General features: G+C 46.5%; 4 protein-coding genes across 11 annotated transcripts; 2 read left to right on the top strand and 2 right to left on the bottom strand.

The window, feature by feature from the left end:
• The first annotated feature begins 25,092 nt into the window (after window positions 1–25,092).
• Window positions 25,093–58,711, top strand: CDKN3 (cyclin dependent kinase inhibitor 3). Of its 8 annotated transcripts, XM_052696665.1 has the most exons (9): window positions 25,093–25,298; window positions 25,471–25,526; window positions 26,473–26,517; window positions 27,210–27,432; window positions 28,281–28,312; window positions 28,579–28,682; window positions 30,329–30,372; window positions 36,820–36,979; window positions 58,350–58,711. In XM_052696665.1, exons 1-9 carry the CDS (start codon window positions 25,213–25,215, stop codon window positions 58,401–58,403), a joined length of 804 nt encoding a protein of 267 aa, XP_052552625.1. In that variant the 5' UTR covers window positions 25,093–25,212; the 3' UTR covers window positions 58,404–58,711. The 8 variants fall into 8 exon arrangements, 7 of the variants coding, with proteins under 7 accessions (XP_052552625.1, XP_052552627.1, XP_052552626.1 ...); XR_008209713.1 differs by lacking the exon at window positions 28,281–28,312; XM_052696667.1 differs by lacking the exons at window positions 28,281–28,312; window positions 58,350–58,711 and having other exon boundaries at window positions 36,820–37,025.
• CNIH1 (cornichon family AMPA receptor auxiliary protein 1) lies at window positions 31,954–38,795 on the bottom strand. Its single transcript, XM_052696696.1, has 5 exons — window positions 38,653–38,795; window positions 38,312–38,380; window positions 34,679–34,791; window positions 33,458–33,601; window positions 31,954–32,765 (listed from the first exon to the last, which is right to left on the bottom strand). The coding sequence occupies exons 1-5, from the start codon at window positions 38,731–38,733 to the stop codon at window positions 32,738–32,740; spliced, it is 435 nt and encodes a 144-aa protein (XP_052552656.1). The 5' UTR covers window positions 38,734–38,795; the 3' UTR covers window positions 31,954–32,737.
• On the bottom strand, window positions 44,719–56,531 carry GMFB (glia maturation factor beta). Its single transcript, XM_052696697.1, has 7 exons — window positions 56,339–56,531; window positions 54,962–55,058; window positions 54,371–54,420; window positions 53,367–53,416; window positions 52,245–52,327; window positions 50,697–50,770; window positions 44,719–48,500 (listed from the first exon to the last, which is right to left on the bottom strand). The coding sequence occupies exons 1-7, from the start codon at window positions 56,339–56,341 to the stop codon at window positions 48,429–48,431; spliced, it is 429 nt and encodes a 142-aa protein (XP_052552657.1). The 5' UTR covers window positions 56,342–56,531; the 3' UTR covers window positions 44,719–48,428.
• CGRRF1 (cell growth regulator with ring finger domain 1) lies at window positions 56,763–68,927 on the top strand. The gene is made up of 6 exons (XM_052696653.1): window positions 56,763–56,940; window positions 62,413–62,552; window positions 63,920–64,097; window positions 64,282–64,429; window positions 65,745–65,852; window positions 67,156–68,927. Exons 1-6 carry the CDS (start codon window positions 56,837–56,839, stop codon window positions 67,504–67,506), a joined length of 1,029 nt encoding a protein of 342 aa, XP_052552613.1. The 5' UTR covers window positions 56,763–56,836; the 3' UTR covers window positions 67,507–68,927.
• Window positions 68,928–69,891: the final 964 nt, after the last annotated feature.

The raw sequence follows: 69,891 nt of genomic DNA, 5'->3' as shown, positions 1-69,891 counted from the left end.
TACTGCTCAACAAAGAAAAGTAGTGCAATGCCATCTCCTGTACTCTCCTTTGGGACCAAGCGAGCTCCCAAGGAGCAGAACTCAGTGCACAAAGCCACCCTGGCACCGTGCTTCCCCCTTCTGCAACCACCATGCTAATTTCAAGTAAAGGATCTCAGTTTTATTACTATTGCATCTTACTGCTTTTTAATGATCCATTAACTGCAATAAGAACGACACAGAAATGTTACTGAAGAGTTTGTGAACTATTTAATTATCTCCTGGGGTGTGTAGCTCTTCATCTGATTGTTCCTCTTTTAGGCTTTGTCTAGATTTGTGACAACACCATACCACGTCATCCCACATAATTTTAAGATTTCCAACATTTAAAACCAACTCTTGTGACCCGTTGGTTCTACAATATCCGAATCCATCCAAAAGGATGTGGTTCTCAGCCTCAGGTCTGTCAGCCTGAAGCCAAACAGCAGTGGTAGCCTCTTAGTGAGACCCCAGCCCTTGGCAATCATGCCTTTCAGTCAGGAGTGATGTACATCTTTGGGAATTTTACAGGTAATGATACTGCCTTGGGATTTGGGGTCCAGTGCTGCACTGAGTGCTGCAGGTAGCCTGAAGAAGAAGCACCTTCCTTCAAGAACTGTGCAGATGTGGCACTGAGGGATGCCATCAGTGGGCATGGTGGGGTGGGGTGGGCTTGGGCATCTTGGAGGTCTTTTCCAACCTGAGTGATTCTACAGTTCTGCTGGTCAGAAAAGGTAGAGACACGGAGCAGAGAGGGACCTGTTATGGAGTTGCCAATGGCACTGGCAGGGCAGGACAGGCACCTACTGCAGTGCATGGGAAAGTCCAGAGCCCATTCCTTGTGGGGTAGCATGCTCAGGGCCGGCACAACACCACGGGAAGCCCAGCAGCAAAGCTGCCCTCATGCTGTAGAGAACTGGGCATCACAAGCCTCAGGTCCACATCCCATAACACACTCTTGGGGCAAGGAGTCCTGAGGCCATCCCTCATTGCTTATCACTCAGATGGGGCAAACTGCAGGAATATGGCATTTCCAGAACATTCTCTCTAAGCACCCAGCACCGGGAACCTAGTTAACTATGTCTGGTGAAGGGTACCAAGGGGGTTCCCAGCAGCACGGCTCTGCCTGAGGCCCAGCTGAGCTCAGGGATGTATTTGTCATGCTCGTCCGTCCTGTCCGAGCTAAGCTGGTGGGATGAATGCAATCTATGCAAGAAGTTTCACTGAAGTGACAGGGATTTCTAATCCACATTGATTTGTTGTGAAGCAGGAAGCTTCTGTGGAGAAGTGGATTATTTCCCCAAATCTCTGCCGCCCTTCAATCAAATCTTTCCCTGGAGCAAAAAAAATAAAAATAAAATAAAATAAAATAAAAATAAAAAGAATCATTCAGGCTTCATCTTAAGAAAAAAATGAAAGATTTCAATGCATAGAACTTTGAAGTTTTTCTTCTCCAATCTTCTTCTAATGCTGAACGTTTGACCCACCACTTGCTATCTGCCTGGGCAGGAGAATGAAGGAGGAACCAACAGCAGCACGAGCTCATGGCAGTGTGGGCAGTGAGCACAAGTCTGGGAACTCCTGATCAAAGCCTGGGAGGGCCCAAGAGATCAACCAGGTCGTGGAGAAAGCATCAAACACAACTTGAACACCAGGCTTCTAATTGTATAAGCTTGACTCAAAGCCCACTAAGTTGATGTCCTTTTCCACTGATTGATGAGGATGTGTATTTCTTAACGTTAAGGTTTGTGAGAGGTATGATTGTACATCCCAGGTACCTGGAACCAAGCCTCAGTATAATAAGGAAACCTGACATTTACTGTATGAGCAGCAAAACTGGTTATGTAGCAGAAAACAAGACCACCAGGTGCTACCTGGGGTTACTCCTACCAAACGTATTTGCACAGACAACAATAATATCAGCTGGGGAACCTACTATCTGGTAACATCCCAGCTTCCTCCTCTTTGTGAAGGTCATGAAGAATTATGTTATCCTATAAAATACAGAAGATAAATAAACATTCCTTCCAGAACTGGACAAATAGCAGAAAATGAGGTTCATTAGGCTCGATCTGAAATCAAATTTCAGCTGGACCAGAATTCCTGAAGTCCAAATTCTTGCTTTCGCACCAGCATCAGCTCCAAACCCACGTCCCTAAAACCAAGCAGCCTCAAATGCTTTATCCCTTTCAGGGGGATGTGCAAGGAGGAATGTGCTGACAGCGAACAAAGGAAGGTGTTTGATAGAAGGTAACGTGTAAAAAAAGCTTTGAGACTACATTGGAAGTATTTCTTTCCCTCAGTGCTGAATCTGCTGAATGTTTTAGTTGAATTCCAGAGAAGAAATAACTGACAGAAGGAACTGGCACAGAAAAAAAATTTCAATCCATACAGTTAAAACTTTGCAAAGAAAACAATCTCTTAGCAAAAATGTTGACAGCATTAATACAAAGCTGCCACTTGCCTTAGCAGCAGCTTGTTCTACTTCTACAAAAATACAGGTAGTGGGTTATTTTCTAAGCCCTTACTGTTCAGAATCACATGCATTTCATTTCTCTGTCTTCTTTCTCTCCAGAAGAACTTGCTGTGTATACGGTGATAGACAACATAAACGTGTCATATGGGCCAAGAGGAGAAATTATACGGTGCCCAACCATCCAGACTGTTACCATAGAATCACAGAATAACAGAATGGCCCGGGTTGGAAGGGACCTCAAGGATCATGGAGATCCAACCCCCTGCCACATGCAGGGCCACCAACCTCCACATTTAATACTAGACCAGATCTAATACTAGACCAAGATGAAACCTCTTGAGTTTACCAATAGTCTCCCAGTGACAAACAGACTCGGTGCAGGTCTCCAGATGAGCTCAGTGACTGTAACTCCATCAGTCGTTACCTGGGTCAAGAGCTCTTTACAGAGCTGCAGGCTCAGGTTAATTACTACCTCAGTGAGCCAGAGGAGGCAAAGGTCTTAAAGGCTGTGTGATTAATCATTAAAACTCATCCCACCTTGAGACGTGCTTGCAGCATTTCCCAGGCTTCCTGTGAGTGTCACAGCAGGAGCCGAGGCGTGCATCCACCTGCAGCACAGAGGCACTGCTGGCAGCTTAATGCAGCTGGGTGCAGCTTGAGCAGCTCGCTGAGAGGTGTCCCTGCCCTGCAGCCGAGCAGGGATGTGTTGGGCATCAGGCAGCGCACAGAGCAGCGTGAAGATGTCCTGAGAACACACATTCATCTCTGTTCCTCAGAAACACTGCCATCCCTATTTATTAAATCTGTCCCTCCACTAAATAGAATCACAGCACGGTTGGGTTGGAAGGGACCACAAAGCCCCCCACTCCTGCCATGGCCTGGGTGTCCCCCAGCTCAGGCTGCCCAGGGCCCATCTATGGCCTTGGGCACCTCCAGGGATGGACACCTGCAGCTCCAGGCTCATCAGCTCAGGGTAAAGGATTTCCCCCTTCCCTGCCCTCTTACCAGGCAGTTCCCACAGGCCAAAGCTGTGAGCCTGGCTCAACAGCAACAACAGCAGCAGCACAGTCAGGAACGTGCTGCAGTTTGCTCAGGTGTGCTCTGATCAGGTATTTCACAGCCACCCATGAGACTTGGGTTTAATTTTCCTTCCTACTAAATTTCCACAAGCAAGGGAATGTATACCTTTGTTTTAAGCCGTTTTTTTTTTTTTTATTTAATTTCTCTTCCATTTCTGCAGCTGCCTCGGCATGGCAGCATAACCAATAAGTGAAATATGGATTAAGTCAGAGGAGCAAAGGGAACAGTGGGTAAGGAAAGTATTGCGATGAACATTTGTACGCTTGGCATTCATAGCAACACAAAAAGAGTATGAAATATGACCATGCATGTTCTGTATTTCTAAGGCAAGCCCTCACCCCCAGCTTTCCAAACAAAGACTAGAGCCTAAGATGGAACCCAGTCAGTCCACAGTCCTTTAAGAACAAGTGTGACAGTAACTGCTTGGAAGTGATTCAGATCTTGGGTGGCTCTTGGCAGACCTCTGCTCCTCATGGCTTGCAGAGCAATCCAGCAGGTCCAGGCTCTTTTGGTAGCTCATAAGTGCCCTGAGATAAATGAGACAAGTCTGTTCATTGACACTTGTGGGTAGAAACCCATTCACAAACATGTCAACACAGTACAGTTCAGGCTTGGGCTTGGAGGGAAGATTAAGGTTGGATGTCAGGGGGAAGTTCTTTGCTATGAGAGTGGTGAGGTGCTGGAACAGCTGCCCAGAGAGGCTGTGATGCCCCGTCCATCCCTGGAGGTGTTGAAGGCCAGGTTGGATGGGGCCCTGGGCAGCCTGGGCTGCTGTGAAATGGGGAGGTTGGTGGCCCTGCATTGGTGGGGGGTTGGAGCTTCATGATCCTTGAGGTCCCTTCCAACCCAAGTCAATTCTATGATTCTATGATGATTGGGCAGGGCTCAGGGTTATGAAAACCAGCCTTTATAAATCTACATCCAGTCTATCTTTTTTCATGTCAGCGCACAATCATGATAGAAAATAATGCTGGGGATGGACTGCAAAGGGTCCCCTTGCCCACTTTCCCTGCTAAGGTGGGAGCAGCCTGACTTGAATCATCCCTCACATGGCTTTTTCTGACACCTTCCCAGCAGCCAGCAGCCATGACTCCACACTGCTCCCAGGCATTGCTTCCTGGGCTCCTGCTCTGCTCTGCAGCCCTCGCTCCAGCAGAACACATTAGTCCTGACAATGCACATAACGTTGCAAAATACAGGTTTTCAAAAAAGCAGCACAAAAGGGGCAATAATTCATGACACCAATTTGTTAAATGCCTTGGTTTACACTTCAGTGCATCCGGTGGATTATTTTTGGAGAAAGCTTCCAGCAGTCAAGACCTGCAGCCACTTAAAACTTTTTATTGGCTAAACCAATCGAGCTGCCAACATTAAGCACAAGGTATTTAACAGCATTAACCACCCCATTATCCATTTCTTCACTTATCGTGTTCTCTTGCATATAGAGTTTTATTGTGCTCTTGCTTCCAGCTCCGTTAAGTGCTGGTGGGATCCGTCCTGCTAAGGACAGAGGCAAAAGGAGCCCGGATTATACTGAGCTCACAAATCTGTCACTTGAAATGCCAAGGCCATTAATTTCAAGCCATGATATGTCCATCATTTTAATTTTGGGTTCATTTAAGCTACATGTACATAAAAGAAGTAATTCGGAGGCTTTCCTGCGTGCTATCACAAATGCATTGCAGAACCAGCACTGAAGGGATATTAGAGCAGGCACCCCTTCACTTAGCTGTAATGTACCAGAGCAATAATTAAACTCAATCTCGTAGCATTAACTTGCTCTATGGGATGCAAAATAAATTCTGAAAATAGCATCTCTTTAACAAAAGAATTGTAAAGCTTGAAAAGGGCTTTGGGCTTCATCAGTCCGCCCAGCATTGCCCTGCCTTTACCCCCTGACAGAGGATGCTGCCCGGTCCATAATGGTGTAACATCCATAATACTTCAGTAAAACCACAGCTGCAATTCTACAGAGATGCTGCACAATTCTAGGGAAAAAAAAGAAAGGAAATTGATGACTGTTGTTACAGACTGAAGCATTTCTTAATGTCATGTGCTGTCAATACCAGATGCACACTCAGCCCTGATAGATGCTGGAGGCTGCGAGCATCAATCGCTACCGAAGTGCCAGGAGCTGCTATTGAAATGAATCCTTTGATCACATTAAAACTTTTCTCCTTATGTGGATCATTTTAAAATTAAATTTAAAATAAGATAATTGCCCACTTTGGTTGTTAAGATTCTCTGGGGGACACTTGCGATAATAACCGTGATTACCCAACGTGGGGATTGCCATATGCAGTGTTCCAGATTGATCCACAATGGGGAACATTAAAAATCAAAATCCAAGAAGAGATTAGCACTCCTTTGCCAATTTCACATCTTAAAATGACTACTTAGAAACTTTGAAAGGGGGTAATGAGACGTGTGTTATGGCTGGCGAATTAAAAACCAACAGAAGTTGTTGGATGGGAGGAGGAGAAAGGAACCTGGCAGCAGTGCAGGGACCAGAGGCACATCAATAGATACAGGATCTCCATAATTCCTGTGTTCTGACTGGTATTCATGTGACCATTCTCCAATGTTAAACATCCACACCAACAACTCTGCCTCCATTCTGAAGGGCTTCCCTCTGGCTTGCTAATCGCCCTCACCCATGGCCCAGCACATATGAGCACATGCTCACTTTTCCTTGGCTTCCACTTGTGAAAAATCTGCGTTCACACCCAAAAGCGTACCTGAAAAACAAGTGCCAGGCTCCTAAATGGGAGAGTTAGGCATCAGGTACCCAACCTCACTGTTGGGTTAGAACCAAGCACAGAAAGCTGTGTGCAGTACGAAGCATTAGAAAGCACTGGGAGTGAAGGAATTTTACAACTCATTAATGATGTTTATCCTGCAAATATGAGCACTTTGCCATCGACATATGCGGAGCCGGCTCCAGTCAACGTGTGAACGCCACCATCCACAGAGCAGGGCAGAAACACTGCACACTGAAAGCAGCTAACACTGTGCTGGAGGGAATTGCTTAATCAAGAAGACTTATTCTACAAACACGCACGCGTTTAGCCATGGTCCCACTGAAATCAATGGCAGTTCTTGGGGATATAAAACTAAATGTTTGCCTTTGCGCCTTTGGAGACCAAACACACAAATTTCACGCCATCTTAATGTTGTATTAATACGAAGATCATTGCAGAAAGCGCTGGGGGATATTATACTTCTATTATATCTAACATATGGAAAACATTTTATTATATGAGACGCAACACAATCGTTATAATTGAATACTATCAAATGAAAATTCCCATATGCGCCTGAAAACTGAGCACCGCTGTAATTACAAATAGAAGCTAAGAACATTAAAAACAAGAGGCTGGCAGAAATTATTGTTCTGCTCCATTTTGTTAGCTTTGCAATCTGGGCAGCACTTCCTCGGCAGGATAAGTTCTTGCTGAAAAAGCAGTTAAATACTCCAGCAGGGGAGCGGGAAAAGCTCGATGTAAGGGGGAATTGAGGTTTTTTATGCTCCAGGTTATACCAGATAACAAGCAGCCCATCAAAACTTTACTCTAGAAATGAACGTTTACTCTGATAGAGGCCTTAATTATTTTGTAATGAACTTACAGTCTCTTCCGTGTTCCCTCTATTCTTTCCACCAAAATGATGCAAACGGTGAGCAGGAAGCTCAGGGACAGTGAAGCTCACAGTATGCTCTTGAGGGAATGGCATAGAGCTGAGTCAGGAGAAGGTTGGGGGAGGTTAGGGGAAGGGTCTGCTCCAGAGAGCAGTGGGCATGGAGCAGCTCCCCAGGACAGCAGGTATGGATGGGGATCAAGAAGCATCTGGACAACGCTCTGAATCGTATGGCCTGCTTTTTGGGTGGTCCTGTTCCAACAGATGGACTTAATGATCCTTGTGAGTCCCTTCCAACTTGGGATATTCAATGATTCTACAACCTAGTCCCAGTTCCTTGCTTTGGGCTGGTTGTCCTACCAATCTCCAGTGAGGGTCACAAGCAGGGCAGCAATGGTCCTGACAAGCTGGTCGTCGCAATGGAGAGGAGTTCAGAAGGGCAATGAGCTCTCCCAAAAGCATCCTCCACAGCAGGGCTTGGCTGAGTGCTCCTACAAAGCTGGGTCCCAGGCAGCCAACAGGCACAGCAGGACAAACCAAGGGGAGGCTTACTGCACAGTTCCCCAACTCCAGGGCATACAATGCCCTCTCCAGCTCCACACAGAGGACACAGGCACCTCCTGCCCAGGCCAACAAAGGAGCACCTGCAACCCAGCTCTGCCACGCAGAGGAGGTGCCCCACACTCAGGGCACAGCTGACATACATATAGGCATGATGCCCCTTTTCAGCCCACCCCTAAAAAAAGACAACCAGAAAAAAAAAATTAATTGAGATATGAGCTACATTTCACTTCTGAGATCCCCAATTGCTGCTTGCAGGAAAACATGAATAATTAAATGAGAGAATTGTCATTCAGCCCAACTTTTACTTGATCTAAAATTTAAAAAAAGAAAAAAATGATCATTTTGAAGACAAAAAAATTGGCAGGCACTTAATCTTTATTCTGCACTGCTGTCTTTTCCCCTGCTCCGAGAAAATCTGCTTCCACGTGTAACCAAGCAATTATGTTTGAGGAGCATTAGCCATCCTAATGAATGGTGATTTATCAGTGGTGAGGGAACGTTATCCCAGTCTGACCCTGCAAGAGCGAAAGGATGCCACTGAGTCTCTTCAATTAACAGCGACAGTGTCAGATCCTGAAAGGTCTGCACAACTCTCCCGGGGCTGAGCCACGTCCAGAACAACTTCAAGACCATTTTTTAAGGACACTGAAGTTTTTCTTGCTGTTGTCTTGATTGCTTTTTAGAACTTGACGGCCAAAGGATGAAGACCTGGAGGGGATACAGAGGGTTTGAGTAAAGGAAGATCCCTTCTCCATCTCCAGTAGGTCTTTGTGAATGTGCACTTATGGGATGAAGCAGAGCTCCTTCCAACCCTTCTCAGCAGTAAAGGTGAGTTCATTAACAAAGAAGAAAGCTCTCCTGCAGCTTGTGAGTGTGCATGCCTGCATTCACTGCCTGCGTGTGCAATCCTACATCAGCATTACCAAGAGTAAGCCAGAGGACCATGTTGGGATTGCATTGCTCAGTATTGTTAGTGGGCTCTGACACAGCAGCAAGAAATCCACCCTCAGACTTGTGAGAGCCACACAGCATGGCCTCTCCGTGAAGGCTGATGGAAAATGAAAGGATGACAGAAACTCTGCTGCATTCTGTGCTCTTCTGCAGGGCACCTCATTGCTGAAAGCAGAAGCTGTATTAATACAAGAGGTATTTTCAGGACTAGAGAATTAATTTGCAGACTCGTATTTATCATATCTTCCTTGCAGCCAGACATACAAATAGCAAACATCACATCATTGTGGGGCTGGTGGCACTGCAAGCATCCATGGGTCGGCATCACCCTAGAGAAACAGGGGCACATGTCCTAGCAGAAAGGAAGAAATTCCTCCTTCAGGGGTGGTGAGGCCCTGGCACTGCCCAGAGCTGTGGGTGCTCCATCCCTGCAAGTGCCTGAGGCCATGGATGATGGGCCTTGGGCATCCTGAGCTGGGGGGCACCCAGCCTACATTAGGGGTGGGTCTGTGAAGTCCCTTCCAACCCAACCATGCTGTGGTCCTATGATTGAGACATGAATTTGAGATTACAAGTTAAAAGGTAATAAGTATATTGTCGGGAAGAAAGTGAAACGGTGCTTTAATAGAGACCAAAATACCTTAAAACAGTGTCACATGAGGGCTGTGCACCAAAGATATTTAATTCAGTGTGGCACTACATTTCCTATTTGACCTGATAAATGGGCTTTCTTCACCCTCTAATCTGCAGGGGAATTAAAGTCCCAGGCTATCTGTACTACTACAAATACATTATATGTTTATTTTAATCCCTTTGAAGTTTCCCCTCTGACAAATTGTAATGGTATAAATAATTTCAGAAGTCTTTTGGGAAGATAAAACAAGACTTTAATAATCATAATTCACAAACCAAACCTGACACTTGTGTTTAAATGGAAACACAGCACCGTTCTGCCAAAAGAAGGAAAGGCAGAACCTGAAAAGCAGCACATTGGCCTTTTGCTAAGCAAGATGGGATCCGACTGGTGCCAAGGTGTGCAGCACATCCCCCGAGATGTTTGCATACAATTTCCAGAGGTCCCCACACAAGATCTCCAAGCACTGCCCTCCAGCCTTTGCATTTCAGCCCAAGAAGAACACCATGGATGGATTGCACAACCTCATGTCAGAGCCAGCTTGTCAAAAACCATCAGCTCACCAACACGATGGGAAGCGTTGACTCACAAGGCACCTCTCCTGGGAAATACTGCCACACCACCGACACTGAGCACTCTGTCTTTGCCTCACTGATGATGCCAAAGCCTCTGCTTTCAGAGAGGAACAGAAAAGCAGGGACAGCATTTCCCTAATTGACCTCCAGATCTGTAAGATATGAGCTACTACACCTTGTTGAGACAAAGCACTGGGAGCTGTTGGAGAGGATCCAGAAGAGGGCCACAAAGATGATCATAGGGGGCTGCAGCACCTCCCCTATGGGAACAGGCTAAAGGAGCTGGGCTTGTTCAGCATGGAGAAAAGAAGGCTGCGGGGTGAGCTCAGTGCAGCCTGCAGTGCCTAAAGGGAGCCTGCAGACAGGAGGGGAGTCAGCTCTTGGAAAGGGGAGATGGCAGCAGGACAAGGGGAAATGGTTTGAAGTTGAGGGAGGGCAGATGGAGGTTGGATGTCAGGGGGAAGTTGTGTGCTGTGAGAGTGGTGAGGTGCTGGAACAGCTGCCCAGAGAGGCTGTGATGCCCCGTCCATCCCTGGAGGTGTTCAAGGCCAGGTTGGATGGGGCCCTGGGCAGCCTGGGCTGCTATGAAATGGGGAGGTTGGTGGCCCTGCATGGCACAGGGGGGTTGGAGCTTTGTGATCCTTGAGCTCCCTTCCAACCCGGACCATTCTATGATTGTCTGAAAGACTGACTTTTCCCAACAGTTACTCAGTCCAAGACACACAATATCACATAACTCAGTTGCCTTTTTCTCCCTTTCTGCTTTCTGAACCATCAAGTGGCAGAAGGGGAAATGAAAAAGCAGAAAAGAAAAACTCTACAAAGGGCATAACGGTCCATTATGCAAAATTTTAAACCAACTTGTCTTTGGCTCTCTATTGCTCAAATGCAATTCTATTCCTTCCCTTCGGGCCATTATTAACACTTTTATAATGAGTAACTGAAATAAAACTCAAGTGAATAAATATGCTCAAGGCATTTTGTTATTTCTGCAATTAGAGAAAAACTGTCACAGTAAAGCTAAAGGCATTTGGGAAATTATATTCAAGGAAACACCGTAACCACAGTAATCCTGGGGCTGCTCTTAGCAGTTGCAATGATCACTGTGAAGAAGCTGGTGCTCCATCATTAGCTAGTGATACAGGATGGTTCGTCATGTGCCACGACACTGTGCCATCTGGAGAAGTTCAGTAGTGGAGAGAATCAAAGGTTTGCAATGTCATGCATTGGCAGTGCTGAGAAAATGCCATACAGTTAAAAATAATAGTAATAATAATCCTTTAGGACAAGGGAATGGTTTTAAAGTGAGACAGGGGAGGTTTAGGTTGGATGTTAGGAGGAAGCTTTTCAGCCAGAGGGTGGTGAGGCACTGGCACAGGTTGCCCAAGGAGGCTGTGGATGCCCCATCCCTGCAGGCATTCAAGGCCAGGCTGGATGTGGCTCTGGGCAGCCTGGGCTGCTGGTTGGTGACCTGCACACAGCAGGGGTTGGAACTGGATGAGCACTGTGCTCCTGTGCAACCCAGGCCATTCTATGGCTCTATGATTCTAATATACATGGCAGACTGCTGCCTGGCAACAGGTGCACCAAGTCTCCTATCAGTCATCTCACCTCTCTGCTTGCTGATCTGCCTGCTGAGTGGCACCCTGAGCCCATCTGCAGAACGGTCAGATCTCTGTGTAAATGAAGGTGGGTAAGAAGTATCAATGTTTTAAATAACCCTACTTCAAATTGTGACCATAGAATACGATATGGGTGCAGATAAAAACTTGGAATTATGTTTTCAATTTCAAATGTGTTCTGAGTAAGGATAGAAACTCCTGTATATTTCAATAGCGCAACTCTTGAAGAACTCTTGTTTCCAAATATATTGCTATTAGGATGTTCAACAGCATTGGAAAGACCTGCAAGTAGACTATTTCACAAACAGCATTGCCTATGAGAGCGGAAAGATTTGGCAATGTTTAATAATCTATGTCCTGTTTTGGGGGTGTGTGAAATAAATCAAATAAGGCATTTTACCTGGAGAGCAGGAGAGAGAAGGTGCAGTCTGTTCTGCACCTTCATTATTTGTCGACAGCTTCAAAGCTGAAAGCTCCAAAAGCAACATATAATGATGCCCCTTAATCAACAGAGTAATCATGGCATGGCTGTGTTACATTACTCTCTCCAGAATGGTGAGAGGACACTGCAGACTGATGTGCAACAAAGGTTTAAAATCCTTCCAACAAGATTCCTAATCCATTACATCTCGTGCTGTGCTGCTCCGTTATCAAGGCTGAGAGCAGCAGAAGGAAGGCAGTCACATACAATTTGTAGGCAGTTGAGAAGCAGCATAGTCAGTATCTCCCCTCTGCTGCATCTCCTTTCTTCAAAGAGAAATAATGCAGAATTAAAATATTGTGTTAAAAAGCAATGTGTTCTTGACCTCCTGAGCTCCAGCACAACCCCTGGCAGAGCAGGACTGTCCTACAAGCACACAGAGCCTTCCCCTCTAGCATCCTGCAGTGCTCTGGGCTGCAGCCAGCAGAATGCATGGCCACAGGTAAGCATTAAGGATGATGATCAGCTCTGGATTTGCAGATGGGCTCAGACCACACGTACGTGGCATAGTCTTAGCAACCCCAGCTCTCACTCCACAGCCCCAGGGCTTGGGGTTGTAGGGTGCTGTCAGAAATCAGGGCTCTACAGGAAGCACTAATGTAGTGAGGGTGACTCCGAACACATTTCATGTCTCTGCCCTCAGTCAGGAAGCATAAACAGTGCCCAAAAGACAGCAGAGCAGATAATTGATGCACAGAGCAGATATCCACAGGTTCCTGATGAGAGACCGGTCTGGAACATATAGAGGTGCCACGAGACAAAAGCAGCTCTGCAGAGAGAAATAGCTGCTCTGTGGCAAAGCCTGCAGGTCCAGACCCAAAGCACAACCCAGTTTGTGGTGTTCAGCTGCAGCTGGGAATGCAAAAGGGAAAGCTGCTTACATTGGTTCTGTCCCTGGATCACAACGAGTGGACTTACAAATACTCAGAACACCAAATGCATTCTCCACATTAAAAACTCAGCTTTCACTAAGGATAACATTAATTTAAAGTCACTTTACTAGAGATATTTGTGTTTAACAACAGAAATCCACGCTTGCTGCTCAGCACAAGAGTCAGAGAAGCATCTGCAATTCACTTCCCTCTGCCCAGGGCTGCTGGTGCCACACAGTCTGTGGGTACCAGTGGCAACAAGGACTGGCCTTGGTGATGCAAACATGGAAACCAAGTCAGATTCAAAGTCTCTGTCCTGACCACTCTTTCTTTCAATAAAGGACTATTGAAACAAAATATTTTCAATCACAAATGCCATTCTTGTACCCTGGCACAGCTGTTCAAACACACACTAACATCACCCCCCAGTACAGCCAGCCTCGAGCCAGTCTGTGTACACTATGCTGCCCCATCCTTGGGGAAAGATGCCATGAAATCCCAATGAGAGGCTGCATAAAGCATCATAGGATATTAGTGCAACCCAAATCCTGCACGACAGCACCTCTAGCCTTGGCCAAATGTTTCCATTTGTCATTTTTGCTAGGAACTCCAAGTCATCCATAGGCACATCCTCCAAGTTGTGTTGTGTTGACCTTACAACCCAGTCTTTCATGGGATGAACACAGCAGTGTTTCTTCACCAGGTGGTAATGGCTGAGGGGGTCATCTCTGCAAGACGCTGTCATCATATACAGCCTGGCGAAGCCCCGGCACGTCTTTTGAGATGATAATGCAGAAGCAACTATTTCCTCTCCTCTTGAAGGCTGCATTAGTGCTGTTATCGGCGTTATTCCTGCCTGCTGATGCTCAGCACTGAGCAGCACACGAAATGAAGGCTGCTCTCGCCACCTGGTGCTACTATCGGTAATTACAGGAGATCGCTTACGGGATCCCTTAATGCTTAATACGCCTTCTCAAGGAGGTTGCACATGAAACTGGGCTATTTCAATTGTCATCAACAGAACTAGATGGCAAAACGTCTTGAAGTCCTGTTTGGTGCCAAACAGGAACAGTGCCAATAGCAACACCGCAGAAATGCAGTCTTTAGAGGGGACAGAAAACAGTTGCTCTTTCCTCCATTTGCATCCTCTGCAAAGCCAGTGGGACAAGGTGTGGGGCTTGGTGCAGATGCATCCCCTAGGCTGAGCATCCTATTTGCTTACCTCAGCACAACCAATCGTGTGGTGGGAGCTTTGGATCTGCAGGGATGCCAGGAAGGGTCCTGCAGCTAATCGATGCCAATTCAGCTTTTATGTTCAGATATACTATTTATCCTCCAGAATAAATCACTTCAAAGCCCCTCAAAGCTGGCTGGAAACTTCCCACCGATATGAATGGACATCAAGGCTCCAGCACTGTGATTCTGAATCCCTCTGAGATCGCAGGCTAACCTTCAAAACACCCATCTCCTGTATAACACAAAAATAACTTCCCAGCATAACTCAGATTCAGAGCAGGAATTAGCTCTACTGCACATGCTGTTAAGCCCTGGACTGCTTTTCACTTCACCATCAAATTAGGAGCAACTCTGATATATAGACACGATTACTTGTATTTAAGTACCCACGCTCCTCCTGCCTGGGCACAGGTGAGCTCTGGCAGGAGGCCTGCAAGGTGTGAGTGCTGCAGTTTTGTGCTGTTGTCCTCATGGCAGGGACACTGTGACACCCGATGGGCAGGGCAGAGGGCACTGCTGCCATGATGAATCACCAGGGGCAGCCCGACCCCCAGCACCAGGGGTTGAGGCATCTGCTGTTGTGTGGGGGACCTTGGCACCATGGAGCAATGCAAACTGCATTCAGGATACTCAGCTGTGGGAACATGGGCACAGCAAAAAGCAGCAGCCCTGAGAAGGGGCTCTGACCTCTGATTGTTACCACTGCCGCATTTGACAGCAAAGGAATCAGCAGACAACCAACAGGGCAAAAATCAGCATCTGGAGCAATTCCATTTGAGAGTAATTGCATAAATTACGTAGTGAGAAAAGATTAGCTGAATTAGGGTTTCTGTGCGAACTCAGAATGCAGATAGCATGACCACAGCCTGCGCCTTGAGCACGCTCCTGCTCTGTAGTCATGCTCCCTGTTACTGCACATAGCATCTCATCTGATGACAGAAATGCTTCGAGTTCCAAACAACCCCAAACTGAGGTCTGCAGAATCAGTTCTTTCCCCAAGCTGAGCTGCAGAACCCGGCAGCACCTCCATGACACCGCGAGCACCGAGCAGAAATGGAGCCTGACAGAAGTGAAGCAACATCTTGTGCTGATACAGCCACATGGGGCTGACCTTGGGTTGCTTCTGACTAAAATGAATTAGCTGGCAGAGAGAATCAGGTGGAAAGCTGAAACTATCATTTTCCAAAGATATTCAAGGTAAAAAGCCTCAGGAACAATCTTTTGTCAGTTTCTGAGACTTGATTAACTGCCTTAATTTCACATGATTAATGGCTTTCAGATCTCTGGAGGTCCAAGTCTCCATACACGTCTTGTTACTGGAGCATCTTCAAAAAGCCTTTCTCCAAGAATCCTACAAGCTGCTTGAGAGCTGCAGCCTCTGTTCCCCAGCAGTCCTTGCCATGCTGAGCCCTCATGCTCCCCCAGCACTGCTGGAATCACATTCTGAGGGGATGCAGAGATCCAGACAGATGGAGAATGGTTGTTCTATCTGGAAAAGGGAAATTATGTCTGATGGTAAAACAACAGGGACACCTCCTTCTCTTCTGGTCTCCAGTGGAAATGGATCAAGTGTACATGAGAGGTGCTCAGAGCACGTCTGGATCTGGGTCTCTCTGAGTATCATCAGATCCCCTGTGGCCTCTGTGTTGGCACTCCAGTCCTGCTGATTGTGCTCTTTAGCACCACAAATGCAGCCTTTGGTCTCGTGCTCAACAGCATTTGAAGAGCTCTATGGCGCAGGCAGAACAGAAGGTAGAAAGAAACCTTATGAAAACAATGAAGGCTGCCCAGAGAGGCCGTGATGCCCCGTCCATCCCTGGAGGTGTCCAAGGCCAGGTTGGATGGGGCCCTGGGCAGCCTGGGCTGCTGTGAAATGGGGAGGTTGGTGGCCCTGCATGGCACAGGGGGGTTGGAGCTTCGTGATCCTTGAGGTCCCTTCCAACCCAAGCCGTTCTGTGATCCTATGATTCTATTAAAACCCTCCTGAGCAGTCAGCTAAACACTGCTCATTAATGCTGCTGCCCATGCGTGCAATAAGAGAACCAGCCAAAGCCAACTTCATTCCTGTCTGTGATCACCAGCAGATGCTCCCAAGGAGTCAGCGGTGACAGAGGCCCATGAAAGAGCTGTCAGCCTTGCAACCTAAAGTTGTGGCCAAAATGCAAATCGAAAGAGAAGAGCATGAAATGTGAGAAGTGTGAGCCTCAGCACCTCACACCATTTGGCACATCAGTTTCTCAGTTCATGGTAAATACAGGGAAGCTGAACGCTTGGACTTCTCATTACAAACCAAGTCAGTTTAATATATTGAACGACTACGAAGTGGATAAATACACATGCACCACACAAGCCTTATACAAGACATCAGTAGAACACTGGTAGCTGCATCATTAATTACGTGTCAGAGGTTAAAACAGTAGAGCCTCCTGCAAAAATGCACAATATTTTATGCAGCACAAGGTCCATAATGGATAAAAAATTCATCCCATTTCTGCCCTGGTTAATAGAATGCAAGAACTCCAGGATCTATAAATAAAGTACCAAGGCTGACTTGCTCCTGCTGTACTTAATGGTAGGAAATTGCATAAAAGAGCTGCTCAGGCAGTCAGTGACCTTGAAAAGTTCATGTGAAGAGAGTACTCACAGGAGATGATGCTGCCCCGAGGTGGGCTTCTGAGCAAGGCTATGGCATCAAACAAACAGCAGAGCTGCAATGTTCTCATTTGCATTATGGAAACTAAGGATGCAGCTCAGGTGAACTGAGCTGAATTACACATGGACTGGATTATTATTTATTTGCATTAATGCAGAAAATTAAAAGCAGTCTTAGGAGGGTATCGCCCAAATCTCTCAGCACTTTCAGATGCATCCTGATTCATTCCATTCATTCATCCCTCATTCCATGGACTCGTGTGGACCAAATTATCACAGAAGCAGTCCCTGAATAAATTCTTACCCACTGCTGGTCGTTTTTCTCCTTCAACACCCTCCCTAGGCAGAGGTGCTCAAGGGATCCTGCTGACAGAAGCAAAGAAAGCATCAAGTTCTTCAGTCTCATTGCCTGCTGTCGCTGCACCACCCACCCCACTCAGCAAATGGCTCACATGTTCCTTGTTTGGACTACTGCTAATCCAGTAGTAAAAGCTTTACTTGTTGCCCCTGACGTTCTTTGCAAGTCTCAAATCCAAGTGCCATTGGGCTTTCCTGATACATCTCTACATACCCAGGCAATATTTCTAAATGACTTCTCTGCAGCCTGTGCCTGCCTTCACCTTCAGTGCACAGAAGCTCCATCCTGACCTTCCTGCCCTGCCAAACTTGATGTATCTACTTTTCTCACTGCTGTAGGGACGGACAGGGCTTCTGCTTGAAGGGTGATGTACTGCAAGGCTGTGGAGAGTGGGTCTGCATTCATCAGTGGCTTTAATGTTCATAAAGGAAATATTTTTAATGACGTTATCACGGTGGTTTTTTGCACAGGGCTGAGAATCCAGTGGTAAAACATTTAGGAATCTGTATTGTTACACTGTGCCCATCTTAAGATGTAGAGATTTGATTTTGCTAAAATGCAAAAGAGAACATCACAGGATCACAAGCCAGAGTCGAAAGCGTGGACTCTGTAAGACACCACCACTGCCTTACCAATTTCCACGCATAAGAAGTACCTTCCTCTCTGCTGGCCCTCCAAACTGCCTGGGGTTTGTAGGTCAAGCTAGGCTCTTCTTGACTCACATATCTGCAGGAAATGAGGACTGAAAGTGTTCTGATTCACAAGCAGGTTCACAATAGCATCACAGGTGGAAGCTTACACAACCTCTTCTCCATCGTCTCTCCAGAAACATTATTTCCACGGGTCTTCTGTCCCATTATATCTTAGCAAACTGTAACCATGAATTCTTTCTGTTGTTCCTACAGTGGGAATGTCACACATCAGCGGGGACATCCAGAAAAACAAAGCTGCTTCTCCCCTAGAGGTTCCTTCAACTCTTGGAAAGGGGAGATAACAGCAGGATGAGGGGAAAAGGTTTGAAGTTGAGGGAGGGCAGATTGAGGTTGGATGTCAGGGGGAAGTTGTGTGCTGTGAGAGTGGTGAGGTGCTGGAACAGCTGCCCAGAGAGGCTGTGATGCCCCGTCCATCCCTGGAGGTGTTCAGGGCCAGGTTGGATGGGGCCCTGGGCAGCCTGGGCTGCTGTGAAATGGGGAGGTTGGTGGCCCTGCATTGGTGGGGGGTTGGAGCTTCGTGATCCTTGAGGTCCCTTCCAACCTGAGCCATTCTGTGACTCTGTGATTCTGTGAGGCTGTTGCTGGCTGCAGCAGTGCCTGCAGGCTCCCTGAGTCACCCACAGCAACAACCCTGCTCTGCTAGGAGATCTGGTTATCTCCCTCTGGTGATGGGCTGTGCCAGATTTTGGAATGTCAGCTCCAATCCAGCATCTCCCTTTGAAAACAAGACAAATGTTAACCTTTGGGCTTGCTCACTATTTTTCTCTGTAACTGAGAGTGAAATTGGAACTCCAGCAGACCTTGCAACAGCCAGAAGAAGCATTTTTATGTTTTCAGGTGTAAAATGAAGTTTCCCAAACAAGTGGAAAACAACTTTGTGACCTGATAGTGGCCTGTCAGTGTCTACAGAGAAACTACAGGAAAGAAGGGGACAGACTCTTCAGCAAGGTCTGTGGTGACAGAACAAGGGGAAATGGCTTCAAGCTCACAGAGGGTAGATTTAGGTTGGATATAAGGAAAAAGTCTTTTACAGTGAGGGTGGTGAGGAACTGGAACAGGATCCCCAGTGATGTGGTGGATGTTCCATCCCTGGAGACTTTCAATTTGAGGCTGGATGAGGGCCTGGGCAACCTGATGGAACTGTGGTGTCCCTGGTCATTGCAGGGCAGTTGGACTCGATGGTCTTTAAAGATCCTTTCCACCTCTAAGAATTCTATGATTCTATGGGAAAAGGTCCTCAGTAATGTTACTCATCACTAACATACAGCACTGGCCTCTTCCTTCAGTCTTTCCAAACTGTAAAATGCTCCAGAATAAATAGCCAGGAAAGACCTTCTGTCCAGAAAAGCACAATTGTTGCTGCCAGCATGAAGAGTTTCTGCATTGCTCGCTCTTGCCCTTCACTCTTCACACTCTTAAGTACACACACATCTCCTCTGCTCTTTTTAAAGATGTTTCTCATTGTCAAGGAATAAACATACTTGTGATGTTCTGGTGATTTCCTACAGAAATCCCAAACGATCTGGGGAGAGAGCATTCACTAAGATGAGAACTTAGGGAGGAAACTATCTTTATCATACCACATGTCTCTCAGACAGAAATCCTTGGGAGAAAAGGTATCATTTACGCAGCTTAGGTGTGACAGCATCAGGGAAAAACACTTCAGTGAAGGTTGGTTCGCTTTGAGAAAACAGTAGGAAGAGCTGACGAGATCTTGTGGAAATTCAATTCAATCCCTTCACGTTTTGTGAAGAAACACGGCTCCGTGTCCTCAGGAATGGTGCACAGCCCAGAATGGTTCAGATGAGTACAAATGAGGCTTAGCTCTGGCAGCCAGAGTGGATAAACAAGAAGGAAGGAGCTTGTCCCATCATCATTATTTCATTCCAAAACGTGTTCACTGTCATCGCAGCGAAGAGTCAGCTCCGAGTTCTGTGGCACTGAAGGCTGTAAATAGACAAAGACAGTCAACCAACAAGAGTAAGGGAAGTGTTCATGCACTCATTTCAGAGAGGATTCATGCAGGTTAAGGAATCACCCAAAAGACACTTGCTTTTATGCATTAGCTTACTGCTCCTGCTGGTGATGGGTTGACATTTGGAGTAAGAACTCCTAGTGGTTTCCGACCTTAAATGATTCCACAATTCTGCCTCAGAGCATTGCAGAAGCGTGGGACAATGCAAAACACCTCCCATGCTCACATAAAGTCCTGTCAGAATGAGAAACGGAGTCCATGATTTGGATATCTCATAGCTGCACCAAGGTTTGTCACCTCTCCTTCCAGCCACCAGCTCTCATGGGAGTGTTATGGTAAGAGGACATCGCTGGCAGCTTCCTCTCTATGAAAGCTCCAACACAGCAGCAACACTTAGCAAGGCAAACTGTAGCTTGTAACGTAACAAACACCTGGCAGCCATGAAGATATCCTCTGGATGATCAGTAACATTCACAATGGTGTTAAATCCTGCTGTGAAATAGGATAAATACAGACCAAACCTGGTGGCAGCCAGAATCGCCTGTGCAAAGCTTTCCTGCCTGCATCCTGTGTTTCGGGGCTGGTAAGGGAACAAAACAGCATGTTTCTATGTCCTCATCTCTGTTTCTACTGTTTTTCTCCTCTGTTTTGAAGGAATGTTGTGCAAGAAAGCTCAGTGAGGACACAAGAAGGTGAAACTGAGATTTCAGAGCTTTCAAAGCAATAATCTCAGAGAAAAGCACGTATCATACAGCTGCAACGTTCTGACATCCTTCATAGCTGTGAAAGAAGGAAGCTGTTTGCCCAGTTTAGCTCATAAACCCTGAGGAAAGAGATCTTACAAGGGAAGCTCTCTCCTCAGCAGGAAAACAGACAGATTTTGATCTGCCAGCACCTGTATCAATCACATGAGAGCTCATGCCTTGATTCTGCCAGAAGGGATGATTCTGCGTACCGGAATGGACACCAGCAGGCAAGTTGTTTGTATCTGTGATAAAGGAGGCCTCCTCCTCGTTGTGAAAGACACTTCTAAAGAATAAAGTAACTTCAAGACACGATCACTCATCTCTTGCTAAAATAGAAACTTTCAGTCCTGCAGCATCCAAAGGACTACATTTTCACAACTACTTGCTATATTTTTTTCCTAGTTTTTAAAAAGAAGCCAGAGAATGATTCAATAAATTTTCAAACTTATTCTAATATTCAAATTCTGCTCCTTTTTTTTTCCATTTTTGATTGATTTACCTACAGACTGAGTTGCAGTGAGCTTGGATTTTGTTTAAAAAGAGACAGAAAAAACATTCCCCCAGAGCTTACAGGACAGCAAGCTAGTGTAACCAGTACAGTGTCCAGAGGAAGGCTATGAAGGTGGGGAAGGATCTGAGAGCAGGAGATGTGAGAGGTGGCTGAGAGCCCTGGTTTTGTTAAGAGCAGAGCAGAGGAGGCTGAGGGGAGTCATCATGGTGGCTGCAGCTCCTTGCCACAGAATCATGGAATTGCAGAGGTTGGAAGGGACTTCAGGAGATCATCGAGTCCAATCCCTTTGCTAAAGCAGGGACCCCATGCTAGGTCACATAGGAAGGCATCCAGACCTCAAATGTCTCCATAGAGACTCCACAGCCTCTCTGGGCTGCCTGCTTCAGTGCTCCATCACCCTCACTATGAAGAAGTTCTTCTGTACGGTGGTATGGAACTTCGTATGTTCAAATTTTAGGCTATTACTCCTTGTCCTCTCACTGTGCACCACTATGAAAAGCCTGGCATCATCCATTTGCCTCCCACCTCCCTTTTGATATTTATAAACATTAATCAGATTCTCCCTCAGTCTTCTTTTCCCCAGGCTGAACAGTTCCAGGTTTCTCAGCCTTTCCTCATAGGAGAGATGCTCCAGAACCTTTATCATCTTTGCGGCCCTCTGCTGGTCTCTTCCTAGGAGATCCCTGTCTTTTTTTCAACTGAGGAGCCCCAGACAGTGATCTAAATGTGGCCTCAGCAGGGCAAAGTAGAGGGGGAGGATCACCACCCTCGACCTGCTGGCCCTGCTCTTTTTAATGCACCCCCAGGATCCACTGGACTTCTTGGCCACTAAAGCACACTGCTGGCTCATGGCCAACCTGTCATCCCCCAGGACCCCCAGGTCCTTCTGCACAGAGCTCAGCTTCAGCAGGTCAGCCCCTAACCTGTACTGATGCGTGCGGTTATTCCTCCCCAAGTGCAAGACTCTACATTTGCTCTAATTGAAGCCCATCGGGTTCCTCTCTACCCAACTCTCTTACGGCAGCCTACAGCTTCTCATGGCAGCCTGCAGCTCCTCACAGGGAGCAAAGGCACAGTGCTGAGCTCTGCTCTCTAGGGAACAGCCTGGAGCTGCACCAGATGAGGGTCAGGGAAAGGTTTTCTCTCTGGACGTCCTGCCTCTCTCCTCCCACTGCACTTCTGCAACACGAAGGACTTGCCAGACAAAAATCAGCCTTGATCCATGGTCCAAACAGATTAATTTAGGGCAAAATTAGGACAAGCAGAAAACTATAGCTGACACAGTCACCAGTGGGTTGATGAACCTCATCTTCACAGAGAGGAGCTGGTTTCCATTAGACCTGAATGCCTCCTGCAATAGCTTAATGACTTCTTTAATTGCTGTTATTGTTGGTATGTGAAGAGGAGGAAGGCAGAGGGAAGAGCAAGATAAATTTATTTCAGGTTTATAAAAATGCCCACACTCTGTCATGCCACATTTCAGTTCTGCCAGGAAAGCAAGAAATTGTGATGTTGTTCAATCAGAGTTAATTACACTCAAGGAGAGCAATGTGTCATTTTCTACCAGAAACGTAAAGCTTTGTGACATTTGTACCTAAAAAGCAGAAACGTTCACCATGCTCTGCTATCTGCCCATACTGATCACCAGCACTGCATCCCTGGGCCCCATCCCCCTGCACAGAAAATGACTTCAGGTGACCATTATGAACATGAAAGTCATCCAGTTTTTTTGAGATAGGAAATTTTCACCTTCCTGCTACAGAACAGAATTGGGCTCCTCAGGTTTTGGCAAATTGTTATTTTTTTTCTACTACAGGAGGAAAAAAATCTGCTGGAAAGAAAAGAATAGTGGCACCAGCTGGCTGAACAAATAAAACGTGTAAAGGTGGGGATCCCTTGACAGCAGTGAGAGCATCTGAACCCATATCCTCAGGTGTGGCCACAGCTGGGAGGAAAACTGCATCAGGCAAGGAGCCTTAAGGCAATCACAGCACAAAGCAACACAGCTGAGGAGAAGGGCACTTGCACACACTGCCTAGAACAGTGCTGAGAGTGTGGCCAATGTCATATACGCAGGGGTGAATCTGGTGTGAGAGCTTGTAATTAACTTCTAACTCTTTATGACTTTTGTGGGGAGGAGAAGCCTGAAAACTTCTTTAAATTGTTACATGAGGGAAAAGGTTAATATCCACTGCTGCAGAATCATAAGGTTGATGTCACTGGAAGGATTTATGACTGCTACCTGCAGAATGCTAATTCCCTCTGACAGCTCACTAGTGACAGTCCCTCTGTGCATTTCCAGTGCTGAGCCATCAACAGGACTCTGGGACCAAACCAAGCAATCAAAGCAACTCAGGAATGGACTATCCATGCCCAACCAGTCTGGGGCAGAGATATGTGGCTAGGGATGTGGTTAAACACACGACCCTACATGTCTATCATGTTTCTGGCCACCGAGCTCTACAATCACTGGCAAATAGTCAGGGGGAAGTTCTTTGCTATGAGAGCGGTGAGGTGCTGGAACAGCTGCCCAGAGAGGCTGTGATGCCCCGTCCATCCCTGGAGGTGTTCAAGGCCAGGTTGGATGGGGCCCTGGGCAGCCTGGGCTGCTATGAAATGTGGAGGTTGGTGGCCCTGCATTGGTGGAGGGTTGGAGCTTCGTGATCCTTGAGGTCCCTTCCAACCCGGGCCATTCTGTGATTTGTGAAATGATGAAGCTGACACACTGGCTCGAGTCTGATGGATTGAGGATTCACCGTATGAGAGCATCGCCTGCTGGCCATATCAGAAGCTGGACAAAAGACAACATGGGCAGCTGCTAAAGCATGGGGGCTGCCCATACAACTGTCTGATACTCAGAATCACAGAATCACCCGGGTTGGAAGGGACCTCAAGGATCACGTAGTTCCAACCCCCCTGCCTAGCAGGGCCACCAAACGTACACATTCAGATCAGGTTGCCCAGGACCCCGTCCAACCTGGCCTTGAACACATCCAAGGACGGGGCATCCACAACCTCCCTGGGCAGCCCGTTCCAGGGCCTAACTACTCTCCTTGTGAAGAACTTCCCCCTAACATCCAACCTAAATCTTTCCTCCTTCAACTTGGATCCATCCTTGGATACTGTCCAGGCGTGCTGAGACTGCAATCTTGCTCCAAGATGAGACCGAGACTGTGGCCTGAAACAGCAGCACATCTTGCTAGAGGACGCAGTCCTCTCCAGCGATGGCAGTTTGATTACATTTGGCCTCTGCCTTGGTCTGAGAGGGTGAGACGTGCATCGAAACAGCAAGAGGGCTAAGGCAGGCCTAGCAAGTGCCAACAGTGGACCAGGCAATTAGCATCAAGGTGCTCACCTAGTGGCTGCCTACAGCACATCTCCTGTCACTGAGAGCAACCAAGGGACTCATTGCACTGGTGCCATGATACAACCCTGGGCAGAAGAAAACAGGACTGAGCTGTTTTAGATTCCACTTGCCATACACCCCAATGGGGGCAGGCCTTATTGAACTCTAGAACAGCATTCTAAGGCCTGTTCCAGCGCTCTGTCATCCTGACTGTAGAGAAGTCCTTCCACACGTTAGTAAAGAACTTCCTATGAGCAAGTTTTAGGCCATCCATGACTACTTTTCTTTGCTGATGCCCCATCCCTGCAGGCATTCAAGGCCAGGCTGGATGTGGCTCTGGGCAGCCTGGGCTGCGGGTTGGTGACCTGCACACAGCAGGGGTTGGAGCTGGGTGAGCACTGTGCTCCTTTTCAGCCCAGGTCATTCTGTGATTCTATGACAGAAAATTCCAGAAAGTGAAGCCTGGATGCGAGTTTTTTAGATGCCAAATTCAAGCGACATCGCCGCCAGCCAATCAACGAGCTTCTCCTCCTCTGGCCGCCAAATAGAGAAGGCCCCTCGATGGCTCTCCATTGGACGACGCGAGGGAAGGGCTGACCAATGAGATGCGGCGGGTGGGCGGGCTGAATTCAAAAGGACGGCGGGAGGGGAGCGGCGCCATCTTGGGGCCGGGGCCGGGATTTTCGGCCCCTCAACCTCGGCCCTAAGCGAGGGGTAGCGCAGCGCTCCGGTGGGTTCGTCGCTCTTCTCCATCCAGCCGCGAGCCATGCACGTAGCGGGCTTTGACTCGTCAGACGAAGAGGCCGCAGAGGAGGAGGAGGGGGAGGAGCCGGCGCCGCTGCCGCTGTCCTGGTGAGGAGCGGGGCGGGCGCTGTGGGGTTCTATCGGCCCTGTGCGGGTGCGTGCTGTGGGATGTGCTGTTCCCTCGGTGTTGTACAAAATCTCTCTTTAAGTGATCAGCTTAGTGCTGCTTTTCTTTTTTATATTTTTCCCATTACTTAACTTGCGGTCTATCTCCTGACAGGCTTCCGCTGCCTCCTGCCTACTCCTCTGCGTTCCTGGCTGTGTGTTCCCTGCCAGGTAAGCAGCACTGCTGAAGTCTGTGGGTGTGTTTGAGCTGACGAGAAGAACTATCTCGTAGCCCTAAATTCTATTTTCTGTTATTTGGCCGAGTGTCTTCCAAGTAGTATCCTTCTAATACTTGTAGGGAGCATGTAGACAGGAGGGGGAACAGCTTTTTTGTGAGGGTGGATGGTAATAGGACAAGGGAATGGTTTTAAAGTGAGACAGGGGAGGTTTGGGTTGGATATGAGGAGGAAGTTTTTCAGCCAGAGGGTGGTGAGGCACACTGACACAGGTTGCCCAAGGAGGCTGTGGATGCCCCATCCCTGCAGGCATTCAAGGCCAGGCTGGATGTGGCTCTGGGCAGCCTGGGCTGCTGGTTGGTGACCTGCACACAGCAGGGGTTGGAGCTGGATGAGCACTGTGCTCCTTTGCAACCCAGGCCATTTTGTGATTTAAGATACCTTCAGTAGGTGGTGCCAGTAGTGATGAGAATCCCACAAAAACACCTGCTATCATGTACAGCAGAAATAGTTGCATTTTCATGTTAAGCTACATGAGCTGCTCCTGTAATAGATGTTCAACCTTTGACTGCTAAACTGCAGTGCAGACCTGCCAGCAGAGCTCTCGTACAGGATTCTGCACCCATGTTTTCAGGGTATGCTTCCAGAGGTGCACAGTCCTGGCACCAAATGCATTCTGATTTATAATATCCCAAACTTTTCATCTGTAAGGTGTACAATAGCTTAAAACCTTGAGTGACATTTAAAATCCTGTTCCATGACAGTTTAAACACCATTATTTGCTTAATACTGCATTCTGCACTAGCAATCCATTTGCAGAACCAAGAACTGTTGTGGGGATGTGGCTTTGGTGCTGAGGGGAGGGTGCCTGCTTTGCTCTTCTGTTGTAGCAGGCATTTATGAAATCTCAGGTCATAATCAGCATTCATCATTTGTTTTAGGTTGCAGGTTTAAGGACATTAGAAGGAACCTTCAGAAAGATATCGGTGAGTCTTCTGTTCAGAGCCTGATTGCCTCTCATTGCCCTGGAATGGGTAAGAACAATGTGAGTGTAAAATGAAGCAGAAGATACTCTTACAGGCTTCCTTTGACTTGGAGTATGATGGAGCTGCTGTTCATCTAACCTGGGCAGGATATTTCCAGGCTGGAGCAATGCAGCTATCTTTGTATTGCTCCCAGTAACTTGAGTTCTGTGAAGTCACATACCATGTGCAGGCCAAGAGCATCTTCAGAACAGTTAGGACTGAGATGAATTACAGAGCTGTTATCTCCCCTTCCCAGTGGAAACTGTGAAGAGGATAGAAAAGATGAAATAGTGTAAAAAATCTGTGCTTGGGATTCAGCTGTAAAGGCTAGAAAAGGTAGACAGTTGGACAGTTATAGCTGGAGATGGGGTAGAATCATGCTTAAGCCAGCAGTGGTTAGTAGGACTGTTTTCAGTGCTGACCTTACTTTGGGTGAGCCTTGTCAGGCTGATTCTGAACTGAGAATTCCTCCTGCAGGTTATCTGAAGACAAGTGTAGGCAAGACTCAACAGAAATAAATGCTGCTCAAAGGCAAAATTGCTAACTTCTGTTGTCTTAACTTCAAAGGCTAAACGAGGGGATTGGTACCAAGTAGCAAATCTGTTCATGCTTAAGCCTGATAGGCTTTGTTTGTTTGCTTAATCTGTTGGCAGACGAACTAAAGAGCTGTGGGACACAGGACGTTTTTGTGCTTTGTACCAAAGGAGAGCTCTTAAAATACCGAGTACCAAACCTTATAGATGCCTACCAAGAGCGTGGGATCTGTGTGCACCACTATCCTATTCCAGATGGAGATGCTCCTGACGTCACCACCTGCTGCACAATTCTGGAAGAGCTCAGAAGCTGCCTGGAAAGCAACAGGAAGACAATCATCCAGTAAGTTGTGGTTCCTTCACCGAGTCTTCCTGCATGACCACCTGAAATGGAACCCTGTCAAATGACAGTCGCTTTGGGTTTAGCTGTGAAAATCTTCTTTCACCTCTTGTACCCCTTTGGAGCTGACTTGGTCTTTCTGAGATCTGTTTCTCCCTCTTTCCCCTTCTCTGTCCTGCAAATGCTTCAAAATGTGTGCTGACTGGTACCGTGCTGCTCCTTGTGGCTGGGCTGGTTGGATATCAGGTCTGTAGGAGGAGTTGTAAGTTAAAGCAGACACTGTCACAGGATAACGTACCCCAGGCTGTTTACCAGAGGCTCATTGGGTCCTAGCAGTGCCAAATTCATTTTAAATTGCATAAGACTTGTTGAAAGTTCTATCTTTAAGCATTTGTAGCTGAGCTCAGGGTAGAGAAAACGAGCTTTCCCAGATCCATGTTCCCTGAGATCCTGCTGACAGCTTCCTGCACAGCCAGCCACTGAAATTCTTGGACTTCTCACTGTTGCAGAGGCCTGCTGTTACCATCAACTCACAGCTGTTATCAGAACCTTAACCTGGAGCAGGATTTAAGGAAATGGAGATCTCTTCACACCTTTTGTTGACCTCTTGTGCCCTTGGGGCTGTTACCATGAACGAAGAGGAACTTTAAAACAGCACATTCTCCAAAGTGACAGTAAAAATGGAAGCTTTGGAGAATAAATAGAGGATACTCAGTATTTCTAGAAGTAATTAGACTACTGCTGCTCTTGAATATATTGAGGCAGGAGCTCTATCTTACACTTGCATATGGGGGGCTGAGAGTTGCAGTGTGCCACAGCTTGCTGTAACCAAACCTTCTCTTCTCTTGCAGCTGTTACGGTGGCCTCGGACGCTCCTGTCTCAGTAAGCAGCTCTTCGTGCCTGATTAACCAACCTGATTTAGACCTTTGTTCCCACGAGGCACCACTGCTTAAAGGTGCAGCAGTCAGATGGGACAAAGGCCACCCAACTCTATTTGGTAAAAGGTCCAGCAGATGTGTTATCTCTGATATGGCGGGGTTGGCTTTGCCTAGAGTGGTTTTCAGAGAATAGAGCAGTTGCTGTGCCAAAGCAGTGCTGTGCAGAGCAAGAGGTGCTCAGCAGAATACATGCTTGCCTTTCCCTTACAGTAGCTGCATGCCTCCTGCTTCAGCTTTCGGATGTGGTGACACCTCAGCAAGCAATAGACAGCCTCAGAGAATTAAGGGGATCTCGGGCGATACAGACAGTCAAGGTAATGGGACTGCAGCAGGTAACAGATGGTTGAAACAAGTGGAGAGTCTGGACAGCCCTTCCTTCTGCTTCACAAAGGGATCCCTCCACCTCTTGGAGGTGTTTCACATCTGCTGCCCCCACCTCTTTCCTGAGTTTGAGCTGCCTCTGGCATTTTTCTTTCCTCCTGTTGCCAGCCTGGCCTGCCTATACTGAATTCAGCACACGTCCTGCTTGTCTGCTCTCTGCCATCATTAGTAATCTCTTGCTTTCTCATCCTTATCCCTGCTCATAACTCACTAAGCTGATGTCCATCTTTCTGTTGTCCTCATTCTCTTCTGTTTAATTTTTCTGCCTCTCTCTTAAATCTTTCTAACTCATCCTAACTGTAGCTGCCACATGAAAGCCCAAGCAGTTTTTCAAGAAGTACCCCTAACTTTATTTTCAAACCCTACATGGAGGGTCTTAAGCTGCTTAACAGCTGGGTTTCTATTCTTCTTGCTTTGATGGATTTTGGCTACTCTTGGGCCAGCAGAAGTTCATACATAAGTTATGCTCTTACAGTAGTTCTGTGTACAGACAAGAGAAGCTGACATTGAATGAGTTTGCAAGGCAGTAGCTTCCAAGAAAAAAGGAGTTACCTGAAGGCTGTCTGCCAGCTCTAAGCCTCTATGGAACCCAAATTTAATTTGAGCTAGTTGTTGAAAATCAGTTTTCCACAAGCCAAGAGGACAGGTGAGGGAGCAGCTTGCATCCTTGGTTGAAGGAGGTTGGGGTGGGAGTAGGAAATATGAACAAATGTTATCATTTGAAGCCTTCGCTTGGGTTGCTCTCTCCTTTAGCCTCTGATCATTAAATCTCATATTAAACACTTGGATATTAGTGCTCCAAATGATGTATGGGTTGACATGACAGCTCTTAGCACAAACTGCTGGGTTTCATTATGCTGAATGGAGATTGTTTGGCATCATGGACTCTTTGTGGTGAGCAGAGCTCCTTGGTTGGCCCAAACAAAGCAGCTTTGATTTCTAACATGGAACTGCCACCTTCCTAGACTTACCTTCAGCTCACGTGTCCTTTCTGGCAAGCGTAGAACCTGAGCTAAGATCCATCTCATTTGTCCAGTGGTTAAAAAAATTCCAGAGGATTTGGAGTGAGCACAAGAAGAAAAACTATTTGAACAGAGTTGGAGGGTGCTGCTTGAATGGTGGGGAGTCAGGTGGCCTTTTAAGACGGGCTGCAGCTGTTCAGAAGTACAAATGTCCTTACAGATGTCACTGTGCTTTTTCAGCAGTACAATTATATCCATGACTTCCGAGGGAGTGCAGCTGCACAGCTGGAAGCACGGGGTGCAGCGCAGAGGTCGGTGTCACGGTGAACGTGTGCTGGAGTGGCTTTGTCTGCGTGGCTGTGGCAAACACCTGGACAAGGCAGCTCATCCCAACCTCAGTACCTGCTTGTTGCTGCTGCCTCAGTGCCACCGCTGCTCGCTTTCAGATGTGTGTGTCAAGTGTTGGGGCTGGGGGCAGGAATCTTGATGGACGTAGAGCTTCTGCATCTTTTTAGCAATCCTTTGTACTCACTGCCTTAAAGTGCACTGAACTGTTTTGTGTTCATTACTGGTGTGGTGCTGACCTGAATGCCTAACAGGCTTCTTCTCAACACAAGGACAACTTGAGCAGAGTCACAGAACGGCCCGGGTTGGAAGGGACCTCAAGGATGATGAAGCTCCAACCCCCCACCAATGCAGGGCCACCAACCTCCACATTTCACAGCAGCCCAGGCTGCCCAGGGCCCCATCCAACCTGGCCTTGAACACCTCCAGGGATGGACGGGGCATCACAGCCTCTCTGGGCAGCTGTTCCAGCACCTCACCACTCTGTGAAGAATTTCCCCAGCATCCAAATGTAGGCTATCTGATGTTCAGCATCTCTTGGCACTGTGCTGTCACTACACTGGTGTGCTGGCCTCTCTGTGTTGACGTTCTGTGCTTACTGCATGGAAGCAGGGCTGGGCTATCAAAGCTATGACCGAATTTCATTTGTGTTTTGTCTCTGTTTTTATGTAGCATGAGAACTGGGACAAGTGTTGGACATGCAGGTGGAAACAAAACCATCTGTAACCCTATTGCAGCTAAGTACAGACTTGGAATGCCAATAGGCTGCCTTCTACTTTAGTGTGTTGGGAAAGGAGAAGAGACAAATGTACTTCCTGGCTACAGCCTTGTTTGTAAAATGTAGCTATATATAATAGATACATAGTAGATATATAGCTATGTATAATTCCTCAGTTCTGGCACACTTATCTGCAGCAGCAGGACAGACTCAAGCCAAGCATTTTGTTCCTGGGGGCAGCTGGAAGCTGAAGCTCACAGTAGAATCCCATTAGGAAGTTACTCTCCTGCTTTTTCTTTTGGATTCCCACATGTAAAGCTTTACTGTTTTATTTATTGAGGAATATTTTGCTTCTGTGCAGCTGAGTGCACAGGATTATGGCTCTGCTCTCACAGCCCTGCGTTTCAAATGGCAGTAAAGTGAAGCAGGAAAAAACAAGGATGGTCCAATAGGAACCATTGCATGGATTTCCAAAGAAACTTTCAACGTTGTTTAGCAAAAAGCTCAGAGTTACAGCTTAAGGAAAAGAAGTCTCTTTAACACAGAAGAGGTGGAGTACAGCTTGGAGCAGTTTGGGGTGGGTTGGAATAGGAATTTGGAGGCACCACGTGAAATTCAGCAGAATTTTCCAGCAGGTTTCACCTTCCCCCCATACACACACATCCTGTGAGGCACAGCTCACTGCCTCTGCCACCTTTCATTCTAGGCTATGGAAGTACTCAAAAAGCAGCCAAAGTAATGGGAGCCATTCAATGGCTGTTGAAGATGCCATGTCCCCAGTGCAGGAGATCTGTAACACGTGGGTTTCTACCTATTTTCTTCCACTGTGCAGAGTTCTGCAGCCACCCGTATGTTGTGCTATTAGATCCAGCACCTCAAAGGGAACAAATAAACTATTTATACAAAAATGTGTTGCTACAGCTGGAAAATTACTTCATTTTCCTCAACGGCTAAATGGAAAAGATTCTTATTATCACATGGAAGCTGTTCACAACGACCATTTACAATGCAATGTTCCCAGCCCCAATCACTGTTCATCTGCAGAGCCACAAAAACACAAAAGCAGGGAACTGGAGCTTCCCTTTTCAGACAGGATTCTGTGTTCTGGTTCTAAAAGGTATGCAATGATCCCAACAGATGAATTTAAAGACAAAACGAGGCACCACTAAAAATAAGCAGTTCTGAATTTGAGACTTTATTTATTGCACTAAGGAACAGCAGGGCAGTTTCACAATCTCTCCTTTGAGAAGCTCTGTGGTATTACTCTCAAGCTCAGGAGTATTTTCACCGTTGGAATTGATAAGTGTGCATTTATCCATTTGTGAGTTAAGTTTGCTAATGGTGTCTGTGCACGGACTGCAAACAAATCATCAGATTCACTCCTTTGTGGACAATGCAATGTTTCCTATCACGACGACACGCCTGTGATTACAGCAAGGCTAGCAGCTGGTGAAAATACAGAACCATGCACTGACAGGGAAAGGTTACCCAGGTAGGAAAGGGAAAAAAGAACAGAAGTGCTGTTTCTGCAGTTGTGTCCCTTCATCTCTTCAGACTGACATCACCTACAGGCAGAGCACGGCACAGCCCAGCCCGTGGCAGTACAGCTGATGGCAGTCAGAGGGATGCAGGGCTGAAGCCCAAAGGAACTGCTGTGCTATGGCTGCTCAGTTACCAACACCTATCGAGGACTACGGCTGTTCCTTATGGAGTGCAAAGTCAAAACCCAGTAATCTTTATACTAATGTAATTCCATAATTTCAGTGTCCCGGTAAAATATAAGAAAACAGTCTTTCCACAAGTATAAAATGTGGAAATGTTTTAAAAATAGGGGAGTCATTGTAAAGCAAATGCGATCATCGGGTTCCGTATTTAATCTTGGTACGACGTGGTCGCTGTAAATAATCCATGGTTTGTGGCTTTTGCATGCACTTAAATGGAACAAAGCTTGCCGAATGTCTTCTTAAGAGCTCACCAGAACGTAAATCATGCTGAAAAATAAGAGGAAAAATAACATTCAGGTGTGTAACTTTCATAAACGTTACACGTTGAATTATGAGGTCTCAGAGGAACAAATCCGTGTGAGGCACGTGGACGGGGACTGGAGATGTGACACAAACACCAGAGGGCACTGCGCAGGATGATGAGAACCGATGCAACAAGCAGATGAAGCAGCACCGTACAGGGAGCCCTGCAGCACCCCTGGCCCATGTCAGCACTCAGCAGCTGCGTCCCATCGCCCAGACGCCCATCAGCTTTTGGCCTGCAGGCAGGACAGGGCAGAAGGGAGCTGTGATGGCTCCTGTGGGTCCCCTCCCTGTTCACTCTTGGAATGAGCGCCACCTTAAAGAAAAATCGGTTCTAATGCCTACACAACTGAGAAGTGCTGCTGCTCCCATTTCGTCATGGACACACAGGTCTGGGTGGGGACGGTGGCATTCAGGTTGTGCTTAACAGAAGAGAGGCCTGGAGCTCTCCAGTCGTTCTAATGCCCAGATTCAAATGAGGAATTCCAACCAAATTAAGACTCGTGTTTTATAATGGAATATAAGGCACTGTGTGAATTATTTCCTCAGGCAAGTTGGCGTTATTTACATTGCTGAGTTCAAAACTTCTCTTGGCACTGCGCCCAGCCTAAAAGAGCAGACTAAAGATGAGACAGAGGACAGAGGAGCAAACTTACCCATATAAGTAGTAAAAAAATGATAGAAGGTAGAATGCTAATTTGCACCATCCTTCCTTCTGGCAATAGGCTAAAATGTCTGCATTCATGATGGTTGTAGGATCATACAGACCAGGGCCGCTCATCACAGGTCTACTCATGTACCTGGAAGCGACACACAATCAGTTTTGGGGCACCGGCAACAGCAAACATGGCTTTGTGCCCCCCGCCCACCAAGCAGCACAGCACTGCAACGAGGAGCCGCAGCCCACAGCCCCTCACAGGGGACTGCAAAGTGCAGGAGGCCCCAGCCAACCGTGGGCACCAAAGAGTTTGTGACACGCAGACCCAGGAGCTGCCCCCAGCCTTAAAGCAGGCCGAGCTCTGGCACAGCAGCTGGCAACGGGACGTTTGTTTAGAAATGAAAAGCAGCATTCTGCCAGTTTTACACGTGGGATTCCTTATAAAGGTGGAGAAGGGATCACTGCAGCACCCTACGTAGCCTGCAGCCTTGAATCGTTGCTACAGTGCACGCTGGGTACCAGAGCAGAGCAGCGCTCACACAGGTCAATGCAGAACGATCCCGCAGCTGTGGCTTAATGCAGGCTGCTGGCAAACAGCCACCCTACCTCCAGCCAGGGCCAGCACAGCTACATCCACAGGGAAAACTGTTCTGTTGGGTCGTTTCAACCTCCTGCAGCTCCCTGCACAGATTCTATCATAGAATCACAGAATGGCTTGGGTTGGAAGGGACTCAAGGATCACAAAGCTCCAACCCCCCTGTGCCATGCAGGGCCACCAACCTCCACGTTTCACAGCAGCCCAGGCTGCCCAGGGCCCCATCCAACCTGGCCTTGAACACCTCCAGGGATGGACGGGGCACCACAGCCTCTCTGGGCAGCTGTTCCAGCACCTCACCACTCACAGCACAGAACTAGCAGCAAAAGGAAGCAGGGCTGCCACTCCTACCAGCAGCCCACGCCGTCAGTATGCAGCTTCAGTGCACCTCTGTCACATCAGCTGCCACTGCTGCCCAATATGGGGTTCTTGCACGGCACAAGGGAATACAGACAAGGAGAGGAAGCAAAGCGATGCTTTTTATTTGATAGCCTGGATGTCAGCTTTCTCACTGCCACCTCAGGAAGCATCCTTACTTGCTGCAGACACAGAACACTTAACAGGAAGCACTGCAATGAGTTACAATTAACGTGAGTACACAGACACCAGACTCGTCAATATTACCTCCAAATATGATAAGCCAACAAAGGCATATTGAGACCCAGTGTAAGCCACTCTGCTGCACAGAGAAACATAACACAGAAGAATGCATGGATGAGGTACTCTGGAAGTACAAGCTGGAAAAGAAAAAATACGAGTTAGAAGTTTGGATAACTCGAAACAAAACGTGCATTGTTTCATCTATCTTGGAGGGAAGCCTTTAAGAAGTCTTTTAAGGACCACTAACAAGACTGCAGCAAGTGAAAAGAGCAACTAGCAGGACATGCCTTGCTGTTTTCACATGATATTCATCAACTGAGAAGAAAACCTCACAAAATGAAATGCTCAGAATAAGAGATCTCTATTGCTTCTGTTAGCTTAAGCACACTGTGAACAGACCCACGTTTTATACATGGCTTCTGTAACAGAAGAGACAGAGATATTTCTGCTCGTGTAACAGAGGAACATCACCAAGAAACACGTGCTACGAAACGGTTTGGAGGCAAAAAGATGTTTTATGTTTTCATATCGGAATATCGAAACAAAGCTGGCAGACAGATGTAATTTTCAGCTTCCAACTGGTGCCAGGATGGCATCTCCGAGGCCAAGCTCTGCCCACCAGGTCAACACACAGCCAGCTTCGGCCTCCTCCTCCCGCACCTGGCGTGCATGCTTGGCAGCATCATGCTTTCCAGCAGGAGCCCACAGAGCTAACTATCAATTACTATGACACCACAGAAGCATGAAATGCCAGCAGCTATTAGTGTCATTAATAGGAGTACTATGGAGGGCTACGTGGAGTAAATGCATGCAAAGGGCCAGCAGAACCTTGCACCCACCCCGAGACCAAGGCACCTCAAAGCGGTATCCATTCCTCTTTTATTACACCATCCAGAAAGAAGCAAATCTGCCCACCTAAGGAGCACTAAAGCATCTCCTCCTGAGAAATACTGCATTTCTAGCTCAGATTTCAGCTGTGTGTGCCTGCACTCACACACACAACACATCCTGCTCTTCTTCCTTTGCAGGACTGCATCGGCACCACACTGTTCTGCAATTCTTGTTTGAAAGCCCCAAACCATCTCCCTCGGATTCTGAATCCTCCCGAGAAACATCCTCACCACCTGCTGCTACGTTTTGCTTCCCGAAGTGGCAAACACCAAACAAAGTGAAAGCACAACAAAACCAAGCTGTCCTACCTGAAAGGTCTCAGCAACGTGTCTGTGCCCAGCCCCTTCTGGGTGTACTTACCAGCTACAACTCGGCTCCATTTATAGTGGAACAACAAAACCAGTGCTGCTCTGTGCAGCAGCCTATTTACCAGCTCTGAAATCTGTAGTTGATTTCACGACACCTTTCAGAACGTGTTTCTCTTTACCTTCTCTATTGGATCCTACTCCCACAGCAGGACAGCTCTCTTGCAATGCTCCACAACCCTCCCAGCTGCTCTTACCACCATTTAGCAAAGCCCTTCAAGAGCCCAGCTCTTCACTTCCAGTTGCTAACCTCCTTCCACAACAAATCCCAAGTTAGTCACTATTTCCAACGAAGCCATCATATAAACAACCACCACATGCACGTGGGTTAGCAGAAAGTTAATATTTGCTTTAAACATGCACACTGTAATACATTAAAAGGTTGCAATAACGACATAATGCATCAATGCAATGAGAATTTGCCTTCCCCCACACTGCAGCAGGCCCAGCAAGGGAAACTGTTAGATGCACGGCTACCCAGGCAGCAGTGCTCTGCCTATGGCCTCCTGCCCTTCTCTTGCTGACCATTTACATCCCACACATCTGACACGCACTCTCCCCCCAGCTACTATAAAATAAATTTCCCTCTGGATAATTTACCTGGCTCTTCAAAACACAGCAAGTTGCAGTGCAGGACTCACTTCTGCACTGCCCCAAACCAGGCTAAAAGAAAAAGCCATGGGACACGGGGTCAGAAACACCTGATTTACCAAACCCTGCGCTCCTGAACGAGCTCCCCTCGTGCTCCTGGTTACAGATGCAAGCAAACAGTTTGCCTCCAGTGCTTCTCACAAAGCAGGGAGTATCAGAGCTGCATCCCTGATTGTGGAACACCAAACAAAAAAGCGAGGATAACATGTATTGTGTTATGGCCACCTCAGTCACAGAACGGCCTGGGTTGGAAGGGACCTCAAGGATCACGAAGCTCCAACCCCCCTGTGCCATGCAGGGCCACCAACCTCCCCATTTCACAGCAGCCCAGGCTGCCCAGGGCCCCATCCAACCTGGCCTTGAACACCTCCAGGGATGGACGGGGCATCACAGCCTCTCTGGGCAGCTGTTCCAGCACCTCACCACTCTCACAGCACACAACTTCCCCCTGACAGCCAACCTCAATCTGCCCTCCCTCAACTTCAAACCATTTCCCCTTGTCCTGCTGCCATCTCCCCTTTCCAAGAGCTGATTCCCCTCCTGTCTGCAGGCTCCCTTTAGGCACTGCAGGCTGCACTGAGCTCACCCCGCAGCCTTCTTTTCTCCAAGCCCAGCTCCCTCAGCCTGTCTTTGTAGTGGAGGTGCTGCAGCCCCCTGATCATCTTTGTGGCTCCTCTGGACCCTCTCCAACAGCTCCCTGTCTTTCTTGTATTGGGGGCTCCAGACCTGCACACAGCACTGCAGATGGGGCCTCACAAGAGCAGAGCAGAGGGGGACAATCACCTCCTGTCCCTGCTGGCCACCCTTCTGCTGATGGAGCCCAGGACACCATTTGCTTTTCAAGCCACAAGAGCACACTGCTGGCTCATGTTAAGCCTTTTATCCACCAGGACCGCCAGGTCCTTCTCTGCAGGGCTGCTCTCAAGGACTTCTTCCAGTCTGTATGGATGCCTGGGATTCCTCTGGCCCAAGTGCAAAACCTTGCACCGTGCTGTGCTGAACTTCATTGGATTCACCCGGTCCCACCTTTCAAGTCACCTCAACCCTCAAGCAGAAGTGGAATTTCTTCACTCAGTGCTTGATAAGAACTCATCTCTAACAACCTCAGAGCTTCAGCAATGGCAAGATTAATTTCAACCTGAGGTTACTACAACAACCCCCAGTGGCAGGGGTTACATCTGGATGATCTGTAAGGTCCCCTTCAACTTCAGTTATCCTCTGATTCTAACCCGCAGGACACACAAAATGGGCATGTAACAGTTTTCCTCACTTGACAGAGAAGCTAAAGCAAGCAAAATTGTTGGGCACAAAATATGGGAATCCACGAAGCTGTGAGAAACCCCACGGAACAAAAACCGAGCAGATGAGCAGGCAGACAGAATGAAACATCTCAGGTATAACGGATGTTCCTAACGAAATGAAAGCGGTGTTAAAAATGAAACTGAGAAGCAGTACACACCTTTAATGCAATTTTGACTCTTTTAATCTTTTTGACCCTTTCAACTGTCTTTGTGCCGAAAACGTAGAAAGCAGATTGAAAGAGTGTTAGTGGGACAGCTGACAAGATCACCACAGATCAACAACAGTCAGAACACTCAACTTGAAAGCACAGAAGAATCAAAGAGTTTCCGCTACAGTTCCACCAGGCTGCTCAGCACAGATGCAACTGCCGCTCCATTCTAACAAGGTAACAGCAAACACAAGCACTTCACACGGACACAGGAAGCAAAATCTTTAGTGAGCAACTTACGGGATTGAGCGTGTTGCATTGGTCGATGGGATTCTTGTAATCTGTCTTCAACTCATCAAACGCTATAATCTGCAACCGAATTGCAACAGCTGTGATTCTACAGCCCGGAAGCAGAAAGACGTTCCATGAGCCAAAAGCAACGCGTGGGCACAGGGCCGCACTGCCAGCGTTACTTCCCAACAGCTTCTAAAGCACCAAAGGCTCCCATTCCGTCCACCCCATCCCATCCCCTCCATTCCCTCCCGGCCTGGCACTGCTCCCCCCAGGCCACGCCGTGGAGCGGCTCCAACCCCCGGGCTGACCCCGGCGGCTCCCCTCTCCCTCTCCCCTCCCTCACTCACGTGCCAAATGGCGAAGAAGATGAGCGCGGCGGTGAGCAGCAGCGCCAACATGTAGCAGAAGGCTGCGAACGTGAACGCCATGGCGGTGGCGGCGGGCCGGGCGCGGCGCGGGGGCTGCCGGGCGCGATCATTCACCGCCGGGGCCGGGCCGCGCAGCCGCTGGGCTATGGCGCCCCCTGGTGGTGCCCGCCGGCACTGCTGAGGTGGCGGTGGGCGTGGCCACGTGAAAGTGGGCGTGGCCACGTGCGCGGGCTCGGTGGGAGACGCGAACCGGCAGATAGGAAAGAATGAGAGCGCGGAGTGCGCGTGCCCGCAGCGAAACGGGCTCACTGCGCTTCGGATCGGCACAACCCGGAGCCAGAGGAAACAGCAAAGAGATGAGAAAACAAACGGCTGGAGGAGAAGTTCGGATATATTTCTCCCATGGGTTCGTATAAGTCCCTGCAGTAACAATAATAATAATAAATGCAGGGTCACTTCTGCTTGTGCAGTGCTGCAGTCACTTCTGGGCAGGTGCTGTAATGAATGATGGACACAAAACTAAACCAGTGATCTTTGCCAGAGGAGCCATTCCTCTGCAGGGACCCTTGTCCGGAGTAACAGAGGGCAGCAGTTCTGTGTGACAAAGGCTTGTTCAGTGAAAGGTGTGTTGTATTACGGATTGGCTTTTTAAAACACCAAGGGAACGAAGAGCAAATTCTGTAGAAAAGGCCCAATCTGGTTTTCATTTCACTCATTTGTTTGGGATTTCCAAACACACAGCAGCCACCTCCTCAGGATTTGCTCTGATTAGAACAACTTCTTCCGTGTATGAATTATAAAAGAGCCAAGAAAACAAGACGAGGGAAGCACAGCAGTGGTCTGGAGATGGCCTGTAGCTTCTAATGCATCTTCCTGGACTCACTGAGTTGAATCACAGAAACACAGAATGGCCAGGGTTGGAAGGACCTCAAGGATCATTGAAGCTCCAACCCCCCGCCACAGGCAGGGACACCGACCTCCACATTCAATACCAGACCAATTTAATCCTGATTGGAATCACAAGGGAAAATGTCAGTGTGTGTCCATCTTGAATCCCTCCGAAGCATTTGTTCCTATCAGAGAACAGACACACGATCAGCCATAATTGAGTGCTTACAGTCTGGTCACAAGAAGAGTTAGCTGAAGGAAGTCAGCCCAGTTGCAGCTATCAAGGCGGAATCTAACACTGCTAAACTTAGCAGTAAAAATGTACAGACTTCCACAGATTAAGACTGAATTTGTTGGGTATGTAAAAAAAAAAAACGGTTGTTTCTCTGCAGTTTAGAAGGGGCTTTCCATGTACCTCTAACAGTGTGGCTGAGATCCCACTTCTGCACAGCTTGCATGCACACGTGAGAAGAAAAAACATAGAATAGAATCATAGAATCACAGCATGGCCTGGGTTCAAAGGAGCACAGTGCTCATCCAGCTCCAACCCCCTGCTGTGTGCAGGTCACCAACCAGCAGCCCAGGCTGCCCAGAGCCACATCCAGCCTGGCCTTGAATGCCTGCAGGGATGGGGCATCCACAGCCTCCTTGGGCAACCTGTGCCAGTGCCTCACCACCCTCTGGCTGAAGAACTTCCTCCTCATATCCAACCTAAACCTCCCCTGTCTCAGTTTAAAGTCATTCCTCCTTCTCCTATCACTGTCGAGGCAGAAGAACATCACTGCTCTCACTCACCCTATTGGTGCACCAGCAGACAGCAGGAGGCAGGATGCTGGTTCACAGCTCACTCTTTGATCAGGAAGATGAAGAGCTCTCTGAACTTGTTAGCACTCATTTCCTTCCTTGGGCAAACATCCTTTCCTGTTGTGATCATTAACTCATCCTTGGGCTCAGCCATTCTGTTTGTGACCATGTAAATAAATGATAAAAGTTAAACCTTCCTTTGCATGTGACAGTAAATCTGAAGAGAAACAAGGATCACGACTAAAGCTCAGTTTTAGACCTCAGTGCTGCTGGGCATCTCCCCACAGCTCATCATGAAATCCATCTGTGGCCTCAATCCCTCCAGCAGTTCCTGTTAGATGGCACCAGTTTCCTTCTAAGGAAGGAATTTCCTTCCAATTTCCTTCTCCAGCCCAATGCTAAATGCTCAGCCCGCTCTCCCAGAAGGATGCTTTGTTCTCCTGTTAGTGGCTAGCTATACAAAGCAAAGCCTGCAGAATATCAGTGTGAGTGAGCAAAGGGACCAGTGGTTGTTTTCTCAAAACTTTTCTATAATCATAGAATCCTAGAATGGCCTGGGTTGCACAGGAGCACAGTGCTCACCCAGCTCCAACCCCCTGCTATGTGCAGGTCGCCAACCAGCAGCCCAGGCTGCCCAGAGCCACATCCAGCCTGGCCTTGATGTCTCTTTAACAAATGGAGTTTTCCAACACGTTGCACACAAGTTTAGGTGCAGCAGTGATGGCTGAAGATCACGTTCTCAATCCTTAGCCCTTCAAAGAACAGCTTTAAATTCTGATCCCAATATCAACTACTGCAGCTCTCTCAGCTTGAATAAACAGAAGCAGAAACCACAGGCTTAGAACTTTAAAATGGCATTACACCTGGTATGTAATGATAACACTAAAAAAATCCACTGCTAATTAGTAGAAACAGTCACCATTGGACATGGGGTTACAATTTGATCAAGCTAAAATAAGCTGCCTACCAGGGCAAATCTGCTCCTCCAGGGGTAACGTTATCACTGCCCCAAAGCAGGGCCATGCATGAAGCAGCCAGAAGAGGTGGCCCAGTGATCAGAACGTCACACTTCCCTCTGCAGCTCTGAGAGTCCCAGCAGATGATATGCAACAGGCTTGAAAATGTGGGAGGGAGAAGTCAGCGTGGGACAAGGGAGACTTCTGTCTCGTTGTTGTCCACAGACATCCTGCGGGGCTTTGAGTACGGAACCCTCAGGTCCAGACCGTACTGACAAGCTTAAGTCACACTAAGCAGGATTTCCAAAAGCCTTCATCTCCATCTCAAGTCCTTTCAAAGTCTGCTTTTGATCTCTCAGGCTATATCCGTATTACCAAATCAGCTCAAGGCTCTACCAGCTCTAGAAATTCAACCCCCTGCTTGTTCATAAGATGGAAGTGCTGCTCCGCAGTGCCCCGGCTCAGCAGCAGGTCTGCCAGCAGCGCTCACACGCAAGGAGCAGGCTGGGGATGGCTGGCTCACTCTGCACATCTGCCTCTGCAGCCCGTGCAGACAAACTCATGGAGCCTTAAGCTTCAAGACCTTGGGATTAAACTGCAGAAAGGAGAGCGGCTGCAGTGTAAGCACAGGGAATACAGACAAAAATAGGAAAATAGAAAAAACAAAGAGAGGAGAAGGGAGAATGGCTTTAAACTGAGACAGGGGAGGTTTGGGTTGGATATGAGGAGGAAGTTTTTCAGCCAGAGGGTGGTGAGGCACTGGCACAGGTTGCCCAAGGAGGCTGTGGATGCCCCATCCCTGCAGGCATTCAAGGCCAGGCTGGATGTGGCTCTGGGCAGCCTGGGCTGCTGGTTGGCGACCTGCACACAGCAGGGGTTGGAGCTGGATGAGCACTGTGCTCCTTTGTAACCCAGGCCATGCTGTGATTCTCTGAAAAAAAGTTCTCTGGAAAAGGACAATGGCTGTGCTCCCCTCCCAGCCAGCAGAAGCAGGCTCATGTCAGCCTATCCTTGAAACCTGGGTGCCTAAGAAAAGAAGGGCTGTTGAGTGGATGCATCTCTTTCGTCACTCTTGCAGTAATACAGCTACACAATTCCTTTTGTGCTTTTGAAGCAAACAACTGCACATTCACAGCTGGAGGTGGGGTATAAATATTATCTCTCTCCCATCCCTCGATCCAGCCATCCTGCTGAATTAATCACGTTCACAAATCAATCCAGGATTTGATGCTGTCAGAGCAGATGGTGAGGCTGTGTCTGTAAGGCAGGCACAGCATTCCTCCTATCATCCAGCAGCAGATATTTAAACTTAAGACATTATTTAGAAGAAATGCTAAATCTCTACTGTTCCTTATTCAGCTCAGTTAAGGGCACTGACCCCTAACTTTCTGCTCTACTTCTGCTCCATAGGGATTTAGGAAGCATATAGGATGGCCACTGCCCCCTTCCCCTTCCAACTGAACATTTTCTGCCCCATTTTCTTCCTCTGTTCTCTTTTTTCTCCCCTCAGAAAAGAGGTGACAACAACAGATGCCGGACAGCGTGGGATTTCAGGGCTGCTCTACACTAATTGTAGAGCAGAGTGCTGTAGAAAAGAGAAGCTGCATTCATGCTCCTAGCAGCCTTCCATGGCACGTAACAGCAGGAGCAGCCTTGATGGGACTTCCCCAGCGCAGCAGTAAATTTGCCATGAAAGACAGCCCCGCTGTTTTCCCAGTGTTCACATCTGTTCTGCATTCAGTGTCTTTCTGGCTGATAATTGCTCTCCTCTCTCCTCTGCCTCCTGCTGAGGAACTGCTGGAGCTGTCAGAGGCATTTCAGCTGAGCTCAATCACGTTCTGCATGCGATGCCTCACTTAGCACCAAAGGTGAATGAGGTTAACAGAGGGGATGTTTGCTGTCCCTGAAGGAATGAAACAGCACAGGGCAGCCCAGAGGAAACGAGCCCAAACCAACAAGCACAAAACCAACCGTGCAGATTTTACTACATCTATGCACATGTATCAAAATCATCTCCTTCACTTTATGGATCCACTGGAGAAAAGACACAGAACCCAGACAGACCATGGCGAGGCTGCAGAAGACACTGCATTCAGAACTGCAGCAGACACCTGCCATCCCCACAAGACTGCACAGCATCACCAAAAGGTGCAGCAGATACAGAAGCTTCAAGGGGTAACAAAGGCCAAGTTTGCTTAACTTCTCAATATAAAGTTGGAAAACAAATGTGTTGCCCAGAGATGTGGTGGATGCTTCTGTCCCTGGAGGCTTTCAAGGCGAGGCTGGATCAGGCCATGGGTAACCTGAGGGAGCTGTGGTGCCCCTGCTTGTTGCAGGGGAGCTGGACTGGATGGTCCTCAGAGGTCCCTTCCAACTCTGAGGATTCTGTGATTCTAAGAGACCTCCTTAGCAAGCTCATCTCAGACAAGCCAGCTGTTGACAAATCTGGAAGAGAAAACACAGCCTGTACGTGACATTCAAGCAGATTTGTACCACTGCACAGAGGTTCTCCATTTTGTTCCTGATTCCTGCTCTAGCTTTCACTTTAATAAGCACTCAACTGACCTTTCCATATAACTATTACAAGCCAATGACCTTTTCTGAATGGGAGCAGCTGCCCTTCATGTCTCTGTATCTTTCTGCAAAGCTTTTTAGTCAGCTTTTGATTTTATCATCTTGATAACCTGGAATTATCAGTAAGCTATGCCTACATTTTCTAGTTAAGCACCCTCAGTGAAGAAGAGAACACCACGGGGCTGCCCAGGTCACCTCCTCCCAATGCGAGAGCTTTTTATTCCCATCTTTTCTTCTTCTCTTTCATCAGCTGCTCTCGAGAGCCATTTCTGTTCCACAGCAGCTCAGCCAACTTTCTCAGAGCTGTTGGCAGCAAATTCTGTTGTAACATACTCAGGTGACCAGGAAGCCATTCAGAAGCCAGCTGTGCTGAAGCTGCTGTGCATGACCTCCATCACAGCTGTTAAATTCACTGGCGATTGCGTGCACTGAGGAAGAAGGGGTTTACTTCCATCATATCTGAACTGTGGTCCATTAATTCTGTTTTTCAGCACTGGCAGAAGTGATGACACGTCAGCTACTGACACTGAATCACCACAACTATTTTCAGCAGCTTTTCCAACAAGTAGGAAAAGGAAAAAAAAAATTCTGAAGAGCCATTCTGTCCTCCTTCCCGCTGCTGCCCTTCATAATGGATGGAAAGAGGAATTCTTACCCTGAGAAGAGCCAGTGAGGAAGCACAGTGGACACTAAACACCACAAGTTCAAAGCAAGTTCCAGGTTGCTGGGAGGAGGAAGGTCGTGGCTAACATTAACAACTTCCCCTTTCAGGTAGATCCATGCTCTCTGTGCTACTTTGCAATTAAAACAGGGAAACAGAACATCTTAATTAAACATTTTATTTATACCAATACAAGCACCATGCTTAGCAAAAAAGATTTGGTTTAAAGTGAACATGCAATATGAACTAGCAGAGACTAAACAGCATATGGAAGTTGCACTGGTTACTGGTATGCTCATGGAACTGCTGAGTTCCAAGACTGGCCGTGAATCCCTCCCACCTTTTTGCCACCTGCAGCACTGATGCCAACGTGGACAGACCACAGTGCACGAGGCACAGCGAGCCTGGGCCACGCAGCAAAAGCAAAGAGCCTCAGTCCTCACGTCACAGCACAGCTGCGCTTCGCAGTCACTGGTTGCACGTATCAAAAGGTGTGACTCCAAAAGTCCTTGCAAGCACAGCGACACGAGGAGTTGTCAGCACCCCTTGCTTTTGAGTGTTTGACTCAGACCCCCTCTGCTTGCTTAACTTTATTTCTGGACTATTTATTTTACAGTTAAAGGTACAAAAATGGAATCTTGGTACAAATACACAAGATGCTCCTTTGGAGAAGTGGAAAGGTGTCAACATCATCATTATTGCCTTCTCTGAAAGCTCAAAACAGAGTCCATGATTCTAGAAACACACTTGAACCATCAAATATCAGCATTTACAGTTAGTTAAAAAATATCTGAACGTTACAAATTCATTTTATGGGTTGCCATGCAAATTCATGCTTTAATTCAGTTCACAATCAATGAGCAGGATTACAAGAGCTGTATCCCAGCCATCTAGTCAATACTGAAAGCAAAACCGTGGCAGAAGTCTCTTCATGAAAGACCTTAAACTCTTGGCCAAAGATTTTATGGCCAATTCACAAACTCCTGAAAAATAGGAGCTCACAATGGAAAATGCTGACTCTCAGACCTTTCAGCTACAAAGGCTCCCATAGGCTGCATTAAATTTGTCTTGTTTGAACCATCTTTAGAGATCTGAAAATACAAGACAAGCACGTGGTGTCAGGTAACAGCAAATCACAGTCAGAATATACTGGCCTTCTGAACACAGACACACCAACCTCCCTCTGATCTTAAAGGGGGAGGATTAAGGAATATACATAGATAAGGTGGGACAAATAACAAAGAAAAGCATTTGTGCGGAACAGATTTGGATATCATCAATGTCTTTGCTTAAGCAAGTATTAGCATTACCTACATCTCAAGGGCCTGGGACAGCACTTGGCAGATAATCGTGCCAAAACACTGGAAACAAGAAAACAACAAGCCTAGAATGGCAAACATCCTCTGTGTATTCTTCCTTCAAGCACCTGCAGCTGCTTCCTCACTGCCACAGCTCAAAGCAGGGAAGGAGCCACAGCTGTGAAGCAAGGCTGTTACAAAAGTAATACTGGCAGGCTGAGCAGCATCAATACCACCTTCCCCAAGATCGTGGGCTTTAGCACTAGTTTGCTTTCTGCAAGACTCAAAGGGCAGCATCTAAGGCAGAAATCCCTAAGTGGAAGAAGCAAGAACACTCAAAGTGAACAGTAAAGAACTCCAAATGAAGAGCTCCACTACACGGCCATGATCTCAAGTAGCAGAGGTTGTTCAGCAGAAGGCGGAGCGATGCAGAGATGCAGAACCTGCTTCACTCATCTGACTGCAGCAGCTCCTTCCCTCTCCTCCAGAGTCTCCTTTTTACAGGTATTTTTGTTGAGACCTGTGCAAGCAGCAGTTGGATGCTGGCAGCCCAGCAGTGTATGAAATACAGTAATAAGAGCTATTGATCCAGTTTTCCCAATCAAAAAAATGTCAAGTTGAATATTTCAAGTGGCAAATTTTCTTCAGCCACGCTGCACTTTAACAGGCCTTACCTGCAGCACAACACCAAGGAAACAAGACTTCTGCTGCCTCAACACTGATGCCATCACTGACATCATTCTTCTAAAGTTAAGTCTTACTTACACAACGTTTGTTAAGAAATAAAAGGTGGTAGCAGAGAACGATCAAGCAGTTTCATAGTCAACATCTTTTTTCGTCCAGGGAAATGAAATTGGTTTTCCAGTTCACCAGAGAAATTGTATTTTCATTACAAGCATTTCCTTTCAGAACTGAAAGATCAATTTGATTGAATCATTCTAACACGTATTTTGAAGAGCTCCTCTCAAGTCAGATCCACATACAAAGAAATGAGCAGTAACATCAAACTAAGAAATCTATCCACACTGAGGACCTCTGCAAATCAATCCCTTGCGATCTCTATTAGTGTTAGAACACTAACAACATATGCCTACAAACAAAAACAAAACAAAACAACCAGGCCTTCATTTGGCAAAGGTTTCACAGCATGAAATACTGGCCTCCAGATTTAACAACCTTCCTCACCAAGCAGAGTTGGTAGGGCAGCTGTGTTTTAAGGTATGTTTTCAGCAGGAAGCTGCTCTTCCACACACTCACTCAGCAGCACAACAAACACGATAAGACAGTGAGATGCTGTCACACACCAGCACTCCTCCTGCCACTGCGTTGGCTGAACACGACGTCCCACAGCAGGCAGCTACTCTACTCAGTATAAAATGGCTCTGTAAAAAGGTCATTTATAAAAGTTACACACTATTTGCACATTAGAATCTTGACTGTTTCAAAGAGATGAACCGTAAGTCACTGAAAAAAAAAAATAAATCAAATCCTGTATGCAAAAGCTTTCATCTGGAATGTAATTCTGACTAACAAGCAGTTAAGAAAATTAGAGACTGTCATTAAAATACTGAAAAAGCTACGTGTGGCCAACTCGTATAACAAAAAAGATATAAATCAGTACCATGAAAAGCTTCAACCTCCTGGACTCCTAGGAACAGAGCAGATGACTGGAATTGCTCAGACAAGGAGGTTAGCTCCTGTTTTACAGATGTCATCTGCAGCACTAGGCACTAGGAAGAACGTTACTTGGATTCTTTAACAAAGGTTTTTACCAAATTTGTATTAAGTGGCAGTGTAAAATTCTCAAGTCCTTTTAAAGCTAACAAATTAAAGGCACACAGTATTCACAGGTGTTCGTGTAAGAGGAAAGGAGCAAAGAGGTAAACTTCTTAACAGTGTAGTAAGTGAGAAACGCCAGACGTCTGGTGTGAGAGGAACCAGAGTCGTAACTCAGCCCTTGGTGATCTTCTAGTCCCTGTAAGACTGCATCTGCATGAGAACTGGACAGTCCAAGCCCTGAAATTTAGTAGGACTGCCTCAGTCAGCTGAGGAATTACTGGAATGACAAGAATGAGTTCCAAGAATTTGAGGAAGTTCCCGTGGACAGAACACAGAGGGATAAATGGATCTGCTGTACAAGGATTCTGTCTGTTGAACACTAAATGGTTTAAAAGTTGAGAGGACATCATAAATTCTGACAATAATGACAGTACACAGTTTTTGCATATAAATGGCTACTACACGTCGTAAGGATGCATTTGTAGCTCAGAAAGTTAGCATCAGCTTCCAAATTATGCCTGTATATAAACTCAGAACTGAACTATTTTAGTTGTAGAAATATTAGTCACAAGAGTGCAAAAGGATTCCCTGCAGAGGAGTATTCCCTTTTACCAGGTACATCTGCAAAGATTTGTTACTTCAAGGAGACAGACCTGCTATTCTTTGCACAAACTTTGCACAAGAGACATACTGCAGGAAACAAGATGCAAATACAGTGCATTCTTAGCTGTAAGAATTCATGTCTGGTTCCAGTACGATCAGGATGGTACATAAATACTCATGGCAGAGGTTTTCTTAATGGAAGAAGCCCAGTTTCTCACGCAGCCATTCTTCGGTTAGATCTTCTGTATTTCTTATTTCAAATACCTAAATAAAAATCACATTGCAGAAATATGTGTGCTGCTGGTACTTGGAAGAGATAAGGATACAATGCAAGCAATACCTTTCCACATCAGCTGTCTAAGCTGTACAAAACAGTAACCAAGAGTTCTCCTTCGCTTTCCTGAATGCACTGATTACTATTCTACAGTAACACCAGTGGAAGACTGACAAGGGATGTCAATACCTTGACAACAATTCTCCAATTCCTATTTCTAGACTTCATTCTTGTTCTTAAAGAAAATAGCACATGACAACATTTGCTACATTTTAAACTTGCTCTGAAATCACATCATCTCACACAGCACTCCTTAAATATCTCAGCAATAGGATGTATTTCAACAGCAGAAATTAATTTAACCTCTAGGCTGAATTAAGATCCAAGTTCAGGAAGCGTGCTCGTAAGCCCCACATACAGCTGTTCTGAAGTAAAATCACAGCATCTAATAATAGGTTTGCCCTTAAAGAAAGGGGCTCGTGATGCCTCAGAAGGCTCACAGAGAACCAACCCAAAGCTGCGTGCAAGTCTTCAGCTCTCAATAAAGCCTGGAAGCAGCAAATGAGACCAAAGCAGCCAGGGAACTCTTCACATCCCATACGTGCAAGTGATTTAGAATTTGAGCTTTAACACCCTTGAGAGGGTAAGCTAATTCTGTACTGTCCTTGAGATGCCAACAAGCAGGTTATCTTTTCAGGAGATTCAAGCAAATAAAATCAACAAGCCTTCAAGAACATTCTGCTAGGCAGTGAACAAGGGGAGTATTTCACTGCACTCTACTGTTCCTGTCCTGACAAGACTGAAAATAACTGATTTAGTGCTGAAATAGCTTTATCTGGCTAACTGCATAGCTGCAGAAAGCAAGCTAGGGCCAGCAGAGCCACCAGCAGAGCCACCAGCAGAGCCACCAGCAGAGCCACCAGCAGAGCCACCAGCAGAGCCACCAGCAGAGCCACCAGCAGAGCCACCAGCAGAGCCACCAGCAGAGCCACCAGCAGAGCCACCAGCAGAGCCACCAGCAGAGCCACCAGCAGAGCCACCAGCAGAGCCACCAGCAGAGCCACCAGCAGAGCCACCAGCAGAGCCACCAGCAGAGCCACCAGCAGAGCCACCAGCAGAGCCACCAGCAGAGCCACCAGCAGAGCCACCAGCAGAGCCACCAGCAGAGCCACCAGGTTTTTAGAGGATGCACAATTCAAGCTTCCCAGTGAACCCACTGTTTTAAAATGAGCTCCATATCAGTCCTTTCCTGAGCCATTTTAGCATTTCAATCCTCTTCATGAAACAATTCTGGCTGTTTGTATTTTTCCCCTCGTTTCCCATCTCACATGGTTTGGACTCTGAATGCTGCCCCTCGTGTCCAGGCAGTGAAACTACCAACTAATGCTATTTTTTTTCCTCTTGTAAAAGATATAGGGTGAGGGGAACAAAAAATTTAGCATTCTAAATAGAATTTTAGAGCATTCATTTAGCTTACCAGGAGCCAAGCTAACATGGAAGCCAGTGAGAAAAATAAGAGGACTTAAGCTCACATGCAGAAGTCACAGTAGGAAGAAAAAGCACGAGCTAGAATGAATCAAGGCTCAGTGAAGGGCAGAGGAAAGCACATCTGAAGAGGGAGGAAACAACTTCAGAAGGAAGATAATCATGGACTTTCACATCCATTCCTAGGTAGTCTGGTGGTTGGGAACCCTGCACATAGCGGGGGGGGCTGAAACCAGATGATCATTGTGGGCCTTTTCAACCCAGGCCGTTTTATGATTTCTTCTGGTCTCAGTACTGGAGAGGACAAACGCAGGGAGATTTAGGATTGTTCAGCACTTGGCACGAATGTCACATACCCTGAAAGGTAGGTAGGTATGTTCTGTGAGCATACAAACCCCAAAACCAGTCTATACCATACCAAACCTTCAGCCTGTACTTCAATACACTGTGGAAGTGAAGATTTCCATCCTACTGAAGGGTACTTCAGTTACTTTTTGGAACGTTGTTCTTCCTGACATCTAAAAGAGAAGAAATCCCCCCTACCTCCAAAAAAACCTGCTGTCTTCAGTCTTCCTAAAACAGAATCTACACACTGTAATTACAAAGTCTCGTAACATCCTTTTCATGCTGGGTTCAAGCAAGACACTAAACAGCAAACCACATTTGATGCAGAGGCAGTTACTTCAATTAATTAATTATACCTTAGTGAGTTCAGCTGTCTGTACAAGCTTATTCTTGCTCCCAGCATACATCATCTGCTGCTCAGGCTTGCATCCTGTAGTTGTGTGGAGAGAAAAAAAAAAGACAAAGGTGGTGCTTGGTTATTTCAGCTGCTACACCTCAAAATTATTTGTTTTTTAATTGAAAGCTGAATTAGGCCACTTCTTAAATTCAGAAAAGTGACCAGTTCTGTACATACTTCAGTAAATGTTTATATTCTTCAGTATTATCTTTGCTCATACTTGGCACTTAAACAGTTGAATCAATGCTCTCAACACGCACCTGTATTTCTACTCAGAAACATCTGATACTGCAGTATCTGAACTGGAATTGCAATTCAGAGTAAAACAGCCATCAAAGCAGTAATTCCTGCCACTGCAGTGGTGTGCTGGTTACATTACACACCATTCTTTGCCATCCTGCTCTTTCTGGAAGATTTCCAGAAATTTCTCCTTGTTCTACTCCAATCTTTATAGCACATGCAAAGATCAAACTCAGATCAAACCAAGTCAGCTGAAACGTACCATGATTTTTATATTAGACACTTCCCTGCACAGGTAAGTTTATGATGGGGGTTGCTGTGAAGCAAGCAGAGCAAGCTGTAAAAACTTGGGATGATCTTTGGTTACACTTTTTTTTTTTTCCCCCCCTCAGATATTTTCTGTTCACTCACACTTTTACCTGCCCAGATCTGAGTTATGGAGCTTCCTATTCTCCTTTTTAGCTACAGCTGTGACACTTCCAAATCACAACACTGCTGAGAGGCAATTGTTGCTGTCCATTACATATAGGTCTGCAAGAAAATCCTCTTAGCTTCCATCCTTTCCCTTTTATGCAGTCCTGATCCTCTCACAGCCAGACAAGGCCTTCTGAGAAGGACAGGAATTGCCTCTTGCCCACTGTCTTAACACCCCAAATGCAGGACATACAGAGGTGGTTCCAGCCCTCTCCTCATTCATTTCCTGAAGCCACTCTGGTCATGCTTTGAGGAATCCCCAAGATTTGATGAGAGGCTGACAAGGAAATGCATTACTGCTAAACCTACATGAACAGATGCAGAGCACTGCAGGCTCCTGTCATTCAGAGGAAAACGTTGCAGAGCGTGCCACTGAGATCACAGTGGGCCCAGTCAGAAAAACACTGTTTGGACACCTATGCAGGAAACTGATATTTCACTTCAGCCTTCAGAAATGGAAAACAAAGCATATTTGCACTCTACTACCTAAGTGTCTTAAATGTGAACCCCAAATGCAGTGAAAACCTCTAGCAAGTAGGGAGATCTGGGCAGATGGGAGTGTTAACAATTGCCTCGAGCAGATGGTGAGGACAGAGTTAATATGCTAGAGATTCCTCTCTTCCAAAAAAGGTCTCCAGGCAGTGCCACAGCTTTATAGTGCCCTGATTGCAGCACAGGCATAAATAAATTCAGCCTTGCACCAATATTTGAGCATTAAGCACTTCTCTTCTACTGCACAGAACATTCCCACATTTACAGCACACAGTAGCTGCCATTCACAGGGTTCACTCACCAACAGGACTGGAGAAGATAAAGCACAACGGATAAGAAACTCTTCCATCTTCATGCTGATACTTGTAACTGTACACAATAAATGTTCTTTCTGAGGTTAAGGAAACTGAGAAACCAATTATTTGGTGAGGATAATCATCAATTATCAGAGCTTGATACAGGCACAAAGAAGTCACGCGTTCTAGAAGATGACTCAAATTTGCAGTCTGTCTTTTACTTTCACTTCCATATTTGACTTTCAGAACTGAGCCTGCCTGTTTTTACCAACCTCTACAGCAGCCAGAGGGTGAAGGTTGCCTCCTTACAGCTGTTCAAGATCAGACAGCTAAAAACACCCCTTTCATTGCAAAGATTCCTCCTCCACTTTGGTAAGAAGACTTCTCACACCCATGGCTGTCTTGCTGCTGGCCTGCTGAAAGCCACATCCCTTCAGCACAGACTGAGCACTTCATTGCTCCAGGTGCTCTCAGGAGTTTGAATTCCTGCTTTACAGCCTCCTGCTGCACAACAGTCATGGAAGTAGTTTCAGAATGGCACCTGGAACGTTGCAAGCCAGCTCTGAAGGATACTGAAAACAGATATTTTCATCAGCTGTAGCTTAAGTACCCCTCTTGTTTTGTTTAGTTAGAAAAAGTTCACTTCCCTCTGCCAACTCACTTTTTTTTTCCCCCTCCCCTCTTTCAGCACAGGGATTCTCCCCTACATCCCAAGCCTAAAGTGCTCCCAGCAGCAGTACCTGCAGCAAAACAGCTAGGAAAGCACCAAAACAGATCCTAAGTTACACGGGCAGTGTTCTGTATTTGCAAGTAGCAACATGCAAAACTGGTGCACTTCACTTGTTTCGTGAGTTAACAGCACTTCCCTAAATGTTACAGAGCGTAGCTTAGAAGGAAATAAAGCCTTGGGAAAGGCCTAACTGTATCAGTCGCTGTTTTAAGTCTTTAAGAACTGGGACAATCATTCGGTGCATCACGAGAACTGATCCCCAAGATGCCTCACAAATCAAGTGTTACTGAAGTCTCATCACAGGCAAGCATTAGCCTAAAAAGGTGAAGTTCAACTTTAAACATTTGAACAGCTTCCAGGAGTGACTAAGACAAATGCCAGCAGCACAAAAGGATATCGAGGTTGTCTCTCAGGCAGCTCATCTTTTAGCTCATCTGGGGAAATACCCTGGTAACATTAAACACAAGCAGTATTTGAACAAATGAACTTGCACTTGAAGGTATACTGTGAAGGCTAAAGCACAACAGTGGGGTGGTAAAACACCTGCAAGTTAGATGCAATCTTCAGTTTAACTGATAACTATCTCTAACACAGATTACTAGAACAGCTTAAGAAAGCTTGTCTGCTAATAGATTTCTGCGACTAAACATTAATGTGAACATTAATTAATAACAATCATCCCCAGTTTAGGCATAATGACTTTGGAAAACATTCTGGCTCTAGTTGGATAAGCTGGCAGCTACAGTGCTTTTGTAACTCCAGCACTAAACAGAAGTAAACAAGCACATCCAAATAAGTATCTGTTAAAATCCAGCTACATAAAAGGTGCTCCCTGAGAAATTGCTCCTTGAACAAGCCAAGAGCCCCCACGCCACTCAAACACTATGTTAGCTGCTACATTCTAGGGTGTAAGAGCTACAAGTAACACTCAAATCCCTTAGAAGGATTTAATTTTGCCCCATGTACCATTAAGAAATACTACAAGGTGGCTTACTATGCCATCTATCAAATTTAGGAGCTGCAAAGGACTAGCAAGCCTAGCTTCTAACTGACAGCAGATGAGTTCAGAGATCCATATGCAGATCCACGTGGAAATGCTGCAGAGAAGTCTTTGAGAAGCCAGCAGGTGCCAAAGATGCTCTTACATACAGAGTTGCACCATCACAGCTTTGAATTAACTTATATTTCGTGCAATTCATTTGTTGCCTCACAGTTCCTCACTTCTGCACAGTCCCACTATTAATAGCACCGTGCTTTACATGCAGTGTCCATGCATTCAAACCAGCTCATGACCCAAATTAGATTCAGAGTTTGATAACAATTTGAAACTAAGGCAGTACCTTAGAGACAACAATACATTGCGGGCTGAAGATACTCTTATTTACAATGCATTTAACAAACCTCATGCTCCTCATCCAGTACCACCAACTGCTTATCCTTGTCGATTTTCACTACAAATCAAAATAAAACACAGATCAGCTTTCAACTGATTTACACAACATAAGCATAAAGCTTTTTAACAGCACCACACAAGTACATTTCTCATCCCTCCATTATTTCTTCAGATCCTGTCCCATGGTTTCACGAAATCCCTGAAGTCAGAAGTTATACAAAGGCTGTTCACAGCAATGTGTCTTTTGCAGATTTCAGAGACAAGGGTCAAAAATATCACCCTTAAAAGCTAAACAATTTACAAACTTGAAGTGACCATGCCACAAATTGTTTTTGCTATCATTTTAAAACCAGCCATGAACTCTGAGCCACAACTAACCACAAAAAGCTCTACCAAGAGCAGATGAAGTCAGGCCTTATGTCATTAAAACTGTATTTCCCTACTGTTAGCAGTAGAGATGTAGGACAGGAGATACTCCAGTTCATGGCAGACGCTGAATCTTGGCTCACACCTACCTGTTACAGGAACAAAACTACATGGGGAGAAAGAAAGGATCCCACAGGACCGTAGGATCTTCACCAGTCATGTTTTAAACTTACTTATAATGGCAGCATTGTTGGTTTCTTTACGGAACCGGAATTTTCGCAGCTTCTCCACCAGGTCTTCAGCAACATCACAAACCACCAGAGATTCACTCTATGGAGGGAATTGCAGAGATAAAAGACAGCTGAGAGAAATCTTTTTAATATGAGAAATACCCCCACATCAGGGATATGTGCCCTTAAACTCTTAGGAAGTGGAACTGAAGTCATCTGTCAGAAGTTTCAAAGCATACACATAAACCAGGAAATAAGGGAGCCTATAAACTCTTTGAAGGATAGATAACTGCAGGACAAGGGGAAATGGTTTGAAGCTGAAGGAGGGGAGATTGAGGTTGGATGTCAGGGGGAAGTTGTGTGCTGTGAGAGTGGTGAGGTGCTGGAACAGCTGCCCAGAGAGGCTGTGATGCCCCGTCCATCCCTGGAGGTGTTCAAGGCCAGGTTGGATGGGGCCCTGGGCAGCCTGGGCTGCTGTGAAATGGGGAGGTTGGTGGCCCTGCCTGTGGTGGAGGTTGGAGCTTCGTGATCCTTGAGGTCCCTTGCAACCCGGGCCATTCTGTGAAAGCAGGCTTTAAGAACAACACACCTTCCTGTCCTTCCATCCCTCCTCAAAGCCAACATTTAACTATAAACACGTTGTGTTGCATCCTTGAAGCAAGACTATTCTCCTCCATTGCTATCAAGGATTTCTTTTCCCACAACACAGCCCTTAAAAGGAAAGAGGCGTTCCCTCAAGACTTGACAAGCCAACTCCATGGAACTAACACACAGCAGCACGAGCGGAAAAAAAACCAAAGCGTTTAAAAAAACGGGAGCAACATTTGTGAAGCCTGAGCTTTCCGAAGCAGCACCCAGCTGCCCTATGAGTCACCACGCTGACGATGGGGAAGGAAGCAGCGGTGTCACCCGCAGGTTGCTGCCCTGACACACGCAATCTTCGCACCGCTTCCTGAGCCTCCCCCCAGCACACCTCGCACAGCCACCGGCTCCAGCTCGCCCGTTACCCGACAATTCCTAAGATCTTCCTGCCTCAAGATTTTTAAACTTCGTAAAAAAAATAAATAAAAATAACTAAAAAAAAAAATAAATAAATCGCAGGCTCTGCTGTCACGGGGCTCCTCCAGCTGCAAGCGCTGCGCGCGCACCGCCTTCCCCTGTGCTTATTTCTCCTCAGATCTAAGCTTCCCCACGGCTCCCACAGCCGCCACGAGCCCCGCTCTCCTCAGAGCTCTTCTCAGAAAGGAGCGTTTCCCTCACTCCCGACCGGGGCTGAGCCCAAACCCGCAGGAAAGAGGTGTACGTACACAAACCCCGCTCCCCCACAGAGTTCCGTTCCGTCCCGCCCATCCCCCCTCAGGCAGCGCGAGCTCCTCTCACCATCTTGAGCGCGCGCGCGCCAACACCACAACCGTCCGCGCCGCCGCCCCGCCGCCTCCTCACTGAACCACCCTCTCCACTGCGCCTGCGCCAAAAGGACCCCGCCTTCCTCCCTCCCTCCCCGCTCCTCTCTTTCAGCCAATCAGCATCGTCGCCGCGTCTGGGCGGGAACCGGCAGCCGCCTACGGGAAGCGGGGAGGTTCAAGGCCCGCAGAGAGAGAGAAGGAAAGGGAAAGGGCAAAGGCGCGTGCCGTGAGGCCATGTGACCCCCTCCGTCCTTGCGCCGCGCCCCGTTGCCATGACGCCGAGGCCCCGCCCTCCGCGCGGTGTCATGGCAAAGAGGCGTTCCCTCAGGAGAGGGCGCTAAAGTGAGGGCAACGGCTTCACTCCGCTGCTGCGCATGCGTCCGGTTTTTGCGCATGCGCTCTGCGCAGCAGCTGGCCGGTAGCCTGTTTGGTGGGGCGGGCGGCTGGGCTCGGCTGTCTGCTGGTCGGCCCTATGGCCACTGTGTTTCTCGTCACACTCTATGAGTACTCGCCGCTTTTCTACATCACGGTGGTGTTCGTTTGTTTCCTCGTCACCAGCGGCCTGGTGCTGGGCTGGTGAGTGCGGCGGGGGGCCGGTGCTGCCTGTGAGGCCGGTGTAGGGCGGTGGGCCTGGGCTGAAGTAATGGGGGGGGGGGGGGGGCTGCTGCGATGTGGGAATGGAGCTGTGGGGTGAGGGCTGGGGTGGTGGGAGAAGTGAGGCTGTGTTGGATGTCATGGGTTTCTGGATGAGGGGGGCTGGAACCTGCTGGAGTGGGTGAGCGGCTGCTTTGTGTGGGGGAAAGAATCACAGAATGATGATGAAGAGTTAGCTGAAGGAAGTCAGTCCAGTTGCAGCTATCAAGGAGGAATCTAACGCTGCTAAACTTAGCAGTAAAAATGTGCAGACTTCCACAGATTAAGTCTGAATTTGTTGGGTATGTAAAAAAAACACCTGTTGTTTCTCTGCAGTTTAGAAGGGGCTTTCCATGTACCTCTAACAGTGTGGCTGAGATCCCACTTCTGCACAGCTTGCATGCACACGTGAGAAGAAAAAACATAGAATAGAATCATAGAATCCTGAATGGCCTGGGTTGCAAAGGAGCACAGTGCTCATCCAGTTCCAACCCCCTGCTGTGTGCAGGTCACCAACCAGCAGCCCAGGCTGCCCAGAGCCACATCCAGCCTGGCCTTGAATGCCTGCAGGGATGGGGCATCCACAGCCTCCTTGGGCAACCTGTGCCAGTGCCTCACCACCCTCTGGTGGTGATATTTTCTCCTCATATCCAACCTAAACCTCCCCTGTCTCAGTTTAAAACCATTCCCCCTTCTCCTCTCTTTGTCTATTTTTTCTATTTTCCTATTTTTGTCTGTATTCCCTGTGCTGACACTGCAGCCGCTCTCCTTTCTGCAGTTTAATCCCAAGGTCTTGAAGCTTAAGGCTCCATGAGTTTGTCTGCACGGGCTGCAGAGGCAGATGAGGAGAGTGAGCCAGCCATCCCCAGCCTGCTCCTTGCGTGTGAGCGCTGCTGGCAGACCTGCTGCTGAGCCGGGGCACTGCGGAGCAGCACTTCCATCTTATGAACAAGCAGGGGGTTGAATTTCTAGAGCTGGTAAAGCCTTGAGTTCTTAGCAAACTTGGACAGTATCAGACAGTTGTATGGGCAGTCCCCATGCTTTAGCAGCTGCATACGTTGTCTTTTGTCCAGCTTCTGATGCGACCATCAGGCGATGCTCTCATATGGTGAATCCTCAATCCACCAGACTTGAACCAGTGTGTCAGCTTCATCATTTCACAGAATCACAGAATGGCCCAGGTTGGAAGAGACCTCAAGGATCATGAAGCTCCAACCCTCCACCACAGGCAGGGCCACCAACCTCCCCATTTCACAGCAGCCCAGGCTGCACAGGGCCCCATCCAACCTGGCCTTGAACACCTCCAGGGATGGACGGGGCATCACAGCCTTTCTGGGCAGCTGTTCCAGCACCTCACCACTCTCAAAAGAAAGCACTTAAATAAATACGGATGCATGCCAAGCTGAGAGCATCGATTGGCAATCAGAATGTGAATACATGACATTTGTGTGGTTTCTGGAGGAAACTGCATTTCATCCTCTTGGCTCAGTATTAATATCTGAAGTGCTGTGCTTCAGTGTATTGCTTTCTTTGTCTCATTAAAATGCAGATGTTTTAGCTGTAGCTCTTTGTTCTTTTGGCAGCTTATAAATGCTGTGGCAGACTTTTCCTTTAGTGCAATGTCTTGCTCTTGTTTACATCACTTCATTAGTTGCTACTGCCTCAAAGATATACCATCAATTGCTTTCAGTCTGAATTAATTTACCTTTTGATCTTTCAGATATGTTCTGTGGAAAGATTTTATTCTTGTTTTGCGTTGCCTCCCCTAGTGCTGGGTAGGTGGAAGTGAAGGCAAGGTTGGTCCTGCTGGATGAAGCTCCACATCGTTTCTTACTTCAGGAGAGGTGGTAGAAATCTTTCTTCACAATTCCCTCTGTCCCACTGTGCACTGGCAGTGCTATCTTACCATTCACTGCACTCCCCTTTTTCACTTCATCTGTCAATCGAGATACTAAATCATGTTTTGAATAAATCTCTTGTATATAAATGCAAAAACCAGTGTTTCTTTACCAAATTACTCATTATTTTAGTTATTTTCCCCAGGTCTTATTTCTTGTGACATGCTTTTGCATAGATAATTGAGAGAGCAGGGAAGTGTATTTCTGATGGACTACATCTTCTGAAAACCTTGTATTCTATAGATAGGGGTTATTTTATCACTGTGCACCTTTATCACATCTCAATGATAGACCTCGCTTCTCTAAATGTTAAACTCAATCTATGTTAACTCATCTGTTAACTGAACATAGGTGAACTTAACTTCCACGTGTAACTTTTGTAGATTGCTTTGCATCTGGTGAAGGTGAAAATCTCTTTCTAAAGATATTCAGTCTTAATAAAAGCATGTCCAGCACTGAAGAATCCAAGAACCTCCAAGCAAATTCAATGTGTCTGCAGCTACAGCTCTGCCAAAGTACTTTCTGAACCTCTTAACTCATGAAAGCAATCTGCTACACAGGATGCTATAAGTTCATATGGTATCATCTGAATGCATGCTATCTGATGGATTGCCATAATGACGCTTTGTTCACCCCATCATGTTCAGCATCACTGAATCACAGAATGGCCCGGGTTGGAAGGGACCACAAGGATCACGAAGCTCCAACCCCCCACCAATGCAGGGCCACCAACCTCCCCATTTCACAGCAGCCCAGGCTGCCCAGGGCCCCATCCAACCTGGCCTTCAACACCTCCAGGGATGGACGGGGCATCACAGCCTCTCTGGGCAGCTGTTCCAGCACCTCACCACTCTCACAGCACACAACTTCCCCCTGACATCCAGCCTCAATCTCCCCTCTCTCAACTCCAAACCATTTCCCCTTGTCCTGCTGTCATCTCCCCTTTCCAAGAGTTGATTCCCCTCCTGTTTGTAGGCTCCCTTCAGGTACTGCAGGCTGCACTGAGGTCACCCTGCAGCCTTCTTTTCTCCAGGATCAATCAATCATTCAGGATCCATCAATCATCAGCCTGTTTCATAAACATACACGTGATGGTGGCAGCTAGCCTGAAAAACACCAACTGCCTAGGAATGCTGATGTTTGAATTAGCAAAACCATGCCTTGATTTGAAGAGCATCATTTTTTTACAGGCAGTGGCCCTACTTAGAGAATAGGTTACAGAACAGGAAGCTTGCTGGAAGAGCCAGCTCATTAGATGGGCACAGAGACAAAAGTGGAGTTTAGGCTGGCTGCATATGGCCCTGTGAGTTGCCTCCTGACTGGAGATGAATGCTTGTAGCAGGGGAAGCTGTGAGCTCAGCATCTCTTCCACGTCCGCACGGCCCACTGAAGAAATCAGCTAGAACAAAACCATTGGAACTACCTGCCTTTTGTAAACTAGGGTGGTTCTAAAGAAATTAATTGTCCCACATACCAGCTGTCAACCTGGGCTGGTGGAAAGTTAAATCAGAAAGGCTTTTTTCATCCCTTGTGTGCTGAATGCTGCCTTAAAATTGACAGAAGCACTGTATCTTACTGTTGAGCAGAGAGGGCCTTTTGCCTTCAGCTGCTGCTAAAACCATACTGGAGCCTTTTTTTTCTTTCTTTCTTTTTTTTCATGGTGATTATCCTGCTGCTTTCAACCAGAGGATTTGGAAGTTTCCAATGAACGGGGTTCTTACTTTGGAATCGGCCAGATGGTATAAAACAGGAGGCATCTTTATGTGTGGCTGGAGAGATTAGCTCCACTGAGTCTTAGATGCTGAATAAGTGGAGCAGCTGCTGCACCTGGGTTCTTTAAGAGTAAGATGTGAAGCTGGCATAATTCATTACAGCCCCTGCAAAGTAGGCATGGCTGTGTTTAGTTGCACTGGATATCTGATGTTCCACATGCACAAACTAAACGTGGCTGAGCACCCTATGTTATATCAGCAAAGAAATGTCAGTGCTTCCATCAGTCTGACAGACCAAAGGAATTTATGAAAGACGGAGTAACAAATAACATCTGAGGCCATTGAACAGACAGCGATGGCAGCAGCAGCACTAAATGGTGACGGTGCAGCCTGAGCTAATTAATAGCTGTGTTCTCAACTAGATTAGCAAAGGACCCCCACAGCCTCTCCCTGTCACCTCAGGAATGAGGCAGTGCTGGATTAACGCAGGTACAAAAATCCCATCGGTCTCTGAAGCACTTTTCTGACTGTGTGTCTAGGGTGGCTTCTCTAATTATCCTTTGCTTACTGACAGTTATTACTGTCACCTTAACACTGAATTGTTTTTAGCCAAAAGACAAAGGAAGCTTTCTATGGAGCTTGTTTTGTAGATCTTGATCTTCTGTGGCAGTTCTCTAAGAGCCCTGGGCAATGTGAAAACCTCAGGGTTTTTAAGATGATGTCAGAAACCACCCTGAAATATTTCTTGTCATTTTCATTGATTTTTATTTTCGCTTATGGGATGCTTAAGTACAGGAAGCAAAGGTTCAGAAGTTGTCCCTTTAGAGTCAAGCTACAGCTTGGGCTTGCGTGCTAGTTTCACCTTTGCAGAGGTCTTGGAGTTGCACCTGTGATTCAGTCTTGGCTGTTTCACATTTGGTTTCTGGCTCAATGCAGAGGTTGTAAGACCTCTGATTTAGACGTGGCATTTTGTTGTGATCGAGGATAAAATGCAAAATCAGGATCTTGATCTCTACAGCCATCTCACTGGCTGCAGTTACAGCTATGCTTACCACAGGGCTGGATGATTCACTCGCAGGTCTTCCTGCACAGCACCCAGTCCCTTAAATCTGCTCCATCTCAGTAAGCAATGGCTTTTTTGTCCTGTGGTTGGATGTGCAGAATGTCAATGTAAGAAAGCTTTGGTTAACCGTTTACCACTAGGGGGCATTGACCATCCTCACTAATTTCTCTCCGGAAATATTGTCAAAGTATTCTCCCTCTGTTTGTTTGTTTGTTTTTAAACACTGAAGACCCCTATGTTCTGCCATGAAAAGCTGGAGCTGAATTGGCAGGCTGTGTTATTTATGCACAGAATCACAGCATGGCCTGGGTTGCACAGGAGCACAGTGCTCACCCAGCTCCAACCCCTGCTGTGTGCAGGTCACCAACCAGCAGCCCAGGCTGCCCAGAGCCACATCCAGCCTGGCCTTGAATGCCTGCAGGGATGGGGCATCCACAGCCTCCTTGGGCAACCTGTGCCAGTGCCTCACCACCCTCTGGGGGAAAAACTTCCTCCTCATATCCAACCCAAACCTCCCCTGTCTCAGTTTAAAGCCATTCCCCCTTGTCCTATCACCATCCACCCTCACAAACAGCCGTTCCCCCTCCTGTTTATATGCTCTCTTATATGCATCCTAACAGATATTGTGCAGAGCCACACTGAATCCATTTGTTGTGCTGCAAGTTACTTAGAGCTGAACAGAAACTCAAACATGCCAACAGCGGTGCATAAGGTGCTCATTGCTCTTATTTGTGTCTCTCAGGTTCGGTTTGGGTGTTCCTGTTATTCTCAGAAACTCAGAAGAAGCAGAATCCAGCACCAGAGTACTGAAGAAGCAGATGAGACAAGTGAAGAATCCTTTTGGTTTAGAAATCTCTCATCCTGACACAGCTTCAGTAAAAAGTCAGTAGATTTCTAATGGGCTTAATTTTTGTTAGTGTTCCTAAATGTAGTACTTTCTCTTTCTTGCTCTCACCACTTATCAGTACTTCCTCTGAAATACACTTCCATCATTACAGAAGGAATAATCATTTTGTCACCATTCATAAATAGGCTAAAAACAGGCTCTGGGCAGCCTAGTCTGCTGGTTGGTGACCCTGCAATAGCAGGGGGTTGAAACCAGATGATCATTGTGGTCCTTTTCAAGCCAGGCCATTCTAGGAATCTATGATTCTGTGTTTAAAGCAGAATATTTGGATACTTAAGAACAGTTGAATTCTTACTAATGAACCACTTCCTGCTATAACGGGTATTTAAGTAATTAGAAAAACTTGCAGATTACCAATTACTGTCAGTGTTTTTTGTAAACTTTAATTAGAATTCAGTATAGATTATGCACTGTCTGATTCAAAATCAAATTTCTTCTGCACTGATGTTTGGAACTGCACTACATTATAACGAAAATATGTATGTATGATTCAGTGGACACTGAAGTGTCTGTGTGGATCCAGTAGTCCCTGCAATCCTTGAGATCACCCACACAGGAAGTAAAATTCATGTGCTTCTGCATGGCTGGGAGTATGAAACAAGGCCGAGCGTTTTCCACCCAAACAGATGCAAAACCATGGATGAGAAAAGGCTGCAGCAGAACATTCCTTGTCTTCATTTCTTTAAAAAACTGAAAAAGAGAACAGGAACACAACAAACCAAACAACAAAGAAGCACACTCAGAACAAATCCCTGCAGTTAGTCATCAAGTCGCATGAATTTTCCAGCAGGTTTGAGCACTTGAATTTGGTGGGACTTCTCAAGAGTTGTGTTCCTGTTTGTGCTGTTAGCATTGTAGAGGTTGCTGTGTTGGATGCTTGGTTTTTAAGAAGGGAAGGCAGCACACATCCTCTTTTTAGCATTCCTCTGCATGACCAAGAGGGCCTTATCCTTGTAGGCCACGGTGGGTGTTGTAGGTCAGTGATTCAATTACTGTCATTGTCTAAAGAGGGAATGGACTTTGGTCTAGAGATTACACTCCTGGGCCTTCCGGTGTGCTTGTAAAATGTTAGCAGAAGTTAACATTTACCCTTTGTAGTGCACATGCTGCTTCTCTTAGCTCAGGCAGCGTTTGTATCTCCCCACACCCACTGCCCTCTCATCGTTGTCTTCCAGAAGCACCAAACCTAGTTTGGATTTTTAAAGATTAGATTAATATGGTAAAGATCTGGGATGCTGAGGTTACTTTTTGCCTGTTTCCTCTTAAAACTTAGCAGTTCTTAGAATTCCTGCACATGGGTGAGTCAATGGAATTAACGAAGTCCTTATCTTCTTTCTAAAAGAGGGTGTGACACTGACACCTGACTGTCTGGAAGACTGTGTTCTTACCTGCTACTGGGGCTGCAGTGTTCAAAAACTCCACGAGGCATTGCAAAAACACGTCTACTGCTTCAGAATAAATACTCCTCAGGCCTTAGAGGATGCTCTGTACGACGAATATCTCTATCGACAGCAATACTTGTATCCTTTCTTTCAATTGGTTTGACAGAATCTGCTAATTTGCTGGCACAGGGAGAGCTGTGAACATGAGGCAGCTCTTGGTACGATGTAACTAGGAATAAATATGATGACAGATATTCTTTATGCAAACGTCACGTGTCTGCTATCACTGTGACACTGATTGTTTTCCTTGACACAAAGAAAGCATCAAAAAAAATGACAGGGAAGAAAAATATTGTCAGCTACCAGAAGATGCTCAAGTTGTCGATTTTGGCCCAGTGCCTCGACTTTGCTATCCTCTGATAGCACTGCTGACATTAGCTGATGAAGAAGACAGGGAAATATATGATATTGTAAGTAATACAGGAATATATTTTAGGGATATTTCTCTGTGCTGGAGCTCCTGTTGCTGATAGATATGGTGTTTCAGATTGCTGTTGGCAAAGAAAGACCTTCTTTTTTAGATCTGGCAGAGATATTTGTGCTGATGGCTGACTTGAAAGCTAAGAACATGGGCTAACTTTCATCCTGAATGCATTTATGGCCAGATCATGCCTGCGTGGTTTTGTGCTGGAATTTTCCTCTAGTTTTCCACACCAGATTCATGTGACAACAGAAAAAGCTTACAGAAATTATTTGAAGAACAGCAGAACTGAAGGTGTAGAAGACTCAGTGTATTAAACAGAAGATTGAGAAGTAACTTGGTCATGGTGTACAACTAAAAAGATAGAAAGCACTCGAAAGGAAGATTTATGATCAAACAGCACAAAGTTAATGCCAGGTCCTAGCATCACTGAATAGATTTCTGTCCTATAGGGCAGCACAACAGAGGAAACAACACCTTAAAGAGCTGAGATGTTTCCATCTGGAATGGCTCCTACTCGTGATTCAGAAAGTTGCCTCTGTCTGAACGAGCAGTGAGCTGAGGACATGCATTGCCACTGAAACAGCATTTGGGGTGTGATGGTGTAATACAGACACACTGCTAGCTTGTAGAACCTCATCAAAGCACCAGGGCTGAATTCTCATGGAGAATTGATGACTTTCAGGTTCCAAAACTAAGCCAGCATGAAGCTTTGTCAATTTTCTTGAGGCATTGTGATTAGAGAAAAAAACCCTTATTGCAGAAAGGATAGTAAACGCAGTTAGTATAAATACACGTGCACAGGTATGTGTGTATTTAAGCTCTGTATGTAATTAGCCACGCAGTGGATTTTGAAGTGTGAGGCTGAGGCACATGTGTGAGTGTGTAAGCCCACCTCAGCTGCGTAAGCACTTAAGCACTGAGCTTCAGGAGCAGGGCATGAGCTTGGGTGCCTTTTTGGTACAGGGCCCAATTCCAGCAGCTGAGAGCAGGCAGGGCAACTCTCTGCTCTAAGCTGGTTACAGGAGGGTGCAGTGGATGACCAGGGCAGGAAGCTGAGACTCCACCAAGAGCTTTCTTGTGCCACTTCCCATTTTTACCTTGGCCTGCATTCTGTTTTCCTCTGTGCTTGAAGTCAGTATTGATGAAGACCTGATTGTCTAAGGCAGGTCAGAAGTTACAACAGCATATGTGATCTTTAAAGCTTGAGGTTCCTTCCAACCCAAGCCTTTCCATGTCACACCATTTTATATGAACCATATAATAGAAAGGAAAGATATTAAACATACTTTTTCATTTGGTAGATTTCAATGGTGGCTGTCATTCATGTTCCTGACGAGAGCTACAGACTTTCCTGCAGAATATTGTATCAGTACCTGCTTCTAGCTCAAGGCCAGTACCATGATCTGAAGGTAAGTAACATACTGACACTTGTGCTAAGCTTAGTTTGTGTGGGCTTTCAGGAGCTTAAGTTAGTGCATGACTTTTTACCAAGTTCCTTGCAGTAATAGTTACAATTATTTTATTAGTGAGAAGTTCCAGCCAAAGTTATTGTGCAGGAATACCTGAAAATATCCAGGATTTACTAAAGAAGGTGTTTCTAGTCTCAGATGCCTAGCTCCTGTCCACCTGTTAAGGCATTAGTAATAAATTAACTAGCTACTGAATGTTGCTTCTCTACAAAACAATTATTTCCTTGCTAGTCTCTCAAAGCAGCACTTTCTCCTCTTTTGCTATACAACTGGAAGAGCCTTAGAAGACTTCTTAATTTCTTTTTACCACAGTGTGTACAAAGATTAGTGCAGGCTGCTATCAGATGAACCTATGTTCTCTTCAATCCTTTTCAGTTTCCCTTATCTATGTGTGTTTGGGACTGTTTGTGTCCCATGTCTGTTGATGATGTAATTCTATTATGATAATAACAGTAATGTATAGTATCAACTAGCTAGAAATTGTGCCAAATCAATTCAATTGACTCACTTAGCATTCATCTGGAAAGAAATTTTTCCCATGAGATGTTTGTCTTGGCCATCTTTTACTGACACAGTTGATCCAGGTAAACTTCCAAGTTGACCCCATTTGAGGTTTATTTTTCTGTTACTGTTGTAAAAAATACAGCTTAAACTAAACAGAAACAACTGTGCAGCTGCACTTTGTAATACAGCTGAGCAGTGTGTTCCCTGTGGGCACCTTTGCGTGGTAGTTCACCAGCTTTATTAACAGGTCATGCCCAGAAGAATTTGTTCTTTCCATAAAACACCCTAGAAAGGAATAAAGGATTTCAACGTGAGAAAGAGCAGACTGGGTAAAGGGAGGTAATTCTGAAGGTGTGCTGGGATATATGTTGGGTGGGAGTGTGTAGAAGCATCCCTCTAGGCTCAGATAATGATGAGCCAGAAACAGAAAGCTGAGCTGCTCACAACCAGTGCGGTTCAGTTAAAGTTCACGCATGCACACTGATTTGATTCAGGTAAGATTTGACAGCTTATCTTTACTATTTTGCCAGTGTTTTGTATTTCAGAAGCATAGAATTGATATGTATCATTGAAGGCCAGGAAACTGTCCTGACTCGTGCAAGGAATGAGTCTGGTCCTATTTGACCCAGTGGGAGCGAACAAATCTGTCGTGGTGGGAATTTACATGGAAGGTGTGTATCCAGGTATTGGGGGTAGATTGCTGACTTGTGCTAAATGCTTGTGTGTATGTGTATTTTAGCAGCTCTTCATGTCTGCAAATAGTCCCACACCACCTTCGTGTGGTACCTCTCCAGATGAGAGAAGCACAGACAGAAGCTTGCTGGAAAAAGCCGGACTGGCTGAAGACGAACCAGAATTGCATGAAGAAAACAGTAAAGACTGTGTTGTGTGCCAGAATGGCACAGTGAACTGGGTGCTCCTGCCCTGCAGGCACACGTGCTTGTGCGATGGCTGCATTAAGTATTTTCAGCAGTGTCCCATGTGTAGGCAGTTTGTTCAAGAGTCTTTCCCACTCTGCAGTAAAAAGGAGCAAGATGAAGATGAATCAACCCAGATCTTGCAAGATGTTCATCCTGGAAGAGTTTTTTAATGGAGACAAAAATAAAAGGATTGGGTTGTATGCACCAAGGTTAAATGTAGAGAACAGACTGTTTATGGGAGGATATATAGCATTAACTTGTACAGTTTTGCTTTTCACTGCTAGGCAATTTTCAGCTTCCTTATGTGTCTTCGCTCCATATGCTCGCAGGAACATTACATTTCTCTGCAATGTGGACAGAAGAAGTGCGTAGGACCTACTTGAAGGATGGGATTATTTTTATAGCTTCTTACTAATTTTTCATGGAGTACTACTGCAGGCTATTTTGATTACTAAATTTAGCTTTATCTACTTGCAAACAAAACTTGCAAGTGAAGTTGAAGTGAATAAGCTGTGAATGATACAGCTTATTCTATATTTATTATATTTAAAATATTAGAGCTTTATGTCATCTTAATTCCTTATAATTTAGAAACCTGGCACTTTACAGAGCGTGACAAATGAAGGAAAGGCTACATTCTTTGTAGTCAAACCCATGCATATTTATTCTGTAGACAAAGGCTGTAGTGTGACAGGAGCTGGAAGGAGAAGTTGTTCAGGACACTGTTTGGGGCTGTTCTGAAATGATGTGCGTGTGAAGGGCCTGAGCCAAAGCCCAGTGGAAGGAGTGCAAAGGGTTCTGTTGCTATTTGTTGCCTTGAACTAAACCTTGCTGACACTTTCAAGCCTGAGCTGCTACTACTACTTCATCTTGCAACAGATTTTCAATCTTCTGGCAACGGCTGCAAGAACTTGTTCTCCATACAAATGTTAGTTAATTACTCCATGGAGTTACTTGAGCAGCTCTGCTGTGCTATTCTTATACCAGCTGCCTGCTTGGGGAATTTCCAATTCTGTTTACTTGCATTGTCAGATTGGATGAACAGTTGACCATTACTTTTCCTTTTATCAGTAGTCCCAGGCCATTTGCTTACTCTAATAAAGAAAGAAGCTAAAGAATTGTTGAAAACTATCTTTTTTTCTCTTAGTAGCATTGTCAAAAGCAGTAAAAATGGCTGATGAGAAGTTGTTGTGCTTGAGAGCCAAAGACAGGCTGGGTTTCAAATCTGCTGATAGAAGACACAAATGCAGACACTTGCTAGAACCTGTAAAAACAGGGAGTGCCTGCTCTGTCTTGCATCGTGTTCCTCTGTCCCTTTGCCCCATATCCATTTTCAGGACACCTGCTCAGTCCCAGGGAGAAAAAGTTGTGCTCCAAGCATTTCAGCTGCACTCTCCTGTGGTTCCTGTATCAACGCTGCCCTAGTGCTGATTTTGGTGTCACACACCTCCAAAACAGGGAAGGCAGCTTCTGCTTGAGGTATTCCATCTTCATCTTTCTGTCACTTATTTTCTTTTCTGTTAGTTTTGCCTCGATTCATCTAAATTCCTGGCACTTATTTTTGAGTAAAAGACTTCAGTAGTCATGAAAAGAGTTGTGCTTGCTTGAAGATAGACAGAGGCTGGGAATTGATGCACATGGCCACAAACTTCCAAATATCCATAGGCTTTGTGTAAGACTGTCTGCTCTACCTACAGTGACCTTCCTCACCAGAGAACCCTGGAATAAATGGCTGGCCAAATCAGCCTGCTGTTTGCACTGTGTATCTAACAGGAGTTAAATGCATATGTATTTGAGGAAGGACTGAAAAGCTCTTACAGAGAACTTCCAAAGACAAATGGTTCTGTTTGGAAATCATCACGGCAATGAATGGTGTATGTGAGGCAATTTAAGAGGCTGAGAACACTAAGAGGAATGCAGAGAGTGCAATAACAGAAGGAGCAATTGCTGGCTGGAGTGCTGCTGGTAGCAAGGCTATCCCACAGGTGAGAACACAGTGCAGATGTAGAGAAACAACAGAGTGATGCAACTTCAAAAGAACCAGAGCTGCCTGTATTGAGAGCTTATGAAGACTCTAAATACCATCTGGTGTCTTCAGCGCCCAGTCTGAGCTGCGAAGGCATGAGGATTTGATAGACAAACATTCCTTGTCTTCTCTTTCACTGTAGGCAGTCTCAACCATTTGGACACACGTCTTGCTGCTAGTGAGTATGTGAACATGCAAGAAGGAGAGGGGTGAAAGCAGTTTTGAAAACAAAGATCACTTTCCCTGTGTCTGTTATCCTGAGTTTTGCTAGCTTGGTTGCTGCAGACCTGATGGAGGGAGGTGGTTGCTGAGTTTAGCCTCTCTGTCTGCGTTGCTGAATGTTGTGCATGGAAGGAGAGGTGATGATGGCAGAAATAATTGCTTTTCAGACTTCCTTGTGTGCACGGTGTCACATGAGCAATTTACCCTACCTGCATTTGGTGTAGAGGCCATGCAGATCATCAGTCCAGAGGCATGGCTTAGTGCTGCACTACTTCTAACCTGGAGCTGGGCACTGCTTTGTGGCTTT

Source organism: Tympanuchus pallidicinctus, unplaced genomic scaffold (assembly GCF_026119805.1).
Source record: "Tympanuchus pallidicinctus isolate F22 unplaced genomic scaffold, pur_lepc_1.0 scaffold3, whole genome shotgun sequence".
NCBI classification, from domain to species: Eukaryota; Metazoa; Chordata; class Aves; order Galliformes; family Phasianidae; genus Tympanuchus; species Tympanuchus pallidicinctus.
This window is presented reverse-complemented; position numbering and strand designations above follow the sequence as displayed.

Coding starts and splice junctions, on each gene's coding strand:
- CDKN3 (XM_052696664.1), top strand. CDS start 25,213: ATGCACGTAGCGGGCTTTGACTCGTCAGACGAAGAGGCCGCAGAGGAG. Junction 25,299..25,470: donor GCGCCGCTGCCGCTGTCCTG/GTGAGGAGCGGG, acceptor ATCTCCTGACAG/GCTTCCGCTGCCTCCTGCCT. Junction 28,683..30,328: donor GGGCGATACAGACAGTCAAG/GTAATGGGACTG, acceptor TCTCAACACAAG/GACAACTTGAGCAGAGTCAC.
- CNIH1 (XM_052696696.1), bottom strand. CDS start 38,733: ATGGCGTTCACGTTCGCAGCCTTCTGCTACATGTTGGCGCTGCTGCTC. Junction 34,792..38,311: donor AATGCAACACGCTCAATCCC/GTAAGTTGCTCA, acceptor TTTCTTTTCCAG/CTTGTACTTCCAGAGTACCT. Junction 32,766..33,457: donor TTTTTTTACTACTTATATGG/GTAAGTTTGCTC, acceptor CTTATTTTTCAG/CATGATTTACGTTCTGGTGA.
- GMFB (XM_052696697.1), bottom strand. Junction 54,421..54,961: donor CAACAATGCTGCCATTATAA/GTAAGTTTAAAA, acceptor TTTGATTTGTAG/TGAAAATCGACAAGGATAAG. Junction 52,328..53,366: donor CTGCCTGAGAGACAACCTCG/ATATCCTTTTGT, acceptor CTCAGAAAGAAC/ATTTATTGTGTACAGTTACA.
- CGRRF1 (XM_052696653.1), top strand. CDS start 56,837: ATGGCCACTGTGTTTCTCGTCACACTCTATGAGTACTCGCCGCTTTTC. Junction 64,098..64,281: donor CTCTATCGACAGCAATACTT/GTATCCTTTCTT, acceptor ACACAAAGAAAG/CATCAAAAAAAATGACAGGG. Junction 64,430..65,744: donor ACAGGGAAATATATGATATT/GTAAGTAATACA, acceptor TTCATTTGGTAG/ATTTCAATGGTGGCTGTCAT.